This window comes from Aegilops tauschii, chromosome 4, assembly GCF_002575655.3.
Source record: "Aegilops tauschii subsp. strangulata cultivar AL8/78 chromosome 4, Aet v6.0, whole genome shotgun sequence".
Taxonomy (NCBI): domain Eukaryota; kingdom Viridiplantae; phylum Streptophyta; class Magnoliopsida; order Poales; family Poaceae; genus Aegilops; species Aegilops tauschii.
The window spans coordinates 75,212,043-75,284,131 of NC_053038.3; the positions used below are offsets into that span (position 1 = coordinate 75,212,043).

The following is a 72,089-nucleotide window of genomic DNA, read 5'->3' on the forward strand; positions in this document are numbered from 1 at the left end:
AAACTTCACAACACAAAACTTAAACAGAAAATCTCATGAGCTCCGTTAGTGTAAGAAAACAAACCACCACTTTAAGGTACTGTAATGAACTCATTATTTATTTATATTGGTGTTAAACCTACTGTATTCCAACTTCTCTATGGTTCATACCCCCCGGTACCCATAGATTCATCAAAATAAGCAAACAACACACGAAAAACAGAATCTGTCAAAAACAGAACAGTCTGTAGTAATCTGTATCAAACGTATACCTATGGAACTCCAAAAATTCTTAAATAAATTTGTGGACGTTAGGAATTTGTCTATTAATCATCTGCAAAAGGAATCAACCTAAAATAACTCTCCAGTAAAAAAATGGCAGCTAATCTCGTGAGCGCTAAAGTTTCTGTTTTTTACAGCAAGATCACTAAGACTTCACCCAAATCTTCCCAAAGGTTCTACTTGGCACAAACACTAATTAAAACATAAAACCACATCTAAACAGAGTCTAGGTGAATTATTTATTACTAAACAGGAACAAAAAGCAAGGAACAAAAATAAAATTGGGTTCCTCCCAACAAGCGCTATCGTTTAACGCCCCTAGCTAGGCATAAAAACAAGAATAGATCTAGGTATTGTCATCTTTGGTATGCAATCCATAAGTGGCTGTCATAATAGATTAATAAGGTAATTTAATTTTGTTCCTAGAAAAGTGTTCCATGCCTTTCCTTAATGGAAATTGGAATCTAATATTTCCTTCTTTCATATCAATAATTGCACCAATCGTTCTAAGGAAAGGTCTACAAGAATAATAGGACATGTAGGATTGCAATCTATATCAAGAACAATGAAATCTATGGGAACATAATTCCTATTTGCAAAAATAAGAACATCATTAATCCTTACCATAGGTTTCTTAATGGTGGAATCCGCAAGATGCAAATTTAAAGAACAATCATCAAATTCACGGAAACCTAACACATCACACAAAGTTTTTGGAATCATGGAAACACTAGCACCCAAATCACATAAGGCATATCATTCATGATCTTTAATCTTAATTTTAATAGTAGGTTCCCACTCATCATAAAGTTTTCTAGGGATAGAAACTTCTAATTCAAGTTTTTCTTCATAAGATTGCATTAAAGCATCAACGATATGTTTAGTAAAAGCTTTGATTGATCATATGCATGAGGAGAATTTAACATGGATTGCAAAAAGGAAATACAATCTATCAAAGAATAATTATCATAATTAAATTCCTTGAAATCCAAAATAGTGTGTTCATTGCTATGTAAAGTTTTGACCTCTTCAATCCCACTTTTACCAATTTTTGCATCAAGATCTAAAAACTCCGAATCATTGGGACGCCTTTTAACTAAAGTTGACTCATCTACAGTCCCATCTTTATCAAGATTAATATTGGAAAACAAATATTTAATAGGAGACACATCAATCACTTTTAGATCTTCATCATTATTATCATGAAAACTAGAAGAACACGCTTTCACAAAGCAATCCTTTTTAGCACGCATCCTAGCGGTTCTTTCTTTGCACTCATCAATGGAAATTCTCATGGCTTTGAGGGACTCATTGATATCATGCTTAGGTGGAATAGATCTAAGTTTCAAAGAATCAACATCAAGGGAAATTCTACCCACGTTCCTAGCCAACTCATCAATCTTAGGCAATTTCTCTTCAAGGAAAGCATTGAAATTCTTTTGCGAATTCATAAGTTCTTTAACACTAGTCTCAAAATCAAAGGGCATCTTATTAAAATTTCCATAAGAGTTGTTGTAGGAATTGCCATAATTATTAGAGGAATTACTAGGGAACAGCCTAGAATTAAAGTTTCTTCTATACGCGTTGTTACCAAAATTGTTCCTACCAACAAAATTCACATCCATAGATTCATTATTATTCTCAATCAAAGTGGACAAAGGCATATCATTAGGATCAGAAGACACACTCTTATTAGCAAACAATTTCATAAGTTCATCCATCTTTCCACTCAATACATTAATCTCTTCAATCGCATGAACCTTTTTACTAGTAGATCTTTCGGTGTGCCATTGAGAATAATTAACCATAATATTATCTAGGAGTTTAGTAGCTTCTCATAAAGTGATTTCCATAAAAGTGCCTCCCGCGGCCGAATCTAAAAGATTTCTAGAAGCAAAATTCAATCCGGCATAAAAAAATTGTATAATCATCCATAAATTCAAACCATGTGTAGGGCAATTACGTATCATTAATTTGATCCTCTCCCAAGCTTGTGCAACATGCTCATGCTCAAGTTGCTTAAAATTCATAATATCGTTTCTAAGAGAGATGATCTTAGCGGGAGGAAAATACTTAGAGATAAAAGCATCTTTGCACTTATTCCATGAATCAATACTATTTTTAGGCAAAGAAGAGAACCAAGTTTTAGCACGATCTCTAAGCGAAAATAGAAATAGCTTCAATTTAACAATATCATTATCCACATCTTCCTTTTTTTCATATCGCACAAATCAACAAAGTTGTTAAGATGGGTAGCGGCATCTTCACTGGGAAGGCCAGAAAATTGATCTTTCATGACAAGATTCAACAAAGCACCTTTAATTTCACAAGATTCAGCATCGATAATAGGAGCAATCGGAGTGCTAATAAAATCATTGTTGTTGGTATTGGAAAAATCACATAATTTAGTATTGTCTTGAGCCATCGTGACAAACAATCAATCCAACACACAAGCATAGAAGAAGCAAGCGAAAAGGGACGGACGAAAAAAGGGCGAATAAAACGGCGAGGGTGAAGTGGGGGAGAGGAAAACGAGAGGCAAATGGCAAATAATGTACTGCGAGGGATAAGAGTTTGTGATGGGTACTTGGTATGTCTTGACTTAAGCGTAGATCTCCTCGGCAACGGCGCCAGAAATGGCTAGTTGACGGGAGATCAAATCTTGACTTGACTTGGCGCAAATCTCCCCAGCAACGGCGCCAGAAATCCTTCTTGCTACCTCTTGAGCATGCATTGGTTTTCCCTTGAAGAGGAAAGGATGATGCAGCAAAGTAGCGTAAGTATTTCCCTCAGTTTTTGAGAACCAAGGTATCAATCCAGTAGGAGATTACACGCATGTCGCCTAGTACCTGCACAACCAATCAAGAACCTTGCAACCAACACGATAAAGGGGTTGTCAATCCCTTCACGGCCACTTGCAAAAGTGAGATCTGATAAAGATAGTAAGATAAATATTTTTGGTATTTTTGTTGTATAGACTGACAAGTAAAGATTGCAAACTAAATAGTAAACTAGAATTATAGATCGAAAACTTATATGATGTAAAGTAGACCCAGGGGCCATAGGTTTCACTAGTGGCTTCTCTCATCATAGCATATATTACGATGGGTGAACAAATTACTGCCGAGCAATTGATAGAAAAGCGCATAGTTATGAGAATATCTAGGCATGATCATGAACATAGGCATCACGTCCGTGTCAAGTAGACCGAAACGATTCTGCATCTACTACTATTACTCCACACATCGACCGCTATCCAGCATGCATCTAGAGTATTAAGTTCATAAGAACAGAATAACACATTAGGCAAGATGACATGATGTAGAGGGATAAACTCAAGCAATATGATATAAACCCCATCTTTTTATCCTCGATGGCAACAATACAATACGTGTCGGTTCCCTTTCTGTCACTGGGATCGAGCACCGCAAGATTGAACCCAAAGCTAAGCACTCCTCCCATTGCAAGAAAGATCAATCTAGTAGGCCAAACTAAACCGATAATTCAAAGAGACTTGCAAAGATATCAAATCATGCATATAAGAATTCAGAGAAGAATCAAATATTGTTCATAGATAATCTTGATCATAAACACACAATTCATCGGATCTCGACAAACACACCGCAAAAAGTATTACATCAAATAGATCTCCAAGAATATCGAGGAGAACTTTGTATTGGCAACCAAAGAGAGAGAAGAAGCCATCTAGCTAATAACTATGGACCCGAAGGTCTGTGGTAAACTACTCACACATCATCGGAGAGGCTATGGTGTTGATGTAGAAGCCCTCCATGATTGAATCCCCCTCCGGCAGATCGCCGGAAAAGGCCCCAAGATGGGATCTCACGGGTACAGAAGGTTGCGGCGGTGGAAAAGTGGTATCGTGGCTCCCCTAGATGTTTTCAAGGTATAAGAGTATATATAGGCGAAAGAAGTAGGTCGGTGGAGCTACGAGGGGCCCACGAGGGTGGGGGCGCGCCTACCACCCCCCTGGGCGCGCCCTCCTGCCTCGTTGCGTCTCTGACTTCCACTCCAAGTCTCCTGGATTGTGTTTGTTCCAAGAAAGATCCTCGCGAAGGTTTCGTTCCGTTTGATATTCCTTTTCTGCAAAACACTGAAATAGGCAAAAACAGCAATTTGCACTGGGCCTTCGGTTAATAGGTTAGTCCCAAAAAATATAAAAGAGTATATTAAAGCCCATTAAACATCCAAAACAGATAATATAATATCATGGAACAATCAAAAATTATAGATACGTTGGAGACGTATCACTGTGTACCAGACCTGATGTGTGCCTTGCTATTAGTTTAGCAGGGAGGTACCAAAGTAATCCAGGAGTGGATCACTGGACAGCGGTCAAGAACATCCTGAAATACCTGAAAAGGACTAAGGATATGTTTCTCATTTATGGAGGTGACAAAGAGCTCGTCGTAAACGGTTACGTCGATGCAAGCTTTGACACTGATCCGGATGAATCTAAGTCACAAGCCGGATACGTATTTTTATTGAATGGTGGAGCTGTCAGTTGGTGCAGTTCCAAACAGAACGTCGTGGCGGGATCTACGTGTGAAGTGGAGTACATAGCTGCTTCGGAAGCAGCAAATGAAGGAGTTCATATCCGACCTAGGTGTCATACCTAGTGCATCGGGTCCAATGAAAATCTTTTGTGACAATACTGGTGCAATTGCCTTGGGAAAGGAATCCAGATTTCGCAAGAGAACCAAACACATCAAGAGACGCTTCAATTCCATCCACGATCAAGTCAAGGAGGGAGACATAGAGATTTGCAAGATACATACGGATCTGAATGTTGCAGACCCGTTGACTAAGCCTCTCTCACGAGCAAAACATGATCAGCACCAAGACTCCATGGGTGTTAGAATCATTACTGTGTAATCTAGATTATTGACTCTAGTGCAAGTGGGACACTGAAGGAAATATGCCCTAGAGGCAATAATAAAGTTGTTGTTTATATTTCCTTATATCATGATAAATTTTTATTATTCATGCTAGAATTTTATTAACCGGAAACTTAGTACATGTGTGAATACATAGACAAAACAGAGTGTCACTAGTATGCCTCTACTTGACTAGCTCGTTAATCAAAGATGGTTAAGTTTCCTAACGATAGACATGAGTTGTCATTTGATGAACGGGATCACATCATTAGAGAATGATGTGACTGACTTGACCCATCCGTTAGCTTAGCATTATGATCATTTAGTTTATTGTTATTGCTTTCTTCATAACTTATACATGTTCCTATGACTATGAGATTATGCAACTCCCGAATACCGGAGGAACACTTAGTGTGCTATCAAACGTCACAACATAACTGGGTGATTGTAAAGATGCTCTATAGGTGTTTTCGATGGTGTTTTTTGAGTTGGCATAGATCGAGATTAGGATCTGTCACTCCGATTGTCGGAGAGGTATCTCTGGGCCCTCTCGGTAATACACATCACTATAAGCCTTGCAAGCAATGTGACTAATGAGTTAGTTACGGGATGATGCATTACGGAATGAGTAAAGAGACTTGTCGGTAACGAGATTGAACTAGGTATTGAGATACCGATGATCGAATCTCGGGCAAGTAACATACCGATGACAAAGGGAACAACGTATGTTGTTATGCGGTTTGACCGATAAAGATCTTCGTAGAATATGTGGGAGCCAATATGAGCATCTAGGTTCCGCTATTGGTTATTGACCGGAGATGAGTCTCGGTCATGTCTACATAGTTCTCGAACCCGTAGGGTCCGCACGCTTAACGTTCGATGATGATCGGTATTATGAGTTTATGTGTTTTGATGTACCGAAGGTAGTTCGGAGTCCCGGATGTGACACGGACATGACGAGGAGTCTCAAAATAGTCGAGACATAAAGACCGATATATTGGAAGGCTATGTTTGGACACCGAAATGGTTCCGGATGAGTTCGGGCATTTTTTGGAGTACCGAGAGGTTACCGGAACCCCCTGGGGAGTCAATGGGCCTTATTGGGCCTTAGTGGAAGAGAGGAGGAGGCGGCCAAGGTGGGGGCTCCCCCCCCCCAAGCCCAACCCGAATTGGAAGGGGGGTCAGCCTCCCTTTCTTCTCTCCCTCTCCCTCTTCCTTCTTCTCCTACTCCAACTAGGGAAGGGGGGAAACCTACTCCTACTGGGAGTAGGACTCCCCCCTTGGGCGCGCCATAGAGAGGGCCGGCCCTCCCCTCCTCCACTCCTTTATATACGGGGAGGGGGGCACCCCATAGACACACAAGTTGACAGTTGTCTTAGCCGTGTGTGGTGCCCCCTCCACAGATTTCCACCTCGGTCATATTGTTGTAGTGCTTAGGCGAAGCCCTACGTCGGTAACTTCATCATCACTGTCATCACACCGTCGTGCTGACGAAACTCTCCCTCGACCTCAGCTGGATCAAGAGTACGAGGGACGTCACCGAGCTGAACGTGTGCAGATCGCGGAGGTGACGTGCGTTCGGTACTTGATCGGTTGGATCGCGAAGACGTTCGACTACATCAACCGCGTTACTTAACGCTTCCGCTTTCAATCTACGAGGGTACGTGGACACACTCTCCCCGCTCGTTGCTATGCATCTCCTAGATAGATCTTGCGTGATCATAGGAATTTTTTTGAAATACTGCGTTCCCCAACAGACCGTAGTTTGAGGAGTTCATGTATTCACTATGTGCTAATGCTTTGTTCCGATTCTCTATTAAAAAGAGGCCTTAATATCCCTTAGTTTCCATATGGACCCTACTGCCACGGGAGGGTAGGACAAAAGATGTCATGCAAGTTCTTTTCGTAAGCATGTATGACCATTTACGGAATACATGCCTACATTATATTTATGAACTGGAGCTAGTGTCGTATCGCCCTAGGTTATGACTGTTATATGATGAATATCATCCAACGAATGCACCGATCTAATGCCTACGATTTTCTCTTATATTGTTCTTGCTAAGTCACTACTGCTACTGTTACTATTACACTTGCTACAAAATTATTGCTATCACTGTTACCGTTACCATTGTTGTTGCTACTACTATCAAAACTATCATACTACTTTGCTACTGATCACTTTGCTGCAAATAATTAATCTCCAAGTGTGATTGAATTGACAACTCGGCTACTAATACTTGTAAATATTCTTTGGCTCCCCTTGTGTTGAATCAATAAATTTGGGTTGAATACTCTACCCTCGAAAACTGTTGCAATCCCCTATACTAGTGGATTATCAGCATCGACCATGACTTTGAACTCAACCCAAAGGCCCATTCATGCCATTCGACTTAGCCCGACCGATTTTCATGTTTTGACCCTTTGCGCAAAGTTTAGCTGGATCTGACCCTGGTTTGAAAATATTTCAAGATTTGACCCTTTTTCTACCGTCGAGGAGGATGGTTGTAGGGTAGAACAGGCTACCACTGGAGGCCACGGAGGTAGCCCACTCATCCACACCAGCTTCGATAAGCGGCAACCGTCTCCTGGCGTCCACCCTACCGCCAGAGTCCTAAGCGGTAGGCTATGCAACCCTACCGCCAAATATCCTGGCGGTAGCTGCCCAACAGTTATAAATCCGCAGAGGCCGGGTCGCGGGGCCCACACACGAACCCCAGCCCCCATCTTCTCCCCTACGCCACGCTGCGCCGCAAGAACAGAGAGCAACTCCTCTCTCATCCCCTCCACTCCCCCCCCCCTCCTATCTTCGTTTCTCCACCATTTTTGTGGATCGAGATGGCTTTGAAACAAGAAAAGTAAGCTCTCTCAATCCCTCCAATTCGTTTTAGTTAAAAAAGATTTCGATTCGATGCATTATTTGGCACAAGATGAACCCTATTTCATCTAGTAGATTTTGATTTTTGTTGTTTTTAGGTTTGTTTAGTTAGGAGTAATATGATGTTTGATGTGTTTGAATATGATAGAACCCTATTTCATCTAGTAGATGGACCCTAGTTCATGTTTCCATATAGTATCAACATGAACCCTAGTTCATGTTCATAAATATTTTTTTTGAATTGTTCATTGATGTTTGATGTGGTTGAATATGATTGAATTTGATAGAACCGTATTTCATCTAGTAGATGAATCCTAGTTCATGCTACTATATAGTATCAACATGAACCCTAGTTCATATTCATAAAAAAATTGAATTGTTCATTGATGTTTGATGTGGTTGATGTGGTTGAATATGATTGGTTAATGTGATATGATGGATAAAATGATTGATTAGAGATATGATGGATATATATTATTGTTGATTCAATACCATTTTTAGTTTGATTAAATATGATTCATTCGCATTGATATAGTAACTAGGTTTTTAGTTTGACTAACATGATTCATTTGCATATTCCATTGTTGATTATATCTTTTATGATATATTTATTGATTGATGTAAGTTGAATATGCTACAATTGACTAATATGATATGATGCATGTTGGTTGAATATGACATGATTCATTTGCAAAAAAATCAGGAGGCCCTCCTTGCGCCCACCATCGGCACTACCTACACCATGCTTGACCATGCGTTCGACAACGGTCATCGCACCCGTTTTATGGAGAATGGAGTGGTAATAACCATGATCAAGTTGTTGCACCAAAAATTGGTTAAATTATGAGAAATGAAGTTACTATCTATTTTCGTTTACATTATGACAGATGCTACCCCCATTGCGGATGAGGGGCCACACCAAGGCCGTTCTAGATGCAGTATGACAAACTTTACACGTCGTACTTCAGGAGAGCACGGCTGCTGGGTTTCGTGCTTCAAATCAAGTGAAAGACGCCGACGCTCGTCCACCTAGCTCTCACAGCATTGGTCGACCGGTGTCGCCCCAAGACGCATAGTTTCCATCTCCCATGTGGTGAGATGATGGTGACACTCGAGGACTTCGCCATGATCACGGCCCTACCGATCCAGGGGCCAGGCTCTCACTGGGCGAGTGGACAAAAACAACTGGCAGCATAGGGTCACCGGCCTCATCGGCGACTGACCCGCCATCCGAGATAACCGAACATTCGGTGCACCACTCATGTGGATCCAGAACAACCGGGCCATATGCCCGGAAGATGCCGATGCGCGGATTGTGGAGCAGTACGCAAGGGCCTACTTGTGGTACCTTCTGACGGAGGTCGTGTTTCCAGACTGCTCGGGGGACACCGCCCTATGGATGTATCTGGACCTCCTGGCCGACTGGGATGCAGGGTACAGCTGGGCTCCCCCGACCTTGCATACCTATACCGCTCGGTAAGAGAGATAGATCAATATTAGTTTATGGATTTATGATGTGTTTTGAATTGTGTCATCTACTCTTGAATTGGTGTTTGTAGCTTGACAACACAACGCAGAGGATGGAAGAGAAGTCCGCCATGTGCGGATTTGTCTGGACCCTCTCTATCTGGATGTGGGAGCGGTTGTTGGTGGGCCGTCCTAAGAAAGATACCCGGCATCCATGGAAGGAGTATGGCAAAGAAGGCGACATGGCTCGATACCCGACCGCCGCATACGCTTGGGTCAAGGTGAAGGTCTACACGAGCAAGTCCACTGTGTTGTACAAGGTCTTCACCAACGAGTTGGACAACCTGACATCTTATCAGGTATACCAACTAGCTTACCAATCATTTTGTACCGACTTTCACGGTTCTTACCAATCTTTTTGTAGGTCAACTGGTGGTCGTACCACGATCGACAATGGGGGTACGAGCTCAACGTGATGTGCTGCAAGGACAGGCTTGCCTGGTGGTGCATTGTGCCTATGATATGCGTGTACGCCGTCGAGTGGCACTTACCATAGCATGTGGCTACGCAATTTGGTATGTTACAAAATACCCCACTGGTGGCTTCGACCTTCACTGGTGAGGGTATTGTTCTCTATTGCCATGTTTTCGTTCTATTCGACGTTATCATGATGTTTTATTGTTTCTTATGCCTTGCCGGAAGAGTATGAAGAATTGTCAGTCGATCACAAACTGGGGGCACGAGCTCGCGGACCACGTGAAAGCGTGGGAAGAGAGGAGGTGTCGCAAAGACGGCGAGAGGAGAGCGAGTAACTAAGACGCGTACAATGAACACATGAAGTGGTATGGCGATGGCGTGAAGTACCGTGTGCACCTGAGGCCACACTGGACCTCTGCGGATATCACATCATTGGAGGAGGATGACTCCGAGGATGAATCCTACCGTGACAGCCTTAGAGAGCTCAAAGGTGAATTCAGGGAGTATGCAACCCTGATGAACAGAGTGGTAAGTTGTGCTCTCTATTGTTTTGAGCTCTCAGCGGTTGGATGAAAACTGCTTTAGTCAATGTCATTGACTTACAAATGATGCTTACACAGGCTTCGGAGCTTAACAGAAGCATTTTTTTATGGCTCGGACGCGCTGGGTTATGACCCTGGTATCGTGGAATCTGATAGCAAGCTGAGGGAAACGGTGAAGGTAACATCGAGCCTCCTAGCCATGTTATAGTTTAGTTGTAACCCTAAAGTTGATCCATATTATGTTCTTGGTTGTTTGTTATTGCAGAAGTTCATGACCCGATGTCGTAAGATAGTGGGCATGCTTGGGTGCGCTAGCGCGGCCGATATCCATGTTCCTGTTCATGGAGGGTCGATGCGTGTCATCGCTTCATCGAGCCATGCCGCCTCATCGTCTCGCGTTGTTGAGGACGAAGAGGGAGAAGATGGCGAGGAAGAAGAGGATGAGGAGCAAGCCGAGGAAGGAGGTGATGAGGAGGAGTACGACGAGGATGGCAGATCTCCACCGACTCAGCCAACCCAGGACAAGAAGGGGAGACAGCCGAAGAAGGATTGAAAGAGTCCATCCCCGTTTTAGAAAGAGCGTCCTCGTCGCACGAAGAAGTCGGGTGAAACCCGCTCGAAGAGAAACGAGGAGCGTACCGCCAAGGGGGGGAGGAACAAGTGATATGGTCGTGTTGAACTCACTTAGTTAAACTAGTTGTGAACGAGAACTTGTTTGCTATGTCGAACTACGGTGTTGTCGATTTGCTACCTATTTAGTATGTTGAACCTATTTGATATGTCAATTTGCTACCTACTTAGTTGGTGTTGTCGATTTGCTACCTATAATATGTGAGACCATCATATTTTGATTTGCAAAGACTATTTGCTGATGTGTTGAACTATCATTCATATTTGTAATTGAAATGATCAAGATTTTCTAAAAAAAATAAGTGGCAAGAAGACCCTACCACCAAGAACTGCGTCGGTAGGTTCTCACAGCCCACCGTAAAATCTATATGATTTCCCATTACAGGGGACCCTACCACCAGACCCCCTAACAGTAAGGTGGCCGTCCACGCCACGTCAGCCCCAATACAGTTGGTTGACGATGTCTGCCGTTAACTTACCGGCGGCCGTACCACGGCCTGGCAGTAGGCAAGGGTCAAATCCAGCTAAACTTCGTCAAAAGGGTCAAAACAGAAATTTTGCCACCTAGCCCGGCTCTGCATGCATTTCCCCAAAACTCCCAACACAATCATGATTTTATAGGGTCAACAATTCAAGGAACTCTCCAAGTTTACGAAACAAATGTAAATCTCCTATGCATGAAAGTCGTTTTAAAACATGTGAACGTATACAAAAAATTCATGAATAGTGTAGAACACACAAATGATTTTTTTAATATTTTCTCAAATATAATTGAGTAGGACAAATTACAAAAACATGGCGATAGACATTGCTACATAAAATTCTGACCAACTTACAAGATGAGTTTTTCTACTTCTACTTACGCATCAGCAGTCCGGCACAATTAGGGAGGCAGCAATCAACCATCTGTCATGGTTGATACTGGCTACTCCCGTACAAACTAAGCAGACACACGCATTAACCATACAACAAGCCTACCTCAAACGCTACCGATCTTCCACCGTAGCCCTGGCCCATCATGCATCATGATGCAATCACGTGATCTTAGCGGCAGCGAGCCATTCGCGATAACACCCTCACAAGTTGGCGGAGGGAGAAAAATGCAAGTTCTCAGAGCATTGAGAGGACTCAGAAGTCCCAACGATCAAGCTGCACCCTAGCTTCAGCCATGTCCTTCTGTGCCTTCCTCCGCCGGTAGAAAATAGGGCAGTCCCGACTACAATGATGACACCAACAGGAGTCTTAAGCTTTTGGTTCAAGTTCAAAGATTGGAGAGTGCTGATGAACAAATTTTGATGAGCAAACCTGGTGCACAGAACGTCCTGGTGTAGGGAGCCTTGGCACTCCTGGCACTGCGTCCATAGCTTCCCAAAGAGCATCTCCAGATCAGAAACTGTGGGTGTTTAAGGTAAACCAGTCGGTCATCAGACGCTTGTTGACAGTGTACCTTTTACAAAATTTGAGAAACATTTCAGAGGATTGAGATCCTACCATTTGCTACTGTTTTGCAGTATAACTCTGCTTCCCTTCCCTTGCAATGTGAGCAAAGTGTTTGGTTGGGACCACTGCAGGGTGACAATGGGTCGGTTAGAAGGCTGGGTCATTCATTACAGCAAAGGGAGTAAAATTATGGTTTTACTGCTGGAATAGGAATATTAGAATGAAAGGTCATTTTAAAGTACGGCATCTGCACTGCAGAATTAAATATTGGGAAGCAAATGCTCACAGTTCCAACAGAAGGAAAATAGAGTGCATATTTTTTTGCAACATTGTAGGAGAATTACCTTATAACTGCTTTGCATCCGAGGCAAGTCAGTTGTTTCTTTGCAAATTTCATTATCCCGCTATTTGAAGGAGTTGAGATTGAAACAGCTCTGGTATGACTTCCATGAAGCAGTTCTCTGCTCGCGTTCTTCAGAATTGGTTCGAATATTCTCAACAGTGGCTGACAATAAAAATTCCATACTTCATTAGAAGTGGGAAAAATAGGTTTTGAATATAAAGAAGGGTGTTCTGGACAAACTTTGCTAATTTGGTTCTCAAGGTAGTACTGAGGATCTATTGGAATGTTATTATCCAGAACGTAAATTGGATCTTCTGACTTCTCATATGCCTGTATGTAGAAAGACAAATGTATCAACACAGCTATGTATAACAGAAGAAATATACGACTCTACAACAGCAAATACATATGAGTTACCTTTGCCCCTTTTGCTGCTTTTACTATAACATAAGGAACCCGGTCGCCAACAGTTGGTGCAGTAGCAGCATCCCTCTGCTCAAAAGAATCAGAGTTATGCCAGTCACATGCCTCCAATCTCCACAAGGAATGAACAAAGATAAGGACCATTTAGGAAAAATATCAAGTGTCAGTACCTTACGCATCCTCTCAGCAAGCTCCACATGGGCAGCTTTTACAGCATAGTCTTCTCCTGTTTTTGTCAAACCCTGCAGATCAGAGCCATTGTGAGTAACCAGAGGATTTCAAGCTTTAGTGATCTTTATGGGTGAATTGCATACTAATTCACCTTTGTTATAACCAGAAGTGACAAGTCCACACGGTTCATTAATAGATCAGATATGGTATTCTTGACATATTGGACTGCACCAGGAACATCTCGGTCCACTAGTATTTTATGAAGGCACTCAGTCACCAGGTTCTTTACCAATAAACAGTTGTCCCTTCGAACTGTTTCAATACCTGTATGCAAAGGTAGAAGAATACATGTTAAAGCAGGAAAGTAGGATGACAACAACTATAATGCAATAAATACCTTTTGTGTCCATTTTGTCAAATTTCTCAGGATTTGTCCAGTACAAACCAGCATATCTCTTCTTGCTGATCAGTAGGTATGGAAAGTAAACTTTCTCAAACTCTAGCTTGATGGGCTGCACGACAGATGTAAAAATCAACAAATATTAAAATTGAAAGTTATTAGTTTAACAAAATTGGATACTTGGCAAGGACTTAAATTCAGCTAGGATTTATTACAGGAACGAACATGTTATATTATGACACTGATCTAATGTGAAGTAGTTAACAGGATCTGATCTGATATTTTGAGATATCAAACAAGCATGCAGCTACCAACAACAAAGTAGATGAGCCTCGTAAAGAGAACCAAATTAATGGTGATAAAACAATAACAACAGATGAGAGTGAGGCTAGCCACAAATTCCTTAGCACAACATAGATTATGGCTCTCTCACAACCCCTCTTGAACCCTCTTACAAACCTCGGATCTGGCCCTAAAAATGAATATCATGCTAAAGAAAATGTAGCCCCTGATCCTTTCAACGCCCCAGTTCCTTCTACTTTTTTATTTTGCTTCTGATGAGATCGCCAATTGCTTGATTAATTGGTTGGATTTATCTTTTCCAATGGCCAGACCTTCAATACAAGTAGAATTAGTACAGAAATGCTCCTTACACACATCTCCAAGTCCTGATCGGATTGAAAGATACGAGTCACCTTAGAGGGTGAACAGGCTTGTGGCTATTAGGGAAGGACACTAGAGACTAGGATGAACGTCACAGGGTACATACCATCCATGTTATAGAGATGACTTACTTATCTCTCCTATCAACAAAGAACTTAACGCTCCGTCGTACATCTTCTTTTCGTCAGCCTCTCCCCATGTCACCCGTTCTGTCCGTCCATCCTCTACACTTTCCACCGATTTTGTTGCGTCCGGTTTCTTCAGGGTTTTTGGCAGTGTGTGCCCGCTCGTCTGTGAGCACATAGGCCCATCTATATACATGCAGTAAAGAAACTGAACAAGCCAGAAGGCCCAACCTATTAACATGATATGGCTCTCTCCTGTCCTTATCTTTATACCCTCAAAAGAAATCTTTAGTTTCCTTTTCCTTCTCTCAACTTTTTCCTTTTCCCTTGCAGTCAAAAAAAATACTGCTGCTACCTTTCTTTACTGCTGTTGCATTTCTTCAAGCATATCGCCTCCTTTAGACCAATCCTGTTCCTCAAGCAAAGGGCTAATCAATAGATATAGCCTTTGCAATGGTTCCTGTGACTCAACATTTAATTTATTTATTTCATAGTGGATTTTCTTCGTCTATTACTTCTTATTGATATTTTTCTTGTGCGAGCCATCCGGACTGATGTCAGGTGCACACAATCTGTGGAGTTCACGGCAAGCCGTCAATTCTGGCATTGTTTTCCCACACTTCTTATACCGTGCTTTCTCTTCTTTGATTTATGATGCACGTACCGACGGATCTATATTCGGTGATTTATTTTCCATGTGTGACCATGTCAGACATATGCATTTTTCTTCGAGATCTAAAGATTAGCCAACATTTTAATTTCTTCTTTCATCTCTTATTTCAGAAATTTTATTTGGTTTAGAATTAAAAATGTTCTCTTGAAATTGTTGAATCTATTGAAAGTTATTATGTGGCAATGTATAGAACTTATCATAAACATTTTTGTGGCATAGATACAAAAGACGGAATAATTTTGTTTTACTATAAGAGGTATGTGTATTGTTCAAAATTCGCCCTAGGGCCTCCTGAATGTCAGGATCGGTGTTGCCAAGGTATATCCTCATCAGGGACACGCTGATCCGAGCAGATGAGGCACGCCTAGCTGATGCTGGTGGCGCTGGGAAAAGGGGATCACTCCCGCTCGCCACCGCTCTCCTCCACGCAACCACGTTGTGGCTCGAGCTGTCCACGGCCCAGGCCCCCGTGGCTTCCTTCTTCTCGCAATCCTCGCAATCACGCTACGTCGGCATTTATTAATTATAACAAAATATGATATTGGGCGACAATACTGTATGATGTGCATGAGGAGACATGATTGTGTATTTGTGTTGAACCACTAAAATATGTATGCTCCCATTGCAAAGCACGGGCAACATAAGAATCGGTCCGGAATGATGACATGCGTGATAGAGTTGGGGTAGCACCAATTGAAGAGAAGCTTGTCCAACATTGTCTGAGATGGTTTGGGCATATACAACACAGGCCTCCAGAAGCGCAAGTGCATAGCAGAAGATTAAAGTGTGCTGATATTGTCTAGAGAGGTAAGGGTAGACCAAACTTGGCATGGGAGGAGTCCGTAAAGAGAGACCTGAAGGACTGGAATATCACCAAAGAACTAGCCATGGATAGGTGAGTGGAAGTTAGCTATCCACGTGCCAGAACCATGACTAGGTTTCAAGATCTTATGGGTTTCAACTCGAGCCTACCCCAACTTGACAGGGCTTTGTTGTTGTTATTGTTGCTTTACTTATGTATCTCCAAACTCCGCTTCTTATTGATATAAAGTTATAGAGTGTGATATTTCCCACTGTTTTCCCTCAAAACAATGTTACAATACCAAGTAATGACAAGAGTATCTGTAGTCACCTTAATAAATGTTCCACTAATATACTCTGCAGCTTCTCTTCCCAATTTCATTGCGTCCTCGACTGTAGAAGCGCCAAACTGTACCATCACAGAATCAGTATCTCCATAAATCACCTGGAATGTCCAAAAGAATTTGCATCAACCATCAGAACATGAATGAAAAGTGTGAAAATCCCAACAAATAGACTAACCAAGTGCATATAGACTAAAGCAGGAAAAAGAAGCTTGCATACAGATTGAAAGTAATTATTATGCTGATATCTAGCCTGCAAACTAATTGAATGTATGGAAGCAAGATGTCACATGAACAAGGTCCTGACAAATTGAATGTATGGAAGCAAGAATGTATGGAAGCAAGATGTCATATAAGATTTGGGGGAAATCAGAAACATGACATTGGAAAGTTGCATTTTGGAAAAATGGTACCAGCTGTGAGAATACCATGTGAGTCCAGGTCCCACATGTCATTGAAACTCTAGTGAAGCTTCACAAAACTGCTAGCTTTGCAAGGACATTACAAATAGTTCTGAGCCAACATTGTGCTGATATCTATTGAAGTGTATATGTGGATTGCTCCTTTCCATGAGTTTGGACTTTTGGTTGCGTTGGCTAGTGGATGAAGCTTAACATGGTATCAGAGCCTAAGGCCATGAGTTCAAGTCCTGGCTGTCACAATTTATTCAAAGATTGTTCTTGACCCCTGTGCCCACGTATACGCCTCTTGAGCCATACCTCTGAGTCTATTCACATGTTGACTTCCCGCGTCACACGTGAGAGGGGATGCTGAAGTGTATATGTGGATTGCCTAGCCCTTTCCATGAGTTCGGACTTTTAATTGTGTCGGCTAGTGCATGAAGCTTAACAAAGACAAAACTAATATTGTGTGGTTTTGGCACTCCTTTGTAGGAAGGATTTGCCACCATGTCCCACTGAGATGGACAGATTCACAGGTTAGTAAATGCTAAGGAACTGAGTATGCTGATGTAAGTTGTCGGTTCGAATCTGATATAGAATGCCTCATGGATTCATATCTGCCATATCAGATGGAAATGGGTAACTGAAGGCTTGAAAACTTGCTAATGTAGAGCAGACAAGTTAACATGAAATATAGCAAGCTTATACAAACACAGGATATGGTAACTGATAGTACACCTCTGCATTATGCTCATAGCCTCCAAGTGTTGTGAATTTATCTTCAACAAGCTTCTTTGTGTGCTCAATCATCTGTCTACCTGTAGAATAAAAATCCTTCAGTACCACACAATTCGACATGTTCTTGAATGTTTCAGGGTACTATGAAATGTACACGTGCACTATATTAAACGAAGAATTCATGCTCACCGTAGCTCGTAACACTCGAAGAAATCTCTAAACAGGGCAATTGACCAACGGTAGCACCAGTAAAACCATAAACTGAATTTGCACTTATCTGAAATAGACCCATTAAACAATGTCAAGATTCAAGGAGTCGTGTTTTATGTACCACTGTTTGAGGGGGGCGAGAGTGTTAGGAAATAGATATTTAAGTACTTTTAGGGCAAGCTGACGACCATCAAGAACCGCCCTTTCGAATGGGTCCTTTGCTTCCTGAAAAGGTTACTGGTGATTATAATATAGGATTGAAGACACGTAATGCACAATGTTTAGCATTTATAAATCTAAAGTGTCTTGACTATAATTTTCTCACAGTAATAACATGGGAGAAATATACCTTCAAATCTGCTTTTGCTCTTTTTCGAGCAGCCAACAGTTCTTCAAGGATTTCAGGAAGTATACCCTGATATTGGAGACATAATATTGGTTAGGAAACACTGTTTCTGTCACGAAGATCGTTTACCATGCCAGGAAGCAAAAAGTATATAAAAAATAGAACAGAGGAGTGGTACCCCCAGCCTCGGTCAATGCACATAATCATCACTTTTTCCACGGAATTGTTAGAAGAGTTAAGTGCCGGGAAAGAATTACCTTTTGCAACTCTGGTTTCACAAATATTTCACCAGATGGGGTTTTGTAGAGGCTTTCTGGAGGCAAGTTGAGTTTACGGACATCCTCAGGGGGAACCTTAAAACCCATTTGGATACACATTAACCCAATTTTCAGACAGCATTGTTTTTTTCAGATATTAGCATAGCAATTAAAAGAATTATGTTTACCAAAGTGCAGTAGCATAGGTTATGGGCCATCATGATGGATGGATACAGAGAAGCAAAGTCCAAAGTTGCAATGGGCTTCTCATAAAATCCAGCCCTTGCCTCCAAAACCTAAATTGAAGGGTGACACAGAATCATTGGACAATAAAACGGAAAAAAGAACAAAAAGAACGATGTTTTTCATTGCATGATCAGTTTAGAAAATGGAGAAGTAAAAAATATTGCTGAATGCTTCCTTACTTCCCAGGTGGAAAGAGAGTTGGTATACACAAATATGTGTTCATGGTAAGCAATCAAGATGCATTATGCATGATCCACAGTAGTTTTTTGCATTGGTGGTTATAACCTAGTTGTCAGTATGGAAAATTTCCTTATCTCACATAATATCTATACGGTCAAGGCAAGAAATTCAAAGGGTCATAATGTGCAGTATGATGTTTTTATGGCATGATAAATAGATATGTAATAAGTGTAATAGCTGCTACTGCATCATGACAAAAAAAACAATGAGGCTGGAAAATGCAGATCATGTCAATCGACTTACAGTTGCGCCCTCAAAGGTATCTTGCCCAGAACTTTGGCCCTTTATGTTTGGTATAACAAGGTTTCTCTGTTTTGCTTTCCTCAGTAACTGTGAGAGGACCTGAAGACCACATTGAAATTCCTGTTAGAATGCTAGAGTGGAATATATCTATTGGCAGAATTTGATGTTGTTGTCACCTTAATGCTCTGTCCCCTCGAGAGCAGAAAAGAAATGGGAACTCCTGTGACCCTCGCCATCTCTACGTAGTTGTAGATGTACATCAATTTATCTAACAGTCTTTGTGGAAGATAAGCATCCTGTGTGTACAGAAATGGAAAAGAGCATGTTGGGAACACACTTCGAGGAAAGGCTAGTGATCAACTCAAAGGTACAAATTTTATAGGTCATTTTGCACAAGTATCATCCTAGCTTACAACTAAGATACCAGCAGACCTATTGGCCAGAGATAAGGAGCAAACGTTTCCATGTATTGCAACTGTTTTTCAAACATTGAATTGTTGCTCATTCATCAGATAGTAACATAATTTGGGGATATTTCTTAAGTATACATAATGCAAGCTGCAAGGTAAGTCTTCAAGTGAAAGAGATTATTAGACAAACAGAATATATTAATATGTATGTTGGCCTGATTCAAAATTATCTTGTTTCATTCTTGACATCTATGTCAATGGTAATATTGCCTCCCAAACGACTAATGTGTTTAGAAAATGACATCGGTGAATCATAAAATTGCAATCTCGGACTAATGATGATGTTAAAAGCATGCACTACAGACCACTAGGTACATATCTTATGATGAGAAGTGTAAGAGCAATATATAACTATTAAGTTTGACCAAATTAATCCGAATCCTTCTGAGAACCTACAAGGACATTATTTGAGAAGAAGAAAAAGGAAAATCTCAAAGCCCAATCAGAAATGTAGAGCAAAATGCCCACAACTAAACCAGCTACTTCATAAGCACATTTCAGCAGTTTATTAGCAGATGACTCAAAGAACAATTAAGCTGACCTTCAAGCAATAAACTGCAAGACGCCTTCGTGTCTCTGAGTTTCCATTTTGAAGATCAGATATGATTGAATGATGAACGTCCTCTTTCTGCGCATGAAAATCTAATATCAGAACAATAAAAGGAAAGAGTATTAAATCGATACTACAAAGCCATTTGCATCAAATTAGGCAATTAGCACACTTTCAAATTATTTTAGTGAAGTCAAACTGAGTTCCAGTCCGAAGTGTTCTGGACCTTGGTTCACAACGGAATAATTTGGTAGGTTAAGAGTCAAAGGTTGGAGATGGTGCACTTGTCCTCAACAACTGGTAGGGCTCATCCCTGATGTGTTAGAAAGGCTCTGAGACTTAGAGAACTTCTAATTATTTCATTGTTTAATTCAAATAATTACATGGTAGACCTTTATATAAGTGACTTAGCTTGTCCCACGGGAATAGGATCTTCACTTCCTAATAAACTTTTATCTTGATTCCCCTGACTAAACCAACCTCCTTTTCTAAGAGCATAACTCTTCCCCAAATTCTAACTGTTTGATTCCGTCAGTACTAATGAACAGATGGGACTTGCGTCATGCACCCTTGTATGGGCATGGATACCATTTTAGCCCATAACACAACGAGAGTTTGAATAATAACGGCATGAATATGAGTGAATACAATACTTAGGGGTGCGCTGACAGCAACTAAGGCCACTTAAAATGGTTGGACTTACTTGCTCCCCTAGAAAATGTGCAGATACAGAGTTCAATGAATAAGAACTCAGCTTGTAATCCCTTTGCATAGCCTGCCCACATGCAGAAAGTAAGGATAAAGTGAAGATGAGATACTTTCATGTAACTAAAAGTAATAAAAACTACTGGTCTAGTTGTGTAAAACAGTAGATCACAACCTGCAGAAGATCAAATTGTACCCTTCCCTCCACAGTTACATCTTTACTTTCACGCATACCATATTGCCTGGATAAGAGTAACAAACACGCCATCAATAATTTTATCATGTGAATACTACTAGCAAGTTCTTGAGTTTTACACCCTCTGTTCCTAAATATAAGACATTTTGGCAGTTCAATTTAAACTTCCAAAATGTCTTAGTAAAATATATGCCATTGCACCTTGCAGGGTCATAAAATCTTGTAGCATTAGCATGCAACAATTAAGGCAGGGTACAAAATTACAAAGCATAGTAAAGTCCATAATATCATGGTATTTCCCTAACTATCCTTCATTGCAAAGAATAACGTATAAACAGCAAACCGAATGTTTACTCCTCAAAGACTGCCTTGTAGAAAGCCCATTATAGACCCCAGAAAAAATACAGAGGATATCTATGGATGACCCCGTAAATATGAACGCAGAAAAACTGTGGATAAAATATCTGAGAACGGCAATGCTAAAACTTATTAGATGGCACTGAAACAAGGATTAATCAGACATTATTTGCATTAAATTAGCATGATCAGCATAATTTCAGCTAAATCTGAAATCAGAAATTATGCATCACTGGAATCAATCAAACATGGACTGCATATGTAGGCACACAAGTTAAAAATAAAGGAGAGCAGCAACATAGTGGCTCGCTGGAAAGAACCAAACAGAACTTGGAGAATTGCACAGCTATTTGACCATAATGGGCAAACACAAATGATAATGAATACTACTTAGTGGTCTACAATGCACTATGGGCAAACTAACATGGACTAGAGCGAACAAATATAAAATGCACAAAGACTGGCGCTCAAAAAAATAACCTTGAGTTGAAGGTGGTATCACGGACACGGACACGGCTATTTCTGATTCGACCAAGTAGTGGAAACTCCACTATCTTGAGAACTTCAGCTCTCTGCAAATATGCGAAACCATATTGTACTAAGAGATAGAAAATTGCCAGGTTGGGCAATGAGTAAGAGCGTTGCAAACTTTACAAAAGTTTGTGTACCTCAATAAGATATGGCAGATCAAATTTGCAGATATTGTATCCAATTATAATATCAGGATCTGCCTCGCGTATTAAATCCTGCAAAATACCAAAGCAGAACAGGGTTGATATCAATAAAGTTACTTGTCTGCCATCAGATAATGTATTTAACTTTGGAAGAGTGTAATATAAAAAAAAGCAAACTGTATATACAAAGAAACCAACAAACAAAAACATGTTTTTTCACCATGGATACAGGTTATATCTGTATACAATCATAGATCACAAAAAAAACTGACACTGTTAACTCAGAATGAGGCAACACTCACCCTCCAAGCAAGTAGAATATCTCGCTCTGTGTCAAATGACATTACATCCACTCCGACAATGGGAGAACATGATTTAAGAGTCATGACATTCCGTACAAAAGGCTGGGCTTCGCCTTGAAGCGTGAGTAAATTAGCAATCTATTTCAATCCAAGGAAGCATGTCAAGATAATATGCACATAAAGGCATTCACATCGGAAATTAAATGTAGTGACTTATCAAAATACAACGATAATGAAACAAACCTGAATAACCGGATCATGAGTTGGTTCTGGGAAGTGTCCTTTGCGACCAGCACATTCGATGTCAAAACTTAATATGCGAAAGGGGGCCATCTTAGAGTATTCCCCTTCAGGAGCATGGCTTACCAAATCTGAATATCTGTTGGTTGAGTTAAGGAATGACCGAATGAACAATGTCACGATTTAGAAATAAGGATGGAGGCAGTAAATTCAGTATGGAGGATACAGGCAATCCAACTCTAGCTGGCAATAGGACATGACACGAGTTGCTTTTCTATACTTCCCAGCAGGAAGTTCAATCCAATTGCCACCAACAATGTTGCAGTCAATCATAAAGCGAAGGGCAAAGAGAATGTTGCTTTCATATGTCAGGAAACTCTTTGAACCAAGACTGCCAATCGTTATGCCCCTTTCAAGGATGCCTATAATGCACACACAAAATATGCCAATTTTGGTAAGCCGTAAAAATGCGATGATGATGCTAGCCACGGATGCAGAAAAGTCAGAGAGGTGGGTACAAAGTAAAGATAAAAGATTCACACAATAATTAGCAGGCAAGCAAATGAAAACCTTCTTTAGACTATAAAGGTTATTCATTGAAAATAGAGGTAACGAGGTCAACTGACAACAATGGAAAATAAGTGTACTGTTCTTAAACTACCACTGACCACGACAGCTAGCAACCATTGTAGGTAGGGCAACTACTATCTTCAGGAAGGACTGAGATTTATTTGGCTGGTAATGCATAATTGTCTGCTTCTGCAGCAGCTCAACACTCTTCACAAATCTTTGCACACTGCTATTCCTATTTGATTCCTTCATCCTCGCCTGTAAACCATTGTGAAGAATGTATAAGGAAAGAATGTACTTACAAAGTACCTTCATTGAGCAGAAGGGCCAACTTAAAATAGGATAGAAGTAGAAACCTCTAGTGTTTGTTTGAAGCCTGAAATATCATCAGGGCTCATTCCTGGCGGGCAGCTGATGTAGAAATATGGTTCAAACCCATGCACCTGACAGCACACACTGTGACCTGAGAACATAATAAGATAGTATCACACGTCAGCACAAGCCGCATGATGAAGAATAATCATTTGAAGACAGAAACATATAACCTTCTCTGGTGACACCAAAAATCCTGATTATAGCCGCAGGACCAGAAGAGTTGGGCAGAAACTCTTTGTGGCTCTCACCAATAACATAATCTATATCCAGCTGCTGAAAAGCTAGAAAATCAAACAGAAGGGAACAGCATCAATAATAAGATGAAGCTGTATATCTAACATAAAGCTTTATCCAATTTAGATTAACAAAATGGCTAGCAACTATTAGTGCTATAACAAGCAATCCTTCCAGAGCACAGCCTAAAACTTTTATTTTAGCCATCGGTGGATGCGGCATTTCCTCTTTGTGTCCCCATGTAATTAACATGTTATAAAATCATACAGTGTGCAGACTGTATGGAGGTTCATGGACCTTCGTAAGAGAGAGGGACACTTCAGAACCCAATTCATGAACTTTAAATTTTATATAGTCTGTACGAACTAGAAAACAAATCAACAATTATGCACACGTGCAGTTGCGTGCATCTATCCAAAATGATAGTGATTCTGAGACCCAACGACACGACCCAGACTGCGAGCAGAAATGTGAGAAGTACAGCCAAAACAGGGGAGGATTTGATGCCTCTTTGAATACAAAAGCTTTGCTAATTCCAGACCAGAAATAACTCCATTTGACTTTTGCATATAATCTCACAATCTGCAATGCATCGGTTACAGGTTTACATTCAATCACCTCCCACGCATCCAGTGCAAAGCATTTATTTTTAAAAGCACACCTTCACAGTTCACCTGGCACACTCAAAAGGTCCATCTCTCACGAGAACAAAAACCAAGTTATTAGTGTTCACTAATCCAATCGACACATCAACCGAAATGTGGAACTTGATTAAGCCTAAACTGCACTGAATCGACAAGCTGTATGCGCAAAATCCCAGAATTCCCGAGTCCAGGCATCAACAAGATGAATTCAGTTGAAGCGGGATTGTGGACAAAAGAACACCAAACCCCTAGTCAATTGACGGTTGCTTAAGAGCAAAATACTCGATCCGCCCCGAGTTACACCTTCCACGCAGGCCTGAACTAACCAGTCTCGGGATGGAAGACGAACGGGTAGAGGGAATGGGGCCGTACCGACGGAGCGGGAGCAACCGGAGACGAGGTCGGCGGGGAGGGCGGGGCGCTTCCACCTGGAAAGACGGGAGGCGAGGGCCTCGTCGCGGTCGAGCAGCAGCAGCGCCGCCTCGTCCTCCGCGAGGATGGTCTCGTCCAGGAAAACGTCCTCGTCCATCATATCCTCCTCCTCCGCGGCCGCGGCAGCCGGCGGAGGCGGCTGTGGGGCGCCAGGCGGCATAGGCTGGGGCCGCTTCGCCGCCAGCGGGGATGGGGCTGCGGGAGGCCCCGCCCGTCGCTTGCCGCCGCGCCCGACCGAGCTCATCGCCGGAGAGGGTGGGAGAGAGAGGGGATGGGGACTGGAGAGGCGGAAAGGCGGGGAACGGGGGGATGTGGAATTGGGGTTCCCGCCATTGCTGGAGATGTAGGGTTTATACGGGAGGCGACAGAGGAATACGCCAACTCTATAGCCTTTACGTAAACCGGGCTAGCGTCAACGTTTGGGCGCGGTGGATGGGCTACATTCAACAGAAATTGCATCTGGGATCATCCAATGTCGTTCCGGTGCTTCGAACTCATATCATGGTAAAATAGATCTTGGATTACCAATTGTGTTGCAATGATTTTTCTTTTGCGGAAATAATTCTTGTATTACTCAATCAAAGTACAATCACGCTTAACAGCATCTAAAACGACCTCTGGTCCCGACCCAAGCCATACAGCAGTTCGGCCTTGGGTCCTCCCAAAGTTTGCCAAAACATGACTAAAGGAATTACAACCACGACGGATGTGAGTAATATAAGAACTATGTTCGAACATATTTTCTTTTATCTCTCTAACAAGAAATGTGTATCTTGATCTGTTTGTGTTTGCACTCTTCAATATATTCACAGTCTCCAAATTGTCACTTTCAATGTCAATTGATAGATACAATACTTGTCATAGAATTCCACTGTAATTGTGTTACTCATCAAATTCATAGAAAAAAAACATTGAAATATGTGTACATAACACCCTTTCGTGCATATCAGCCACAATCCTTCGTAATTTTTGGGCCATTTGACTGTCGATATTAGTCAAGCGTTATGGTTTGAATAAAGCTCTACACCCCTCAAAAAAAGTTACTTATGCTCTTCTTCTCCATCAAAAAGTTACTTATGTTCTCGCCCAACTAAACCGTCGTTCCAATTTAATTTCACCTAGCAGTCAAGTGATACATGCATTTCGCATTACAATTTTATAAGATAAATGGCTCAATTAACATTGCGTATCAAACCATTTTTGCTCTCTGTTTTCCTTGCATTTACATGATTGTGCCAGAAAGACCCCAAGCATTGTTGCGGCTAGATATTTAGAGGATAACACAAAGAAAAGGATAATTCCAAAAGTAGGAGAAATAAGGGCATGGTCAATGCATAGCCCCAGCCCTAGTGCCTCATATGCCAACTACGTTCGGATGCCACCGTGGACTAAAAGTAGATGCCTCAAATGTGTCAGTGTAGCCTGCAGAAGAACCAGTTGCTTGAGCAGAAAAAGCAATAAGAGAGAGAGAGAGAGAGAGACGTACGTGGTCCGAACGCTCATCCATCCATCGTCGTGGCTCATGTCATAAGGCTACAGGTGCGCTGGGTGTATGAGAAATTAACCGGTGCTTCAGCAGTACCTGCACATGTGGCTGGGCCGGGGCAGCACCTAGGTGTTGCCACCATTGTACATGCCCTAATACAGCAAAAATAGTTTGCAAAGGTTGGAGACAAAAGGACCACGTACCAAGGCAACCCACGTGTGGAGACCCAGGTGGACCACGCAGCTACCCATGTAGCCCATGTGGCCAGGCCATGTTGAACCCATCTATTTTCTTTTATGACTGCTTTTTGAGGACCTCCACCCCACAAACAGAGTTTTTGAGGGGACTTCTAATTTTTCACGTAACTATACCAAAATAAAAATATCCAAAAGGGCAGATCCAACAAATCCCAGCCATCAAACTAGGTAAATCCAACGACTCAGACTGCTCCGATGGTAAGAGCTCAACATGTTTACCGTGTAGTTAATATCATACCAAATATCAATTCCATCGCAAATCACATAATTAACATGTAAATGATATCCTACCTAATATCTACGTGTAATTAATATAATGACAAATTAACGTGCATTGCACGCACGAATTTATTAGTTTTTTTAAGGGAGCGGCAGCCACCGGACAAACCTTATTTCTTTCCAGAGGGCTGATCCTACCAGATTTGTCGCCTCCGACCAGGAGAATTCATTATCATCTAATGACCAACACCAAAGGAACATGGGAAGCATCTTCATTCACACAATTTCATCCTACAACACCATCTCTGTCTCCATCTCTTAGTTTTCAACATGTTTACCGTGTAGTTAATATCATACCAGATATCAATTCCATCGCAAATCACATAATTAACACGTAAATGATATCCTACCTAATATCTACGTGTAATTAATATAATGACAAATTAACGTGCATTGCACGCACTAATTTATTAGTTTTCTTAAGGGAGCGGCAGCCACCAGACAAACCTTATTTCTTTCCAGAGGGCTGATCCTACCAGATTTGTCGCCACCGACCAGGAGAATTCATTATTATCTCATGACCAACACCAAAGGAACATGGGAAGCATCTTCATTCACACAATTTCATCCTACAACACCATCTCTGTCTCCACCTCCATCATAGCCCATATGCAATTGTGAAAGTGCAACTTATCTCCGGGTGGTTTTGCTAACTAATAACAACATATATGTCATTGACCTAATGAACGTTGATGATAGATTTCAGAAAAGGTCAATGATTGGCATGGCATGGACTAATGGATGTGGACCCCCCAAAATGTGAAGGACAAGAATTGGCTACCCCAATACTCTACATTTTTGGTTTAGTGATCCAAGATCACATTGAGTCCCTTAGGAAAGCCATTACCATTAAAAGAGGATAAGGTATTGTTGATGAGGTTGTTGCTTAAAGTGTTCAGTGATATTGCTCCAAAAACCCTCCATCACTTTCCCACAATCACATCTGTCCAAACCCAAATTCTTCATTTCGGTCCCATCGATACAATCCACTCCGGACCCACTGAGATGATCATCCTGTTGCCACGGCCAAAACCCTAACATATCGGTCTGACCGAATTGGTTCTCGGTCCCACCGAGAAGGCCTTGCCAAGTTTCCGTGATGAAATCATTTCATTTCGGAATCACCAAGACAAAACGATCGGAATTACCGAGACACGGCTCTGCCCTAGCCATTGCACTTCAGTCCCGCCGAGATGGGATAATCGGTCTCACCGAAAAGCCTAGCAGTCAAGTCTTTTGCACTAGTCGATCTCACCTAGATTTTCATATTGGTGCCACCGAGTTGGGTCAAAGACTTGTAATGGTTGGATTTTTTGTGCTGCCTGTTTATACCCCTCCACCACCACTTACTCTCTGAGAGAGCCATCAGAATGAAACACAACTTTCGCCATTCATTTTATGAGAGAGAACCACCTACTCATGTGTTGAGATCAAGAGATTCCATTCCTACCATTTGAACCTTGATTTCTAGCCTCTTCAAGTTGCTTTTCACTCCAATCATTCTCCTACCCAAGCCAAATCTGTGTGAGAGAGATTGAGTGTTGAGGAGACTATCATTTGAAGCACAAGAGCAAGGAGTTCATCACCAGCACAACATCTATTACCTTTTGGAGAGTGGTGTCTTCTAGATTGGTTAGGTGCCACTTGGGAGCCTCCAAGATCATGTGGAGTTGAACCAAGGAGTTTTTAAGGGCAAGGAGATGGCCTGCTTCGTGAAGATCTACCCGAGTGAGGGTAGTCCTTCGTGGACGGAAACCATGGTGGAATAGACAAGGTTGCTTCTTCGTGGACCCTTCGTGGGTGTGGCCCTCTGTGGACTCGCGAAACCGTTACCCTCCGTGGGTTGAAGTCTCCATCAACATGGATGTATGGTAGCACCACCTATCGGAACCACGCCAAAAAGCATCGTGTCTTCATTGCGTTTGAAATCTCTAAACCCCTCCTTTACTTACATGTGCAATGTTTTACATTCTGCTGCTATACTCTTAGAATTGCATGTGTAGGGTGATGCTTGACTTGTTAGAATTACTCAAATCTGCCCTCAACTAAAATTGGGAAAATGTTAGGTTTTTATTTGGTCAAGTAGTCTAATCACCCCCCTAGACATACTTTCGACCCTACAAATTGGTGTAGATTGGGTCGCATAATCTTGTAGTTGATCCTTGTGTTTTATTTGTGTAAGAACTATATGTTCAGATTGCTGTTCAGATCCACGACCCTACAAATACTTATGCATGTGACTTGTGAGTAGTTCATCAAATTCTCAAATACATGGGAGAAAGATGTTGTTAACTCTGATATGAATTTGCAATCATGATTGATCTTTTCATTTTATGTTATGTTGTAAGTTTGTAGCGGCAACGTGCCAACATCAGTTGCATGTCACTTCGCCATTAGGGGGCCTCCAGGAGAGCATTGTGTTACGATGAATTTATTAGAGGGGGAGGGTGGAGTGACCTAACCCTTCCCAAGTCCATGATTGTAGCATAAGGGGGTAATAGGGGCTCATAACTTGAAGTAATGGTTAGGTTTTACCTTAATTATCCCAATAGATAGTCTAATTGTCTGTTGGGTATAACTGTAAGAATACAATGTTCAATGGTTTTGGAGTGTGTGATGCGGAGCATCCCTACGTCATCCCCATGGACTCTACTGCAACTCGTCAAGCACCTCGAGGACCAATGACAAGAGCACGTGCACGCACCGTCGAAACCGAGGTTAATTCTTTCCTCTCCAAGTTTCGTTCGGATTCACACGAGAGTCGGATTCTACCTCAAAGGGAAACTCTATGGACTCGTAGGTACCAAGAAGAAGACCGTGAAGAGGCGAGGACAGAGACACAAGCACCCATGGAGGAAGAGAAGGAAGAAGGACGTGAAGGGACGGACGCTCTGTACACCCCGGGTGCCCGGACAAGAGGACCCCGGGTGCCCGGGCACAAGGCCGTGGGGCGAGCAAACCCCCTGGACACCCCGGGTGCCCGGCCCCTAGAGCCCCGGGTGCCCCCCCCACCACCTAGGCGCACCCCCGGGTGCCCGGCCCCTCCAGTCGCGGCCTCCCTGGGTGGTCCCGGTGTCCGGCCCCTCACCACCGGGTGCCCGGCCTCCCCCCTGGCGCGACCCCGGGTGCCCGGCCCTCCACCTCCGGGTGCCCGGCTGATACGTCTCCAACGTATCTATAATTTTTTATTGTTCCATGCTATTATATTATCTGTTTTGGATGTTTAATGGGCTTTACTAAGCACTTTTATATTATTTTTGGGACTATCCTATTAACCGAAGGCCCAGTGCAAATTGCTGTTTTTTTTTGCCTATTTCAGTGTTTCGCAGAAAAGGAATATCAAACGGAATGAAACCTTCGGGAGAGTTATTTTTGGAACAAACGTGATCCAGGGGACTTGGAGTGGACGTCAAGAAAGAAGCGAGGAGGCCACGACGCACGGAGGCGCGCCTGCCCCCCTGGGCGTGCCCCCACCCTCGTGGGCCCCTCGCAGCTCCACCGACCTACTTCTTCCTCCTATATATACTCATATACCCTAAAAACATCTAGGAGCACCACGAAACCCTATTTCCATCGCCACAACCTTCTGTACCCGTGAGATCCCATCTTGGCGCCTTTTCCGGCGCCCTGCCGGAGGGGGAATCGATCACGGAGGGCTTCTACATCAACACCATAGCCTCTCCGATGATGTGTGAGTAGTTTACCACAGACCTTCGGGTCCGTAGTTATTAGCTAGATGGCTTCTTCTCTCTCTTTGGATCTTAATACAAAGTTCTCCTCGATTCTCTTGGAGATCTATTCGATGTAATTCTTTTTGCGGTGTGTTTGTCGAGATCCGATGAATTGTGGGTTTATGATCAAGATTATCTATGAACAATATTTGAATCTCCTCTGAATTCTTTTATGTATGATTTGTTATCTTTGCAAGTCTCTTCGAATTATCAGTTTGGTTTGGCCTACTAGATTGATCTTTCTTGCAATGGGAGAAGTGCATAGCTTTGGGTTCAATCTTGCGGTGTCCTTTCCCAGTGACGGCAGGGGCAGCAAGGCACGTATTGTATTGTTGCCATCGAGGATAAAAAGATGGGGTTTATATCATATTGCTTTAGTTTATCCCTCTACATCATGTCATCTTGCCTAATGCGTTACTTTGTTCTTATGAACGTAATACTCTAGATGCATGCTGGATAGCGGTCGATGTGTGGAGTAATAGTAGTAGATGCATAATCGTTTCGATCTACTTGTCACAGACGTGATGCCTATATACATGATCATGCCTAGATATTCTCATAACTATGCGCTTTTCTATCAATTGCTCGACAGTAATTTGTTCACCCACCGTAGATTATGCTATCTTGAGAGAAGCCACTAGTGAAAACTATGCCCCCCGGGTCTATATTCCATTATATAAGTTTCCGATCTATTTTATTTAGCAATCTTTACTTTCCAATCTATATTATAAAAATACCAAAAATATTTATCTTATTATCTCTATCAGATCTCACTTTTGCAAGTGGCCGTGAAGGGATTGACAACCCCTTTATCGCGTTGGTTGCAAGGTTCTTATTTGTTTGTGTAGGTACGAGGCGACTTGCGTGTAGTCTCCTACTGGATTGATACCTTGGTTCTCAAAAACTGAGGGAAATACTTACGCTACTTTGCTGCATCACCCTTTCCTCTTCAAGGGAAAACCAACGCATTGCTCAAGAGGTAGCAAGAAGGATTTCTGGCGCCATTGCCGGGGAGATCTACGCACAAGTCAAGACATACCAAGTACTCATCACAAACTCTTATCCCTCGCATTACATTATTTGCCATTTGCCTCTCGTTTTCCTCTCCCCCACTTCACCTTTGCCGTTTTCTTTGCCCTTCTTCTGTTCATCTTTTAGTTTGCCTTGATGTCTTACTTGGCTCGTTTGCTCGTTTGGTTGGAATAGTTGTGTATTTATTGCTAAACAGAGAACCTAAGATCTATGGATCCTCATCCGCTTGCCAATTGATGTCTACTACGCAACCTTCTGCTTGTAGACGTTGTTGGGCCTCCAAGTGCAGAGGTTTGTAGGTCAGTACCAAATTTCCCTCAAGTGGATGACCTAAGGTTTATCAATCCGTGGGAGGCGTAGGATGAAGATGGTCTCTCTCAAACAACCCAGCAACCAAATAACAAAGAGTCTCTTGTGTCCCCAACACACCCAATACAATGGTAAATTGTATAGGCACACTAGTTTGGCGAAGAGATGGTGATACAAGTGCAATATGGATGGTAGATATAGGTTTTTGTAATCTGAAAATATAAAAACAGCAAGGTAGCAAGCGATAAAAGTGAGCGTAAATGGTATTGCAATGCTAGGAAACAAGGCCTAGGGTTCATACTTTCACTAGTGCAAGTTCTCTCAACAATAATAACATAACTGGATCATATAAATATCCCTCAACATGCAACAAAGAGTCACTCCAAAGTCACTAATAGCGGAGAACAAACGAAGAGATTATTGTAGGGTACGAAACCACCTCAAAGTTATTTTTTCTGATCGATCTATTCAAGAGTCCGTAGTAAAATAATACGAAGCTATTCTTTCCGTTCAATCTATCCTAGAGTTCGTACTAGAATAACACCTTAAGACACAAATCAACCAAAACCCTAATGTCACCTAGATACTCCAATGTCACCTCAAGTATCCGTGGGTATGATTGTACGATATGCATCACACAATCTCAAAATCATCTATTCAAACCAACACAAAGTACTTCAAAGAGTGCCCCAAAGTTTCTACCGGAGAGTCAAGACGAAAACGTGTGCCAACCCCTATGCATAAGTTCACGAGGTCACGGAACCCGCAAGTTGATCACCAAAACATACATCAAGTAGATCACGTGATATCCCATTGTCACCACGGATAAGCACATGCAAGACATACATCAAGTGTTCTCAAATCCTTAAAGACTCAATCCGATAAGATAACTTCAAAGGGAAAACTCAATCCATTACAAGAGAGTAGAGGGGGAAAAACATCATAGGATCCAACTATAATAGCAAAGCTCGCGATACATCAAGATCGTACCACCTCAAGAACACGAGAGAGAGAGAGAGAGATCAAACACATAGCTACTGGTACATACCCTCAGCCCCGAGGGTGAACTACTCCCTCCTCGTCATGGAGAGCGCCGGGATGATGAAGATGGCCACCGGTGATGGATCCCCCTCCGGCAGGGTGCCGGAACAGGGTCCTGATTGGTTTTTGGTGGCTACAGAGGCTTGCGGCGGCGGAACTCTCGATCTAGGTTATGTTCTGGGGGTTTCTGTATATATAAGAGGTTTTGGCGTCGAGAACAAGTCAGGGGGGTCTTCGGGCTGTCCATGAGGCAGGGGGGCGCGCCCAGGGGGTGGGCGCGCCTCCCACCCTCGTGGGCAGCCCGGGACTCTTCTGGCCCAACTCTTTTACTCCATGGCCTTCTTCTGGTCCAAAAATAAGATCCGTCAAGTTTCAGGTCAATTGGACTCCGTTTGGTTTTCCTTTTCTGCGATACTAAAAAACAAGGAAAAAACAGAAACTGGCACCGGGCTCTAGGTTAATAGGTTAGTCCCAAAAATCATATAAATTAGCATATAAATGCATATAAAACATCCTAGAAGGATAATATAATAGCATGAATACTTCATAAATTACAGATACGTTGGAGACGTATCAGCATCCCCAAGCTTAATTCCTGCTCGTCCTCGAGTAGGTAAATGATAAAAGAAATAATTTATGAAGTGTGAATGCTAGCAGGTGCACAAGTTTGATCAATGATAATTTCAATCACCTTTTCTAGCATCATTATATGTCATAACAGTAGCTCATATCATAAAGCTTCTCATGATCAAGTAACAAGCTATTCACATGTTAAAGTATAGATCATAAACTTTCTTTAAGACTAAAAAACAGTTCTCAATCATCAAACAATTGCAATTCATCTTATTTTCAGGAAGGGTCTATGTAAGAGCTTTGATTTAGCAAATCCCACATACTCAACTATCATATAGTCTTCCATGATTGCTACCACTCAAAGCATATTTTTAGAACAAATAGCATCCATCGAACACAGAGAAAGATAGGGGCTTAATGTTTCGCCTCCCAACTTATTTATCATATAGATAATTGTCAACAATAATAATTCATGATCAAATATATTTGAATGGCCATATATGCTTAGATCTTTCTCCACCACATGATGCTTGCCAACTAAAAAGTAGGTTGGAATGAGAAGGAATACTACTGACTCTTGCATAAAAGTAAAAGATAGGCCCTTCGCAGAGGGAAGCAGGGATTTGCAGAGGTGCCAGAGCTCGAAGCTAAAACAGAGATGAAAATAATTTTGAGAGGTATGCTTTCATTGTCAACATAACGACCAAGAGTTCCCAATATCTTCCATACTAGATACATTATAGGCAGTTCCCAAACAGGGAGGTAAAGATTTTACTCCCCCTCCACCAACAATCACACTCCACGGCTTGTCCGAAACAACGGGTGCCGTCCAACTATCAACAATCCTGGGGAGTTTTGTTTAAATTAATTGCGAATTTGTTTTTGATCTTTTGATCATAGGACTGGGCATCCCAGTTACCAGCCATTTTCTCGTGAATGATGAGCGGAGTCCACTCATCATGAGAATAACCCACCTAGCATGGAAGATACTGACAGCCCCTAGTCGCTACATGAGCGATTCGGGCATACAAAACAGATTATTATTTGAAGGTTTAGAGTTTGGCACATGCAAATTTACTTGGAACGGCAGGTAAATACCGCATATAGGTAGATATGGTGGACACTCATGGAATAAACTTGGTTCAAGGAATTTGGATGCACAAGCAGTATTCCCGCTTAGTATAGATATTTTGGCCAGCAAAGGATTCTAAATAGCAAGCACCACATGTTAGAGGATCCATAACAATATAACTTCTATACAAATATACCCAAGCATAACTCATTATGTTGTCTTCCTTGTCCAACTTCAACTAATTTGCTCAGGTTTGAAAATAATTAATGGGGCTCACAATCATAGAAGATGTCCAAGATAGTATATTTATATGTGAAATCTCTCTTCCTTCAATATTCTTTCATGAATTGTTCAAGTGACCAATACAATGTTTGCTAACCTTCAAAATTTTTACCACCTCTACTTCTTATATGTGAAGGCATTACTCCCCATGGAAAAGGCATATGAAACATATATAATTTCAGATTTATGACATTCAAATCATTCAACCATTTACTCATAGGATATAAGTGAAGCACACGAGTAAATGACAAACTACTCCAAAAAGATACAAGTGAAGATCAATGAGTAATTAAATAATTATGTAGCTTTGTGAAGACTCTCTCTCATTTAAGAATTTCATATCTTGGGATATTATTCAAACAGCAAGCAAAAAAAAACGACATTTCAAGGATAGCACTCATCATGTGAAGAAGCAAAACTTAGGCTCAACAGATACTAACCGATAATTGTTGAAGAAGAAAGGTGGGATGCCTACCGGGGCATCCCCAAGCTTAGATGCTTGATACTTCTTGAAATATTATCTTGGGGTGCCTTGGGCATCCCCAAGCTTGAGCTTTTGTGTCTCCTTAATTCCTCTCATATCACGGTTTCCTAAATCTCGAGAGCTTCATCCACACCAAACTCAACAAGAACTCGTGAGATAAGTTAGTATAAACCAATGCAAAAACCTTATCATTTTCTACTGTAACAAATCACTAAAATTATTATTCAACATTGCATACTAAATGCCTCTGCATATTTAATACTCCTATCCTCAAATATAATCATTAAACAAGCAAACATATGCAAACAATGCAAACATAACAGCAATCTGCCAAAATAGTACAGTCTGTAAAGAATGCAAAATTCATCATACTTCCCTAACTCCAAACATTATGAAATTCTACCACACTGTAGAAAATTTATCAAAGCTTACTATGCAAAAAATTTCAACATTTTATCATATTCTGACTTTTCTAGGGAATTTTTGCAACAGCGGTAAACTTTCTGTTTTGAAACAGCAACATGTATACTTGCAAAGTAAGCATGGTAAAGGATATCCTTGACATTTTTTATTGAAAATAGAGATGCAAAACATCATTCTAAATAACAGCAAGCAAATACTAACAGAATAAAATGACACTCCAAGCAAAACACATATCATGTGGTGAATAAAAATATAGCTCCAAGTAAACTTACCGATGAACGAAGACGAAAGAGGGGATGCCATCCGGGGCATCCCCAAGCTTAGGCTCTTGGTTTTCCTTGAATATTACCTTGGGGTGCCTTGGGCATCCCCAAGCTTAGGCTCTTGCCACTCCTTATTCCATAGTCCATCGAATCTTTACCCAAAACTTGAAAACTTCACAACACAAAACTCAACAGAAAATCTCATGAGCTCCGTTAGCGAAATAAAACAAACACCCACTTAAAGGTACTGTTGTGAACTCATTCTAAATTCATATTGATGTAATATCTACTGTATTCCAACTTCTCTATGGTCCATACCCTCCGATACTACTCATAGATTCATCAAAATAAGCAAACAACACACGAAAAACAGAATCTGTCAAAAACAGAACATTCTGTAGTAATCTGTATCAAACGCAAACTTTCTGTAACTCAAAAATTCACTAAAATAGGAAGACCTAGATAATTTTTTATTGATCTACTGCAATTGGAATCAGTATTTTATCACGTTCTGGTGATTTTTAACAATTGTTTTCGTGAGCAGAAAGTTTCTGATTTTTTTCAGCAAGATCAAATAATTATCACCCAAGAAGATCCTATAGGTTTTACTTGGCACAAACACTAATTAAAACATAAAACCACATCTAACCAGAGGCTAGGTCAAATATTTATTACTAAACAGAACCAAAAAGCAAGGAACAAAAATAAAATTGGGTTGCCTCCCAACAAGCGGTATCGTTTAACGCCCCTAGCTAGGCATGATGATTTCAACGATGCTCACATAAAAGATAAGAATTGAAACATAAAGAGAGCATCATGAATAATATGACTAGCACATTTAAGTCTAACCCACTTCCTATGCATAGGGATTTTGTGAGCAAATAACTTATGGGAACAATAATCAACTAGCATAGGAAGGCAAAACAAGCATAACTTTAAAACTTTAAGCACATAGAGAGGAAACTTGATATTATTGCAATTCCTACAAGCATATATTCCTCCCTCATAATAATTTTAAGTAGCATCATGAATGAATTCAACAATATAACAATCACATAAAGCATTCTTTTCATGATCTACAAGCATAGAATTTTTATTACTCTCCACATAAGCAAATTTCTTCTCATCAATAGTAGTGGGAGCAAACTCAACAAAATAACTATCATCTGAAGCATAATCCAATTGAAAATTAAAATCATGATGACATTCATGGTTATCTTTATTCTTTATAGCATACGTGTCATCACAATAATCATCATAAATAGGAGGCATGATTTCATCATAATAAATTTGCTCATCAAAACTTGGGGGACTAAACGTATCATCTTCATCAAACATAGCATCCCCAAGCTTGTGGCTTTGCATATCATTAGCATCATGGATATTCAAGGAATTCATACTAACAACATTGCAATCATGCTCATCATACAAAGATTTAGTGCCAAACATTTTATAGATTTCTTCTTCTAGTACTTGAGCACAACTTTCCTTCCCATCATTTTCACGGAAGACATTAAAAAGATGAAGCATATGAGGCACCCTTAATTCAAATTTTTTTGTAGTTTTCTTTTATAGACTAAACTAGTGATAAAACAAGAAACTAAAAGATTCAATTGCAAGATCTAAAGATATACCTTCAAGCACTAACCTTCCCGGCAACGGCGCTAGAAAAGAGCTTGATGTCTGCTACGCAACCTTCTTCTTGTAGACGTTGTTGGGCCTCCAAGTGCAGAGGTTTGTAGGTCAGTACCAAATTTCCCTCAAGTGGATGACCTAAGGTTTATCAATCCGTGGGAGGTGTAGGATGAAGATGGTCTCTCTCAAACAACCCTGCAACCAAATAGCAAAGAGTCTCTTGTGTCCCCAACACACCCAATACAATGGTAAATTGTATAGGCGCACTAGTTTGGCGAAGATATGGTGATACAAGTGCAATATGGATGGTAGATATAGGTTTTTGTAATCTGAAAATATAAAAACATCAAGGTAGCAAGCGATAAAAGTGAGCGTAAACGGTATTGCAATGCTAGGAAACAAGGCCTAGGGTTCATACTTTCACTAGTGCAAGTTCTCTCAACAATAATAACATAACTGGATCATATAAATATCCCTCAACATGCAACAAAGAGTCACTCCAAAGTCACTAATAGCGGAGAACAAACGAAGAGATTATTGTAGGGTACGAAACCACCTCAAAGTTATTTTTTCTGATCGATCTATTCAAGAGTCCGTAGTAAAATAACACGAAGCTATTCTTTCCGTTCAATCTATCCTAGAGTTCGTACTAGAATAACACCTTAAGACACAAATCAACCAAAACCCTAATGTCACCTAGATACTCCAATGTCACCTCAAGTATCCGTGGGTATGATTATACGATATGCATCACACAATCTCAAAATCATCTATTCAAACCAACACAAAGTACTTCAAAGAGTGCCCCAAAGTTTCTACCGGAGAGTCAAGACGAAAACGTGTGCCAACCCCTATGCATAAGTTCACGAGGTCACGGAACCCGCAAGTTGCTCACCAAAACATACATCAAGTAGATCACGTGATATCCCATTGTCACCACAGATAAGCACATGCAAGACATACATCAAGTGTTCTCAAATCCTTAAATACTCAATCCGATAGGATAACTTCAAAGGGAAAACTCAATCCATTACAAGAGAGTAGAGGGGGAGAAACATCATAAGGTCCAACTATAATAGCAAAGCTCGCGATACATCAAGATCATACCACCTCAAAAACACGAGAGAGAGAGAGAGAGATCAAACACATAGCTACTGGTACATACCCTCAGCCCCGAGGGTGAACTACTCCCTCCTCGTCATGGAGAGCGCCGGGATGATGAAGATGTCCACCGGTGATGGATCCCCCCTTTGGCAGGGTGCCGGAACAGGGTCCCGATTGGTTTTTGGTGGCTACAGAGGCTTGCAGCGGCGGAACTCCCAATCTAGGTTATGTTCTAGGGGTTTCTGTACATATAAGAGGTTTTGGCGTCGAGAACAAGTCAGGGGGGTCTCCGGCTGTCCACGAGGCAGGGGGTCGCGCCCAGGGGGTGGGCGCGCCTCCCACCCTCGTGGGCAGCCCGGGACTCTTCTGGCCCAACTCTTTTACTCCATGGCCTTCTTCTGGTCCAAAAATAAGCTCCGTCAAGTTTCAGGTCAATTGGACTCCATCTGGTTTTCCTTTTCTCCGATACTGAAAAACAAGGAAAAAACATAAACTGGCATTGGGCTCTAGGTTAATAGGTTAGTCCCAAAAATCATATAAAATAGCATATAAATGCATATAAAACATCCTAGATGGATAATATAATAGCATGAATACTTCATAAATTATAGATACGTTGGAGATGTATCACCAATCTTTTTAAGAGATCCAATTATGATGAACCAATTCCTAGTGATTCGGGTGCACTAGATTATCTTTATAAGGTTTTGCTTGAAATCCGTGAATCTGAAAATTGTGATGAAGTGCTTTATGAAGTGATTCACGATAGATCTTTGAATTAAAAGCATGATTGCAATGATGTTATTGTAAATTCTATTAATGTCAATTGTGTTAATGATATGCAAAACCCTAAGCTTGGGGATGCTCAGTTTGCTATGTCTACTACTTGTTGCAATGATCATGATTGGGGTGATTCTTTTTATGATCTTGAAAACTTATTTAAGCCCCATGATTAATATGAGATTGATAATAATATTTGCAATAGTATTGAAAGTGGGTTTGGAAGAGTGTCAACTTTAGATCCCACATATTTGCATTTTGATCAATCTTATGAAGTTTTTGATAAAAGTGGGTTTGGAGAGGTCATGACTTTAGTTTATGTTATTCCCACTATTTTGGAAGAGTGTCAACTTTGCATGCATGTGGATCATCTAGAGAATATGTTATGTGATAGCGATATTGTTGAATTTGAATATGATCTTACATGTAATTATTATGAGAGAGGAAAATATGGTTGTAGAAGTTTTCATATTACTAAATTACCTCTCTTCATGTTGAGATTGTTATCGTCACTTTCTTCCTCCTTGCATATGCTAGTTTTTGCTTGCCTTGCAAATTTGTTTCCTTATAATATGCCTATGCATAGGAAGTATGTTAGACTTAGATGTGTTTGTCACGTGTTTTATGTGCTCTCTTTGCGCTTCAATTCTTGTCTTTCATGTGAGCATCATTAAAATTATCTATGCCTAGCTAAAAGGCTTTAAAGAAAAGCGCTTGTTGGGAGACAACCCAATATTTTTACTTGATGTTATTCAGTAAATAATTCATCTAGACACTGCTTAGATGTGTTTTCATGTTTTAAATTAGTGTTTGTGCCAAGTAGAATCTTTGGGAAGACTTGGGTGAAGTTTTTATGATCTTGCTGTAAAAAACAGAAACTCTAGCGCTCACGAGATTGGCTGCCGTTTTTTACTGGAGAGTGATTTTAGGTTGATTCTTTTTGAAGATGATTAATAGACAAATTCCTCACGTACACCAATTTATTTCAGAATTTTTGGAGTTACAGAAGTATACGTTTGATACAGATTACTACAGACTGTTCTGTTTTTGACAGATTCTGTTTTTCGTGTGTTGTTTGCTTATTTTGATGAATCTATGACTAGTATCGGAGGGTATGAACCATAGAGAAGTTGGAATACATTAGGTTTAACACCAATATAAATAAAGAATGATTTTATTACAATATCTTATGGTGGTGATTTGTTTTCTTATACCAACGGAGCTCATGAGATTTTCTGTTAAGTTTTGTGTTGTGAAGTTTTCAAGTTTTGGGTAAAGATTTGATGGATTATGGAATAAGGAGTGGCAAGAGCCTAAGATTGGGGATTCCCAGGGCACCCCAAGGTAAAATTCAAGGACAACCAAAATCCTAAGCTTGGGGATGCCCCGGAAGGCATCCCCTTTTTCGTCTTCGTCTATCGGTAACTTTACTTGAGGCTATATTTTTATTCACCACATGATATGTGTTTTGCTTGGAGCGTCTTGTATGATTTGAGTCTTTTCTTTTTAGTTTACCACAATCATCCTTGCTGTACACACCTTTTGGAAGAGACACACATGAATCGGAATTTATTAGAATACTCTATATGCTTCACTTATATCTTTTGAGCTAGATAATTTTGCTCTAGTGCTTCACTTATATCTTTTTAGAGCACGGTGGTGGTTTTATTTTATATAAATTATTGATCCCTCATGCTTCACTTATATTATTTTGAGAGTCTTTTAGAACAACATGGTATTTTGCTTTGGCTATAAAATTAGTCCTAATATGATGAACATCCAAGATGGGTATAATAAAAACTATCATATAAAGTGCATTGAATACTATGAGAAGTTTGATACTTGATGATTGTTTTGAGATATGAAGATGGTGATATTAGAGTCATGCTAGTTGAGTAGTTGTGAATTTGAGAAATACTTGTTCTAAAGTTTGTGATTCACGTAGCATGCATGTATAGTGAACCGTTATGTGATGAAGTCGGAGCATGATTTATTTATTGATTGTCTTCCTTATGAGTGGCGGTCGGGGACGATAGATGGTCTTTTACTACCAATCTATCCACCTAGGAGCATGCGCGTAGTACTTTGTTTTGATAACTAATAGATTTTTGCAATAAGTATGTGAGTGCTTTATGACTAATGTTGAGTCCATGGATTATACACACTCTCACCCTTCCACCATTGCTAGCCTCTCTAATACCGCGCACTTTTCGCCGGTATCATACACCCACCATATACCTTCCTCAAAACAGCCACCATACCTACCTATTATGGCATTTCCATAGCCATCCCGAGATATATTTCCATGCAACTTACCACCGTACCGTTGATTATGACACGTTTCATCATTGTCATATTGCCATGCATGATCATGTAGTTGACATCGTATTTGTGGCAAAGCCACCTTTATAATTCTTTCATACATGTCACTCTTGATTCATTGCATATCCCGGTACACCGCGGGAGGCATTCATATAAAGTCATATTTTGTTCTAAGTATTGAGTTGTAATTTTTGAGTTGTAAGTAAATAAAAGTGTGATGATCATCATTATTAGAGCATTGTCCCAAGTGAGGAAAGGATGATGGAGACTATGATTCCCCCACAAGTCGGGATGAGACTCCGGACGACAAAAAGAAAGAAAAAAGAGGCCATAAAAAAAGAGAAAAGGCCCAAATAAAAAAATATTAAAAAAGAGAGAAAAAGAGAGAAGGGACAATGCTACTATCCTTTTACCACACTTGTGCTTCAAAGTAGCACCATGATCTTCATGATAGAGAGTCTCCTATGTTGTCACTTTCATATACTAGTGGGAATTTTACATTATAGAATTTGGCTTGTATATTCCAATGACGGGCTTCCTCAAAATGCCCTAGGTCTTCGTGAGCAAGCGAGTTGGATGCACACCCACTTAGTTTCTTTTGTTGATCTTTCATACACTTATAGCTCGAGTGCATCCGTTGCATGGCAATCCCTACTCACTCACATTGATATCTATTGACGGGCATCTCCATAGCCCGTTGATACGCCTAGTTGATGTGAGACTATCTTCTCCTTTTTGTCTTCTCCACAACCACCCTTCTATTCCACATATACTGCTATGTCCATGGCTCACGCTCATGTATTGCGTGAAGATTGAAAAAGTTTGAGAACATCAAAAGTATGAAACAATTGCTTGGCTTGTCATTGCGGTTGTGCATGATTAAATACTTTGTGTGATGAAGATAGAGCATAGCCAGACTATATGATTTTGTAGGGATAACTTTCTTTGGCCATGTTATTTTGAGAAGACATGATTGCTTTGTTAGTATGCTTGAAGTATTATTATTTTCATGTCAATATTAAACTTTTATCTTGAATATTTTGGATCAGAACATTCATGCCACAATAAAGAAAATTACATTGAGAATTATGCTAGGTAGCATTCCACATCAAAAATTCTGTTTTTATCATTTACGAGTAGGAATTATGCTTGGGGATGCTTGATACGTCTCCAACGTATCTATAATTTTTGATTGTTCCATGCTATTATATTATCTGTTTTGGATGTTTAATGGGCTTTATAAGCACTTTTATATTATTTTTGGGGCTAACCTATTAACCGAAGGCCCAGTGCAAATTGCTGTTTTTCTGCCTATTTCAGTGTTTTGCAGAAAAGGAATATCAAACGGAATCCAAACGGAATGAAACCTTCGGGAGAGTTATTTTTGGAACAAACGTGATCCAGGGGACTTGGAGTGGACGTCAGAAAGAAGCGAGGAGGCCACGAGGCAGGGAGGCGCGCCTGCCCCGCCTGGGCGCGCCCCCACCCTCGTGGGCCCCTCACAGCTCCACCGACCTACTTCTTCCTCCTATATATACTCATATACCCTGAAAACATCCAGGAGCACCACGAAACCCTATTTCCGTCGCCGCAACCTTCTGTACCCGTGAGATCCCATCTTGGGGCCTTTTCCGGCGCTCCGCCGGAGAGGGAATCGATCACAGAGGGCTTCTACATCAACACCATAGCCTCTCCGATGATGTGTGAGTAGTTTACCATAGACCTTCAGGTCCATAGTTATTAGCTAGATGGCGTCTTCTCTCTCTTTGGATCTCAATACAAAGTTCTCCTCGATTCTCTTGGAGATCTATTCGATGTAATTCTTTTTGCGGTGTGTTTGTCGAGATCCGATGAATTGTGGGTTTATGATCAAGATTATCTATGAACAACATTTGAATCTCCTCTGAATTCTTTTATGTATGATTTGTTATCTTTGTAAGTCTCTTCGAATTATCAATTTGGTTTGGCCTACTAGATTGATCTTTCTTGCAATGGGAGAAGTGCTTAGCTTTGGGTTCAATCTTGCGGTGTCCTTTCCCAGTGACAGCAGGGGCAGCAACGTATTGTATTGTTGCCATCGAGGATAAAAAGATGGGGTTTATATCATATTGCTTGAGTTTATACATCTACATCATGTCATCTTGCCTAATGCGTTACTCTGTTCTTATGAACTTAATACTCTAGATGCATGCTGGATAGCGGTCGATGTGTGGAGTAATAGTAGTAGATTTAGAATCGTTTCGGTCTACTTGTCGCGAACGTGATGCCTATATTCATGATCATGCCTAGATATTCTCATAACTATGCACTTTTCTATCAATTGCTCGACAATAATTTGATCATCCATCGTAATACTTATGTTATCTTGAGAGAAGCCACTAGTGAAACCTATGGCCCCCGGGTCTATTTTCCATCATATAAGTTTCCAATCTATTTTACTTTGCAATCTTTACTTTCAATCTATATCATAAAAATACCAAAAATATTTATCTTATTATCTCTATCAGATCTCACTTTTGCAAGTGTCCGTGAAGGGATTGACAACCCCTTTATCGCATTGGTTGCAAGGTTCTTAGTTGTTTGTGTAGGTATGAGGCGACTTGCGTGTAGTCTCCTACTGGATTGATACCTTGGTTCTCAAAAACCGAGGGAAATACTTACGCTACTTTGCTGCATCACCCTTTCCTCTTCAAGGGAAAACCAACGCAGTGCTCAAGAGATAGCACCGGCCCCTTGGCACTTTCCTCTGACTGGTCCGGGTGCCCGGACCCCTCCGAGAGTGCCTACATGCACTATGGGTTTTGACCATGTACCCCTCTCTTTCCCCCAATTCGTCCCTAGACTATATATACCCCTTCCCTAGCTCATTGGAGGGGATAGCAAAGTACATGTGAGATATTGAGAGAGCTTTGCTCATCTTCCTCCTCTTGGAGATCATGACCTCCCAAGGGAGAAGATCCTCTTGTGGATATCAAGGCCCCATATAGGGAAGGATCCCCATCATAGGATCATCAAGACCTCTCTCCTCATAGGATTGGGATGAACTAGTTACCTTGTATCTTTCCTTTTGTTATCCTTGAATCATTGTGACCTCTTGTGTGTTCTTGGATCTAGCATATGTGTGATTGGATCCAGCATATGTGTGATTGGATCTAGTCAATTTGAGTGTTTTCCCTCTCTTGTGTTCTTCGTGTTCTTGGGGATTTCCCCTCCAATTCGTGAAAGGTCTCCATCTAGGGTTCCACCCTACAACATCTTGGTATCATGAGCCATGGTTTCTCACGAAATTGGAGCCCCCCTTCTTGTTCTCTAGCCTAATTTTGTTGTGTTCTTCCCCAATTTCGAAAATTCCCCACCAAAAATAGCCCCAATTTTTGTTGTGATTTGTTGGTTTGATGAGGTTTTGTTGGATTTGATCCATGGATTTGCTTGGTTTCAAGTGGACCTAGCCTTCCCCCCATCCATCTCCACCTTTCCCTCCACGAAAATCACAAATTTCTTCCATTTTCCACGAATTTCCGCCGAAATCCATGACCCCCGCGCACCCGGACCTCAAACCCCGGGCACCCGGACCCGCCGACCATCCCCGCTGACCACCCCGGGTGCCCGCACCCCATACCCCCGGGCACCCGGACCCCCGGTCCATCTTCTCCGCCCAACCCCGCTGACCACCCCGGGTGCCCGCACCTCCGACCCCCGGGCACCCGCACCCCCCCGAATCAGGCCAACACCATTCACCATTTCGGCCATAACTTTCGCTCTCGGAGTCCGGTTTTCACGTTCTTTAGCTCGTTGAGTAGCTATTGACTTCCCCCATCCATCTAGATAGGTCCCAACACCATTTGACTCCATCAAAGATTTGGCATTTTGGCATCTTTGCATAGGCCATCCACCATATCATCCGCAAAACCACCATAGCTTTCCGCAACCTAACCCTTTTAGTTCCATATAGCATTTGTGGTTGCTTGAGTGGTGACTTGAGTCTCCTAAGGTGTTTTGGCTACTTAGGGACGGTTGCTTCGTCATCAACCACCACCACCACTTCCGCATTGCTAACTCCGAAACCACCTACACATTCCGCTACCACCATTTGACTTTTTCCTTGGAGATTTTGAGTTTGCGTTTTTTCCGTTTCCTAGGGTGTTTTGGCTAACTTGGAACGGTTCGACATCGTCAATACCGCCGCTCAACCTCGCCGAGGATTCGACATCGGCCACCTTCACCATTTTGACAACCTAACCGTAAGCAAGAACGGTAACCTCTATATCATCTTGGTATCATGGTATTCCATCATTGTACATTCATTCTTGCCATTACATTGTTAACCCCTTAGCCCATTTTGCGTCACTTGCCTATCGAGACTAGCCATTGAGTATTGCCGGCAACGTTACTTGCCCACATATACACAATTGCTATCTTGGTTTGTGCATTTCGCATAAGTGGCCTGCTACCTCTTGAGCACTGCGTTGGTTTTCCCTTGAAGAGGAAAGGGGGATGCAGCAAAGTAGCGTAAGTATTTCCCTCAGTTTTTGAGAACCAAGGTATCAATCCAGTAGGAGACTACACGCAAGTCGCCTCGTACCTACACAAACAAATAAGAACCTTGCAACCAACGCGATAAAGGGGTTGTCAATCCCTTCACGCCCACTTGCAAAAGTGAGATCTGATAGAGATAATAAGATAAATATTTTTGGTATTTTTTATGATATAGATTGGAAAGTAAAGATTGGAAAGTAAAATAGATTGGAAACTTATATGATGGAAAATAGACCCGGGGGCCATAGTTTTCACTAGTGGCTTCTCTCAAGATAACATAAGTATTACGGTGGGTGATCAAATTACTGTCGAGCAATTGATAGAAAAGTGCATAGTTATGAGAATATCTAGGCATGATCATGTATATAGGCATCACGTCCGTGACAAGTAGACCGAAACGATTCTGCATCTACTACTATTACTGCACACATCGACCGCTATCCAGCATGCATCTAGAGTATTAAGTTCATAAGAACAGAGTAACACATTAGGCAAGATGACATGATGTAGAGGGATAAGCTCAAGCAATATGATATAAACCCCATCTTTTTATCCTCGATGGCAACAATACAATACGTGCCTTGCTGCCCCTGCTGTCACTGGGAAAGGACACCACAAGATTGAACCCAAAGCTAAGCACTTCTCCCATTGCAAGAAAGATGAATCTAGTAGGCCAAACCAAACTGATAATTCGAAGAGACTTACAAAGATAACAAATCATACATAAAAGAATTCAGAGGAGATTCAAATATTGTTCATAGATAATCTTGATCATAAACCCACAATTCATCGGGTCTCGACAAACACACCGCAAAAAGAATTACATCGAATAGATCTCCAAGAAGATCGAGGAGAACTTTGTATTGAGATCCAAAGAGAGAGAAGAAGCCATCTAGCTAATAACTATGGACCCCGAAGGTCCGTGGTAAACTACTCACACATCATCGGAGAGGCTATGGTGTTGATGTAGAAGCCCTCTGTGATCGATTTCCCCTCCGGCAGAGCGCCAGAAAAGGCCCCAAGATGGGATCTCACGGGTACAGAAGGTTGCGGCGGTGGAAATAGGGTTTCGTGGTGCTCCTGGATGTTTTTGGGGTATATGAGTATATATAGGAGGAAGAAGTAGGTCGGTGGAGCTGCGAGGGGCCCACGAGGGTGGGGGCGCGCCCAGGGGGCAGGCGCGCCTCCCTGCCTCGTGGCCTCCTCGCTTCTTTCTTGACGTCCACTCCAAGTCCCCCGGATCATGTTTGTTCCAAAAATAACTCTCCCGAAGGTTTCATTTCGTTTGGATTCCGTTTGATATTCCTTTTCTGCGAAACACCGAAATAGGCAAAAAAAACAACAATTTGCACTGGGCCTTTCGTTAATAGGTTAGTCCCAAAAATAATATAAAAGTGCTTAGTAAAGCCCATTAAACATCCAAAACAGACAATATAATAGCATGGAACAATAAAAAATTATAGATACGTTGGAGACGTATCCAGCATCCCCAAGCTTAATTCCTGCTCGTCCTCGAGTAGGTAAATGATAAAAACAGAATTTTTGATGTGGAATGCTACCTAGCATAATTCTCAATGTAATTTTCTTTATTGTGGCATGAATGTTCAGATCCAAAGATTCAAGATAAAAGTTTAATATTGACATGAAAATAATAATACTTCAAGCATACTAACAAAGCAATCATGTCTTCTCAAAATAACATGGCCAAAGAAAGTTATCCCTACCAAATTGTATAGTCTGGCTATGCTCTATGTTCATCACACAAAGTATTTAATCATGCACAACCGCGATGACAAGCCAAGCAAAATTTTCATACTTTTGATGTTCTCAAACTTTTTCAATCTTCACGCAATATATGAGCGTGAGCCATGGACATAGCACTATATGTGGAATAGAAGGGTGGTTGTGGAGAAGACAAAAAGGAGAAGATAGTCTCACATCAACTAGGCGTATCAACGGGCTATGGAGATGCCCGTCAATAGATATCAATGTGAGTGATTAGGGATTGCCATGCAACGGATGCACTAGAGCTATAAGTGTATGAAAGCTCAACAAAAGAAACTAAGTGGGTGTGCATCCAACTCGCTTGCTCACGAAGACCTAGGGCATTTTCAGGAAGCCCATCATTGGAATATACAAGCCAAGTTCTATAATGTAAAATTCCCACTAGTATATGAAAGTGACAACATAGGAGACTCTCCATCATGAAGATCATGGCACTACTTTGAAGCACAAGTGTGGTAAAAGGATAGTAGCATTGTCCCTTCTCTCTTTTTCTCTCATTTTTTGAATATTTTTTATTTGGGCCTTTTCTCTTTTTTTATGGCCTCTTTTTTCTTTCTTTTTTTTCGTCCGGAGTCTCATCCCAACTTGCGGGGGAATCATAGTCTCCATCATCCTTTCCTCACTTGGGACAATGCTCTAATAATGATGATCATCACACTTTTATTTACTTACAACTCAAAAATTACAACTCAATACTTAGAACAAAATATGACTCTATATGAATGCTTCCGGCGGTGTACCGGGATATGCAATGAATCAAGAGTGACATGTATGAAAGAATTATAAAGGTGGCTTTGCCACAAATACGATGTCAACTACATGATCATGCATGGCAATATGACAATGATGAAACGTGTCATAATAAACGGAACGGTGGTAAGTTGCATGGCAATATATCTCGGAATGGCTATGGAAATGCCATAATAGGTAGGTACGGTGGCTGTTTTGAGGAAGGTATATGGTGGGTGTATGATACCGGCGAAAGGTGCGCGATATTAGAGAGGCTAGCAATGGTGGAAGGGTGAGAGTGCGTATAATCCATGGACTCAACATTAGTCATAAAGAACTCACATACTTATTGCAAAAATCTATTATTTATCGAAACGAAGTACTACGCGTATGTTCCTAGGGGGATAGATTGGTAGGAAAATACCATCGCTCATCCCCGACCGCCACTCATAAGAAAGAGAATCAATAAATAAATCATGCTCTGACTTCATCACATAACGGTTCACTACACGTGCATGCTACGGGAATCACAAACTTTAGAACAAGTATTTCTCAAATTCACAACTACTCAACTAGCATGACTCTAATATCACCATCTTCATATCTCAAAACAATCATCAAGTATCAAACTTCTCATAGTATTCAGTGCACTTTATATGACAGTTTTTATTATATCCATCTTGGATGTTCATCATATTAGGACTAATTTTATAGCCAAGGCAAACTACCATGCTGTTCTAAAAGACTCTCAAAATAATATAAGTGAAGCATGAGGGATCAATAATTTCTATAAAATAAAACCACCACCGTGCTCTAAAAAGATATAAGTGAAGCACTAGAGCAAAATTATCTAGCTCCAAAGATATAAGTGAAGCATATAGAGTATTCTAATAAATTCCGATGCATGTGTGTCTCTTCCAAAAGGTGTGTACAGCAAGGATGATTGTGGTAAACTAAAAATCAAAGACTCAAATCATACAAGACGCTCCAAGCAAAACACATATCATGTGGTGAATAAAAATATAGCCTCAAGTAAAGTTACCGATAGACGAAGACGAAAGAGGGGATGCCTTCCGGTGCATCCCCAAGCTTAGGCTTTTGGTTGTCCTTGAATTTTACCTTGGGGTGCCTTGGTCATCCCCAAGCTTAGGCTCTTGCCACTCCTTATTCCATAATCCATCAAATCTTTACCCAAAACTTGAAAACTTCACAACACAAAACTCAACAGAAAATCTCATGAGCTCCGTTAGTATAAGAAAACAAATCACCACCGTAAGGTACTGTAATGAACTCATTATCTATTTATATTGGTGTTATACCTACTGTATTCCAACTTCTCTATGGTTCATACTCTCTGATACTAGTCATAGATTCATCAAAATATGCAAACAACACACGAAAAACAGAATCTGTCAAAAACAGAACAGTCTGTAGTAATCTGGATCAAACGTATACTTCTGTAACTCCAACAATTCTGAAATAAATTGGTGGACGTGAGGAATTTGTCTATTAATCATCTGCAAAAGAATCAACCTAAAATCACTCTCCAATAAAAAAATGGCAGCTAATCTCGTGAGCGCTAAAGTTTCTGTTTTTTACAGCATGATCGTAAAAACTTCACCCAAGTCTTCCCAAAGGTTCTACTTGGCACAAACACTAATTTAAAACATGAAAACACATCTAAACAGAGGCTAGATGAATTATTTATTAATAAATGGAACCAAAAAGCAAGAAACAAAAATAAAATTGGGCTGCCTCCCAACAAGCGCTATCGTTTAACGCCCTAAGCTAGGCATTGAGATTTCGATGATGCTCACATGAAAGACAAGAATTAAGCACAAAGAGAGCATCATGAAACACGTAACAAACACATCTAAGTATAACATACTTCCTATGCATAGGCATTTTGTAGGAAAACAAATTAGCAAGGCAAGCAAGATCTAGCATATCCAAGGAAGAAGAAAGAAACAATAGCAATTTCAACATAACGAGAGGTAATTTTGTAACATGAAAATTTCTACAACCATATTTTCCTCTCTCATAATAATTACATATGGGATCATAAGCAAATTCAACAAAATAGCTATCACATAACATATTCTCAACACGATCCACATGCATGCGAAGTTGACACTCTTCCAAAATAGTGGGATTATCATTAACTAAAGTCATGACCTCTCCAAACCCACTTTTATCAAAAATTTCATAAGATTGAACATTCTCCAAACATGTGGGATCTAAAGTTGACACTCTTCCAAACCCACTTTCAATAATATTGCAAACACTATTATCAATCTCATATTTATAATGGGGCTTAAATAAATTTTCAAGATCATAAGAAGAATCACCCCAATCATGATCATTGCAACAAGTAGTAGACATAGAAAAACTAGCATCCCCAAGCTTAGGGTTTTGCATATTATTAGCACAATTTACATCAAGAGAATTTATAGTAACATCATTGCAATCATGCTTTTCATTGAAGGAACTATCAAGTATGGGTGCAATAGCAACGATCTCATGTTTAACATAAGGAACTATAGCAAATTCATCTTCATAAATATTGGCATCATGGCCACAAGAATAGCAAGAATCATGTTCATCAAGGGATATTTCAACCAAATCATCGGAATCATAATTATCTATAGATTCATGCATATCATTATTTTCTTCAGAAGCAACGTTCATTCTTTCAATAAATTCTTTGACATAATTTTCAGATTCGTAGAGACTAGTATTATACTTTTCAATCAAAGAAGCAACTTCATAAGCACCCTTAAAAGCAACAAATTCTTCAATTTGTTCAATATCGTAGTAACTATAAACACCCTTTGCATAAGAAGATAAGATTTCATTATCATTAAACTCACATAGGTAGGGAAGGTGTTTTTAGGGTTCTTAGAGCAACAAGTAAAATCATAAATCTCACAAAGATTCCAAGCATAACACAACAATCTATTTATTTGATACCATAAGAGTCTCTCTTTTTCAGACAAACGGTGACGCAACAAAATGAGCATGCTCATCTAAATATTTCCCATCAACTAGGCTAGTTGGGGTTTCAGCACGAGCGCATAGGGATCGAAGATGATCCAAGTAGAACACTTTAAGTGGATCCATAGCAATAGATTTTTAGCAAGCAAATAGAAGGCACATGGTAACACAAGCAAACAGTAGATCTGGCGAGAAAAAGGCAAACGAAAAAGAAGGCGAATAAAACGGCAAAGGTGAAGTGGGGGAGAGGCAAATGGCAAATAATGTAATGCGAGGGATAAGAGTTTGTGATGGGTACTTGGTATGTCTTGACTGGGCGTAAGCCTCCCCGGCAACGACGCCAGAAATGGCTAGTTTCCAGGAGATCAAATCTTGCCTTGACTTGGTGCAAATTTCCCCAGCAACGGCGCCAGAAATCCTTCTTGCTACCTCTTGAGCATTGGTATTTCCCTCAGTTTTTGAGAACCAAGGTATCAATCTAGTAGGAGACTACACACAAGTCGCCTCGTACCTACACAAACAAATAAGAACCTTGCAACCAACGCGATAAAGGGATTGTCAATCCCTTCACGGCCACTTGCAAAAGTGAGATCTGATAGAGATAATAAGATAAATATTTTTGGTATTTTTTATGATATAGATTGAAAGTAAAGATTGCAAAGTAAAATAGATTGGAAACTTATATGATGGAAAATAGACCCGGGGGCCATAGGTTTCACTAGTGGCTTCTCTCAAGATAGCATAAGTATTACGGTGGGTGAACAAATTACCGTCGAGCAATTGATAGAAAAGTGCATAGTTATGAGAATATCTAGGCATGATCATGTATATAGGCATCACGTCCGTGACAAGTAGATCGAAATGATTCTGCATCTACTACTATTACTGCACACATCGACCGCTATCCAGCATGCATCTAGAGTATTAAGTTCATAAGAACAGAGTAACGCATTAGGCAAGATGACATGATGTAGAGGGATAAACTCAAGCAATATGGTATAAACCCCATCTTTTTATCCTCGATGGCAACAATACAATACGTGCCTTGCTACCCCTGCTGTCACTGGGAAAGGACACCACAAGATTGAACCCAAAGCTAAGCACTTCTCCCATTGCAAGAAAGATCAATCTAGTAGGCCAAACCAAACTGATAATTCGAAGAGACTTGCAAAGATAACAAATCATACATAAAAGAATTCGGAGGAGATTCAAATATTGTTCATAGATAATCTTGATCATAAACCCACAATTCATCGGATCTCGACAAACACACCGCAAAAAGAATTACATCGAATAGATCTCCAAGAAGATCGAGGAGAACTTTGTATTGAGATCCAAAGAGAGAGAAGAAGCCATCTAGCTAATAACTATGGACCCGAAGGTCTGTGGTAAACTACTCACACATCATCGGAGAGGCTATGGTGTTGATGTAGAAGCCCTCCGTGATCGATTCCCCCTCCAGCGGAGCGCTGAAAAAGGCCCCAAGATGGGATCTCACGGGTACAGAAGGTTGCGGCGGGGGAAATAGGGTTTCGTGGTGCTCCTGGATGTTTTTGGGGTATATCTATATATATAGGAGGAAGAAGTAGGTCGGTGGAGCTGCGAGGGGCCCATGAGGGTGGGGGCGCACCCAGGGGGGCAGGCGCGCCTCCCTACCTCGTGGCCTTCTCGCTTCTTTCCCGACGTCCACTCCAAGTCCCCTGGATCACGTTTGTTCCAAAAATAACTCTCCCGAAGGTTTCATTCCGTTTGGATTCCGTTTGATATTCCTTTTCTGCGAAACACTGAAATAGGCAAAAAAACAGCAATTTGCACCGGGCCTTTGTCTAATAGGTTAGTCCCAAAAATAATACAAAAGTGCTTAGTAAAGCCCATTAAAATTCCAAAAGAGATAATATAATAGCATGGAACAATCAAAAATTATAGATACGTTGGAGACGTATCATGGCCATACAAAAAAAAGAAAAAAATAGAATAAGCTTTTAAGCAAAAAGAGAACAAAGAAGTTTGTAAGCAAGAGCCATAGCATCATACCACATTGCACATAAGATTGGCATATCCGATCATCTTGGATCATCTTGAGAAGAACACCGGGAACATCATACACATAGCATACTTGGGATAGAAAGCTCATACATTTTGCATCTTATAGGTTGTGCACAAGTGTCGTATCTGCCTATTGAGCAAACGTGCTAGCGTCTCTCTAGAGTTGTGCAACACGAGTGTTTTCCGTGGATTCCACATTTTGTGCTCATTCCTTGGTTGCACGGCCCCATTTATCTATCCATGTATGTGTTTCCGTGTGCCATTCATTGCTATTGGTCTACTTGTTTCACTTGCGAATTTGTGAATCTTTTCCAACATTATTGACTCTTGCTAACATTTTGCATGAAATTTTTGTGCCACCATCCTTACCGAGCTCCACCATAAGCCTTACTTGTGTAGGTGTGAGAATTTACAAGATCCGGTACCAATTGTGCTATTTCCTTTATACATTATTGAATGATCATTGATCCATCTTCAACATTGGAAAGGTACATTTGGTCTAGTTCTTTCCTTTCTTCCACTTACATTTGCTCGAGTTTTGTGATGGATAGGCAAGGCATCTCATCTCCGGTCTTCCACAACAATGACGGCGCGAACAACTACATCACCAAAACGCCCATCTTCGGACTACAACGAGCAATGCGAGGCATTGAGCGACTCACCGTCAACATTCACCAAAGCGAAGCACGGACAAGAGACTACATCGACACCAAGTTGGATGCACAATTGGATGACATCCGACACGTGTGGGCCAACTACAAGTCTTCTTCCTATTTGTCATCTTCAAGGCGGAGGCACTCAAGTCGCAAGTCTTCGGAATGGCCACAAGATGCAAGTACCACACGGCACCGTCAAGAAAACCGTCATGAGCACAAGCGAAGACCGCGAGACGAGCACCAACGAGAGGAAGCTACGGCTACTACCACCACTTCGGCATCTTCGCCAAGTGTTATCAAGGCATCTTCGCCTACCTCCGATGAGTACGCCTACATCGGCCTTCATCCACGACGACGGTGACGATATGATCGAGCATGGGATTTTCCCTTCGGTCATGGAGGAGAGCGATGATGTGCCATCTTCGGCCTTCATCCACGGCTACGATGATGAGATGGTTGAGCATGGGATCTTCCTTCGACCACAGTGACGTATAATGACTTGAGTGACTTGTGCCACCATATTGAGAATGAGAGTGACTTCACCACTAGCCCCATATATGATGAGTTGCCACAATTCCCATATGAGGAGAGACACAACCCCCACCACTTGAGTGAGACGAGTGGCTCCACCATATGTGAGTTTGCGTGCACCTATTTTGAGGGAGTGAGTGAACCACCACATAGAGAGAGTGAGATAGTTCATAGGTCTCGTGAGGCCATTTGCATTTCTAACAACTTGACCTCTACATTGTGTCTTCTCATTTGGTGCTAGGTCCCATATATGACGACGCGCCGATTCGCGACGACTACGTCCTCTCTTTGGACAAGACGATGGCCATGGTGGAATATGATGCACCCCCCACATGGTTCCATCAAGATGAAGACGATGACCACCATTTGGTCTTTGCCACCTCACCTACACCACTTGAGTGGAATGAACAAGGTAATATAGGTGAAGGTGATGCTCTAGTCCCACTAGTGGACATTCTCTACATTGATTGCTTGCATGATGTTGATCCACCTATTGTCATGCTTCATGCTAGTTCGACTTCCCCATGCGATGATTTACCCATTTATGATGAGTTTGATGATTGCCATGTGGAGTCTATTAGTCGTGATGCCATGTTACATAGGATTTCTTGTGATAATTCTCTAGGTCACATCATGTTTGACAATCCACTTGACTTGTCATATGCTATGCATGAGATCAACAATATGTCATATTTGCAACCTCATCGTAGTGACTATGCACATGCCATCAACATAAACCCAATTTGCACTTATGGCATAGATGAAAAGCCCATGGTTATTGGCATTTGTTTCTCTTGTGATGATATTGATATGCTCCCTTTGCATCATTTATCTCATATTCCATGCCATGACCACCTAGCTTCAGATATGCATTGTTTTGGATGTTGTTCATATTCTCCATATGATGTTTCTACTATTGCTCATGAGGAGACCCCCATAGTTTCCTCATACATTTTAGGAGATTTTGATCCATCCTATCCATTGCATGATCCCAATACTTGTGTGCACCATATGCTCCCCATGAATAAACATGCTAGTGATGTGCCATATACTTGCATTCTCAATTTGTGTCCCCATCGTGTCATACATAACAACTATTCTTTCATGATGGATGACATGTTCTTATACCATGCATCAAATTTCTTTGAGCGATGCTTATCTTGTGCTAACTCACACATGCACATACACATCATGATGGATGATGTGTATATTTACCACGCGCACAATTTCTTTGGTTTGTGTCTCTTTTGTGTAGGTACACATTCTACCTCGTCAACCATGCAATCCCATGAGTTGACGAAACGAGCTCTAGAGAGCAATGATGACTTGGGATCCCATGGATTGTCTTTCCCACCGCTCTCTTCGCGCATTTCTTCTACATGGCCCTCACTTGGCTATGGGTTATTGTCCATTACATATTATATGCCCATCTTGCCATGTTCACTTTGCATGATATGCTCATTTCTTTACATTTTCCATGCATTTGTGACCCATGCTTTGCATTACACATGATGATTGATGCTACTACTTGTATGTGTATTTGCAAGCTTGGTGGAGATATTGCTTGTTATTGCCATGTTCCATTTATGCCACATTCCTACGATGATACTATGATCTTGCTTTGTGCTCGTGCTCGCGATATGTCATGTGCATTTCCTATATCTATTATTTGCTCACATGACATGATTGCCATGATTTCCTCTAGTGTGTTGCATCTTTGCTCCACTAGTTTGCTGACTTGATTTCTATGCTTACTCATGTTGCATCCAATTCTTGGATTACTCGCTCCTATCATATGTTTGGTTGCAACAATGTCATTACTTCACACATGCCATGTCCCATTGCTTGTCACTTGCTTGACTTGATTGCCTCACACATGATGAACAATTGCTCTTTCCATTGTGTTGAGTGCCACTCAATTTTCACTACACCCTATGCACACTATGCTTGGCTTGTCTTGCACTTGCATGTGTTTAGACATATCATGTTCTTTGGTGTTGTGAATGACTCTTATGCCTACCATAGACCATTCATTGGGAGTCTTATGCATGCTTGCTATGATCTTGAGGTAGATGCTTATTATCTTGACACACATATTTGCATCGCTGCCTCACATTTACATGCTTGTTTCCATGATGTCCTTGATTTTTCTCAATTTATGTGCTTACATGACATGTCACAATCCCTTGTCACACCACATGCTATGCTCGATGACGGCACTTGTTTGGTGAATGTCCTCTTGAATGCTCGGTTTTGCACTAACGCTAACCACATTTGTTTTTCCAAGTGTTTGTTATACTTGCTCCTTTTAAAGGGATCACAAGATGGTGCGACATCGGAGAGTGCCCATTTCGAGCTTCTACATGATACGTGCTTGGTGGTCGTCCACTTCTACACGGTGATGCCCTCTCTTTACCATGGTGATGAAGATCACGATCCGTCTGTGGACGGATCTCTCCCAAGGGGGGGGGATGATGCGGAGCATCCCTACGTCATCCCCATGGACTCTACTGCAACTTGTCAAGCACCTCAAGGACCAATGACAGGAGCACGTGCACGCACCGTCGAAACCGAGGTTAATTCTTTCCTCTCCGAGTTTCGTTCAGATTCACACGAGAGTCGGATTCTACCTCAAAGGGAAACTCTATGGACTTGTAGGTACCAAGAAGAAGACCGTGAAGAGGCGAGGACGGAGACACAAGCATCCATGTGTAAGTGCATCTAGTGCCACCCCTAGCTGGTTTTGGAGTATTGACGACAAACCTGGTTGAGGGACTAATGTGTTTGTGAGAATTGCAGGATAACACAAGTAGTAGTCCCTCATTGATTCGGTTTACCTACCGGAGATGACCCCTAAAAATGTGTGAAGACATTGAAGACAATGGTGGTATGTGAAGATATTCACAACGAAGATTATGACTCGAGAAGACATTTACGTGAAGACTATGGAGTGTGAAGACATAGCTGTTTCGTAGTTTCCTTTTCTTCTTTGTTGAGTCATAGGAACCACCGCACTGTTAAGTGGGGTCCAAGTGAACAAAGTCAGAGTGACTGAAGTGATGCTCAACCAAATCCTAAGTCTTCGAGCGAAGACAATGAGAGCAAATCTTATCCAGAGCTGGATGAGTCAGCTTTACTTGTAGCCCAAGTTAAGCTGCCGCGTGTGTTTGAAATCTGACCGTTGGAACACGTGTTAGTTCCTTAGTGACCAAGGGTCATTTCGGACAAATCAGGTCGGGTTTCCTAGTGGCTATAAATAGCCCACCCCCTACACCATAAATTGGTGGCTGCTCAGAGTTAGTGCACGGCTTTTGTCGTTTGAGAGCAACCCACCTCGAAGCCTTTGAGAGAAAGATCCTTGCGAGGACAAAGCCCAAAACACCCAGAGCCAAAGAGTGTTAGGCATCACTGAAGTCTTTCTGTCTGCGTGACCTGAAGACTTGTTACACTTGAGGACTGTGAATTCTCCAGCCGGTTAGGCGTCGCGTTCTGAGCATCCAAGAGTCATTGTGGATTGCTGGTGTAACGCCCACGATGCGGCTATATCTCCCACGTGTCGAGGCACGACTTAGAGGCATAACCGCATAGTGGTTTTGTCGCAAGAAGGGTCATCTTCACACAATCCCATGTAATGAACAAGAATGGGATAACGAGAGTTGGCTTACAATCGCCACTTCACACAATACATAAATATAATTCATACATCATCCAAAATCCACACATAGACCGACTACGGTCAAATCCAAATGAAAATAAGATAACCCCAAATGCTAGATCCCCGATCGTCCCAACTGGGCTCCACTACTGATCATCAGGAAAAGAAACGTAGTAACGACCACGTTCCTCATCGAACTCCCACTTGAGGTCGACCTCATCATCTGCACTAGCATCGTCGGCACCTGCAACTGTTTTAGTAGAATCTGTGAGTCACGAGGACTCAGCAATCTCACACCCGCGAGATCAAAACTATTTAAGCTTATAGGAAAGGATGGTGTAATGAGGTGGAGCTGCAGCAGGCACTAAGCATATATGGTGGCTAACATACGCAAATAAGAGCGAGAAGAGAAGCAACGCAACGGACGCGAAGCTAGAAATGATCAAGAAGTGATCCTGAAACTACTTACGTTCATGCATAACTCAAACCGTGTTCACTTCCCGGACTCCGCCGAGAAGAGACCATCACGGCTACACACACGGTTGATGTATTTTAATTAAGTCAAGTGACAAGTTCTCTACAACCGGACATTAACAAATTCCCATCTGCCTCATAACCGCGGGCACGGCTTTCGAAAGATAATACCCTGCAGGGATGTCCCAACTTAGCCATTATAAGCTCTCACGGTCAACGAAGGATAAACCTTCTCCCAAAAAGACCCGATCAGTCTCGGAATCCCGGTTTACAAGACATTTCGACAATGGTAAAACAAGACCAGCAAAGCCACCCGAATGTGCCGACAAATCCCGATAGGAGCTGCACATATCTCGTTCTCAGGGCACACCGGATGAGACATCCTACGAGTAAAACCAGACCTCGAGTTTCCACGAGGGGGCCCCGCAGTCTACTCAGTTCGGACCAACACTCGAAGGAGCACTGGCCCCGGGGGGGGGGGGGTTAAAATAAAGATGACCCTCGGGCTCGCGAAAACCCGGGGGAAAAAGGCTTAGGTGGCAAATGGTAAAACCAAGGTTGGGCCTTGCTGGAGGAGTTTTATTCAAGGCGAACTGTCAAGGGGGTCCCATAAATCACCCAACCGCGTAAGGAACGCAAACTCAAGGAACATAATACCGGTATGACAGAAACTAGGGCGGCAAGAGTGGAACAAAACACCAGGCATAAGGCCGAGCCTTCCACCCTTTACCAAATATATAGATGCATTAATTAAATAAGAGATATTGTGATATTCCAAAATATCCATGTTCCAACATGGAACCAACTTCAACTTCACCTGCAACTAGCAATGCTATAAGAAGGGCTGAGCAAAAGCGGTAACTTAGCCAAACAACGGTTTGCTAGGAAAGGATGGTTAGAGGCTTGACATGGCAAAATGGGAGGCATGATATAACAAGTGGTAGGTAGCGCAGCATGGCAAAAGAGCGAACAACTAGCAAAGCAAAGATAGAAGTGATTTTAAGGGTATAGTCATCTTGCCTGCAAGGTTCTCAGAGTTGTCGAAAGCTTGATCCTCGTAAGCGTACTCAACAGGTTCCTCGTTCACGAACTCGTCTCCCGGCTCTACCCAAAACAAGAACACAAGCAACGGAACCACAATCAATCACGGAAAAATGCACAAACAACATGATGCAAAACATGCATGATATGCGAGATATGATATGCGATGCATATGCGTGCTCCAGAAGAAAAATGATGAACAAGGCAGTAACTTGGCAAACCAAGCATGCCACTGGAAAGATGAGATGATTTCGGTCGAAATCGATATAAAGATCACCGGAAACGGATGCACGGTTTGCAAATGGCAAGCAAAACAAGAATGACACGAATCTGCGATAAACAACATGATAGCACTTAGAATGCAACAAGTAACAATGCTACAGCACTCCAACATGGCAACAAAGCATATGAAAGTAATCTACAGGAGATGCTTGACAAAAGATGAACAATGAGCTACGGCTAGATCACAACATAACAGGTTCAAACAAGCATGGCAAAAGTGCAAAAGATAACAGGTTCACAGACTTGGTGAAAATACTGGACATGGCAGAAACAGCATCAGGTAGCAATGTTCAGAGCAAGAAATCAACATGCTACAGGCACTTAACATGGCAAAACAAGGCATGGCATGAATCTACTAAATGCATATGACAAAAGTTCCTTACTGACAATAAGCCAAAAGGACCAGAAGATATGATGGCAACCTTGGAAACATAGCAAGTTTCGTTAACAGGTTTCAGACTTGGCAGAAAACAGAGCATGGCAGAAACAGACATTAAGAGGGCATATTGGTGAGCTTGACGCACTCACCACAAAGCAATGCATGACAAAACAAGCATACCTACAGCAAGATGGCATGTTTATGAAGCTATCCATGGCAAGATCAAATACATAGCATGTATGAAACAACTACAACAAGCTTGGCAAAACTGAATATCATGTTAACAATCTGCCAGAAATATTTTATAGCAAAAGTAGAGCAAGATTGAGTCATGCTATGGCACTCCATAATTGCAAACAAAGACATGAATGGATCAACTACAACAATATCTACAAAACATCCTTACTGAACATCTCCAAAATAAGCATGGATCTCTCTGTAGACAAATGGATACATAGCAGCAAAATAACAGCAGTCACAGACTTATAGAAATCACTTGTCCCTGAAATCAGAAACATCACGAAGCCTAGTTTGCATGCTTGTTCTAGTCACCACAAAGATCACAAAAATACATGGCATACACCTCTGTAAGTATGGCATGGCATACAACAAAATACATGTAGAGCTCATGCCCATAAGATGCAGAGATAAAAAGCAACAAAAATAACAAATCCTCAAGTTCTGATAAGTAACAGCAGATAACAGCAACTAGCACTCTTGTACCAGAGATTTGGGCATCAAGATGGACTCAAATGAACATGGTGCAATGGAACGAAATGAAGAGCATCTAGAGACAAACATTTCGGTATATTACACGCACGAAACGGAACTATATGCAGAGAGTTATGATGTGATGAACAGGTGCACATATTGTAAAAATATTAGGACTTAGAATATTCGGGAGAGGGAGAAAAGTCAACCCTAGGGCAGTCCCGATCGGATCTGGCTCGAGCTCGGCTCGCCGGAGCTGCTGCTGTCGCTGGAGCTCGAGGGCGGAGGAGAGGACGGCGGCCGGAGGGAGAGGGCGTCGGGGTCGGGGAGGAGGCGTCGGACGGGGAGGGAGGCGACCGCGCGCGGGGCGAGGCGCGAGGCGTGGCGCCGGCGAGGCGGCGGTGGAGGCGCGGGGCGCTGGAGGGGGACAGCGGCAGCGTGCGGGCGGGGCGCCGTGGGCTCGGGGGCCGGATGCGGGCTCCCCGGGCCGCGGCGTACGGGCGGCGGTGGGCTGCCACGTGTCGCCACGGGACTGGACGGGGGCGGCGGCGGCTTTCGTCTGGCGTCGGGCGGACACGTCCGGCGCGCGGAGGGAGAGGCTAGGGTTTCGGGGATCCGAAAATTTCGGGGAGTCTCACATATTTATAGCTAGAGGGAGCTAGGAGAGTCCAAATGGAGCACGGTTTTCGCCCACACGATCGTGATCGAACGACCTAGAGCATGGAAGTGACTTAGAGGGGTTTTGGGCTGGTTAGAGAGGGGTTTTGCTGCAACACACAAAAGGACTTTGCGGTTGCCCGGTTAACCGTTGGAGTACCAAACGACCTCCAAATGGAACGAAACTTGACAGGTGGCCTACCGGTGGTATACCAAGGCCACTTGGCAAGCCTCGGTCCATTCCGAGAACGTTTAACACCCGCTCACGAAAAGAAACAAGGGGGGTGCGTCGGTGCAAGTGGGAGTGCCGGATTGCAAAACGGACAACGGGGAAAATGCTCGGATGCAAAAGACGAACACGTATGCAAAATGAGATGCACATGATGACATGAAATGAGATGCATGACATGAACAAATGCAAAACAAAAAACAAAACCCGACCACGAAGGGAATATCATAGCACATAGCCGAAAATGGCAAGAGTTGGAGTTACAAATATGGAAAGTTACGACCGGGGTGTTACAGCCGGTGAACGAAGTCTGTGAAGGTTTGGAAGTCTACCTTGAAGACTTACCAGAGTGACTGGTCGAGGACTAAATGTCCTTAGCTCAAGGGGAATAAGGTGAAGACGCGGTCTTCTGAGTTGAATCTCAGCCTCCCTAACCAGACGTACAGTTGTCACAACAACTGGAACTGGTCCAACAAATCCTGTGTCTTCTTCAAGCAACTCGTTCTATCTCTTCCTTCACTTATTTACAGTTTGTCTTCATGAAGTCTTTTGCTTGTTTGTCTTATCTGTTTGACTTCACTGTGTGGCGACTATTGTTGTTTGGCTTCATACTATCTTCCATCTTGATCCATACTACCTAGCTGCCAATAGTCTTCGTGCTTTAGCTTCATTACTTGCTTGACTATGGCTTGTCTAGTGTAGTCTACCTTCCACTGCATGTCAATAGGTTCATTTCTATCATTTGTCTTCAAAACTCCCATGTTTTGGAGACTTTCATAAAAATTGCCTATTCACCCCCCACTAGTCGATAACTAGCACTTTCAATTGGTATCAGAGCAAGGTACTCCCTTGTTCTGTGTGATTCGGTTTAACCACCTGGAGTTTTAGCTATGTCAATTGCAGGGATAATCAAAGTCTCCGCTGCGTGCCCTGTCTTCGATGGCACTGATTACCCCTACTGGAAGAATAAGATGCGTATGCATCTTGAAGCCATTGATGTCGACCTCTGGTATGTCATCAAGAACGGCGTTCCCATGGGCGGTGAAGGTGTCACCCCTGCTGATGTCAAGAAGTTCATTCAACTGGATTCTACTGCCAAGAACATCATCTGTGGTCATCTGACCAAAGGACAGTATGGCCGTGCGAGTGCTCTGGAAACTTCGAAGCTAGTCTGGGACTGGCTGTCCAAGGTCAACGAAGGCGTCTCAACCCAGAGAGACTCAAGGATTTGTGTTCTTTGCAACCTCTTCAACCGCTACGAGAGAAACGACAATGAGAGTGTCCAGCTCATGTTTGATCACCTCACTGACATCACAAATGAGCTTCATGCTCTTGGCGCCACTGAGATCACTAAGCATGAAATCGTGAAGACACTCCTGAGATCTCTTGACAGCTCGTTTGACACCCTAGCCTTGATGATCCAAGAACGCCCTGACTTCAAGACTCTCGATCCGCTTGACATACTTGAGAGGCTCAACACACATGAGTTCCAGTTATCTGAGAAAAGAGAGATCTATGGTTCTAGCTATGGACGTACTCGCGCTTTGAAGGCAAAAGCTGTTTCCTCATCTGAAGAAGAATCTGACTGCAGTTCTGGGGATCCTGAAGACATTGGAAAGGAGCTTGCTATGCTTGTGAAGAAGTTCCAGAAATTTACCAAGAAGAAAGGCTTCAGAAAGTCTTCAAGATCCAGCTCAAGAAATGATGAAGCTTCCACTCATGACCACAAAAAGAGAACATGCCACAAGTGCAAGAAACCTGGTCACTACATCTCTGAGTGTCCTCAGTGGGACAATGAGAACGACAAGAATAAGAAGAGTAAGGAATATGATTCTAATGACAAGAAGAAGAAGAAGAAGAAATCCTCAAAGTCTTCTTCCAAGTCTTCATCACATAAGAAGAGCTTATCTGGCAAGGCTCGTGCTTTTGTTGGCAAGGAGATGGATTCAGAGGAGGAGTCTGCTTCTAAGGAGGCAGAGGTGGAGTCTGAGGAGGAGTCCGACTCTGGCGTTGCAAGTCTGGCTCTAGCCACAGCCTACGTTGCCAAGTCCATCTTCAACACTAAAGACAATAGCTCCGTCACCAATGCTGATGCTAATGACAAGGACGACTCTGCCCCCACCTACTGCTTCATGGCACGTGGTGCCAAGGTAAACTCACGCGATGCTTACTTTCAAACATCAAGTGAAGATGACTCTGATTGTGAATCCAAACCCAGCTACAAAACACTTGCTAAAATTGCAACTGAACAACAAAAAGCTATGGAACATATTCAAAAACTGTTAGACAAAAGCGATGACCTGTTGGACGCGGAAATGATCCGATCTCAGTCCTTAATTGAAGACATAAAAAATCTTCATGTTAAGTACAAGGAACTTGAAAGTCGTCATGAAACGCTCTCAACAACTCATGAAAAGCTTTCCTACGATTATCTTCAAAGGAAGCAAGAACTTGAGAAATTGAGAGCGGCTCACTAAGATCTTCAAAAAGAGAATGAGTCACTTCGCGCTCAACAGATCAGTCCCGCTCAGGAAGGATTTGAACCACCATGTTTAAAATGCCTTGAGCGTGATAACGCTACTTCTGTTGCTGAATGTTCTACTGCTGCTACTGGTGCAATATCTTCAACTGTTGATGTGGTAACTAACCCCTCTACTGAGGATGCCACTACTATTGCTGATGAAAATGCTAGGTTGAAGACATTGCTTGAGACCGGAATGTACAAAAGTCTCAAAGGGCATCAGACACTGTGCGATGTCCTCAAAAAGAAGATTCTGAACCGAAACCACAGAAAAGAGGGTGTTGGGTTCGAGAGGAAAATGAATGTTGATGGTTCTTACTGGAAGCCTGAGCAGTACCCCAAAACCACATGGGTTGCTGCAAAGGGACCTTCAGTGGATCCATCCACCTTATCTGGCTTCACTTGTGCCAACCCAATTATCATTGATGAATCCTTTGATGCAAACTATAAACTGTTTAAGAATCAGAATGGTGAAGTGTTTGCCAGGTATATTGGTACTAACTGCAGGAATGGACCACCAATGAAGAAGATCTGGGTGCCCAAAAGGTGTCTTGAAAATCTTCCTGTGAATGTCATCATGACACCACAAGGGAAGGAGACAAACCCCAGACCAAAGGCTTCATATGGCCCAAAGGCTTCATACAGACACAGGACTCACCTGAGTCACCCTAACGCCAATGTTTTGCAGGGAAATCATACTCAAACTTATGAATATGAGCGCGTGTCATCAAACCGCTATGTTCATAAGACTAAGAACTATTCTGCTTATTCATATGAGTATTATTCACCTCCTGCAAGGCTATTTGCTAGGGCTCCAAAGCCAAAGTTCTCACATGCTGCACTTAGACTCATTGCTTCTAAGCCACCCCTGAAAATGTGGGCGGTTAAGAAAAATTAACTTTCTTTTGCACGGAAAGGTCTCCAGCCTGAAATCAAAGGCGTCCGATGCTTATGCTGGGGACCTAAAACATCTTATGGGGCGCAAGATAAAATGCCCAAATGGTCTTACTATGTATTTTGTTCCTGAATCGCTTGCCAATCATCCTATCAGTCCTAACCTTGATTTGAGCTTTGATAATCCTGTGGTCCGTCAAATGTTTATGCTTCACAATACTCTTGGTGAAGCCTATCCCCCTAACTGTACTATAGGGTATGACACCAAAGGCTTTAGAATGGATTATGGACAGTGGATGCACTAATCACATGACTGGTGATCGAAGTCTTCTTATGGACTCAACATTACGTCCTTCTGACAAGAGTCACATCACATTTGCTGACACTGGTAAAAGCAAGGTATTGGGTCTAGGTAGAGTTGCAATCTCAAAGGATCAGCACATGGATAAAGTGATGCTTGTTGAATCCCTTGGTTTCAACTTAATGTCCGTCTCAATGCTTTGTGACTTGAACATGATTGTGATATTTGGAAAATATCGTTGCCTTGTTCTAATGGAATCTGACAAGTCTCTAGTCTTTGAAGGGTACCGGAAAGATGATCTATATATGGTAGATTTCTCAGCAGGACCACAGTTAGCCGTATGTCTTCTAGCAAAAGCTTCAGATTGCTGGCTCTGGCATCGGAGGCTAGGGCAAGCTGGCATGAGGAACCTGTACACTCTCGCAAAGAAGAAACACGTCATAGGCATCGAGGGCGTCAAGTTCAAGAAAGATCATCTGCGTGGTGCCTGCGAAGCTGGAAAGATGACGAGGGCCAAGCATCCCTCGAAGACAATCATGACGACATCTCAACCCTTCGAGCTACTACACATGGACTTATTTGGTCCTACTCACTACTGTACTCTTACTACCACCGTGTGTGTCTATGGCTTCGTCATTGTTGATGACTATTCAAGATATACTTGGGTGCACATAATCCTCTACAAGAATGAAGTGCAGGATGTCTTCAGACGCTTCGCCAATCGTGCCATGACGAACTATGGCATCAAGATCAAGCACATCAGAAGTGACAACGACACAGAGTTCAAGAACACCGGCCTCGATCTTTACCTTGATACATTAGGCATCACTCATGAGTTCTCTGCTCCATACACACCCCAGCAAAATGGCATTGTGGAGCGCAAGAACAGGACACTCATTGAGATGGCTCGGACGATGCTTGATGAATACAAGACACCAAGGAAGTTCTGGCCTGAAGCCATTGATACTGCATGCCATGTCATCAACCATGTTTATGTCCACAAGCTTCTGAAGAATACATCCTATGAGCTCCTAACTGGTAAGAAGCCAAATGTCAGTTACTTCAGAGTATTTGGTGCTAGGTGCTGGATCAAGGATCCACATCACACTTCAAAATTTGCACCGAAAGCACATGAAGGTTTTATGCTTGGTTACGGAAAGTGTTGGGGATATTACCATTGGGAGTAAACCGGCCAGGAGAGGCCGGGTTAACCCCATAAGTAGTTCATTTGTATCTGAAGTCCATGAAGACAAACGGTGAAGCTTCATGAAGGCCCAGGGCCCAAAGCCGGTTTAAGGCCTATAAACATAAACCGACATTGACATGTAAACTTGTGTTGTAAGATAGAAGTAGCAGAGACCGAGCCGGACACGATTATGAGTCGGCCTCGGGATTCTGTAAACCGGCGGGCGTCAACCCATGTATATAAGGGGACGACCTGACGGCGGTTCAAAGGACAACAGACAACAATTCGAGACTCAGGCAAAGCGTATTCGCTCCCTGGTCATCGAAACCCCATCAATTCCATCACAACTAGAGGTAGCTTTTACCTTCATCGTAAGGGGCCGAACTAGTATAAAACTCTCTTGCGTCCCTTGTCCGCTTTAACCCCTTTAAGCTAACCTCTAGGACATCTGCCGTGACAAAACCACGACAGTTGGCGCCCACTGTGGGGCTATCGCACGATGGTTTCAAGTTCTTGGAGGGAAACTTCGAAGGACTCAAGGGTTACGCTATGGGCCGGATGACCAAGAGTCATCGCAGCAAGCTCTACATCGACGATGCAGGCTGGGGCCCCGAGGCCGGCTCAATCGAGTACGGGTACCGGGTCCCCTTTGGTGGCATACACGTTTTCATTGGCAAGATCGGTGAACCGGGCCCTGAGCCGGACATCTGCACAGACCTCGTCGAAACGGCTCAGCGTGCGAGCTGCTCGGGTCAAGCCTTTCATGAAGCGTGCCTTCGTGGGAGTTATCCATGGAGGGGAATCTGAGGATAGATCGGAATCTGGTGGTGAGACCGTCATTTATTCCGGCGACGAGTCATCGACTGGAGAAACCGAGTCGTTATATCAGTTACAAGACGGCCGGATTGGGGGCTGTTCCGATGGCGACAGTATTCCGGACCCTTCTGATCTGCCAAACTGGGTTGCGATCTTCATGGCCGGCATGCAACCGGCGCTCCACTCTTTGACTGCAGCGGCGATGATTTCCGGATCGGCAGCGGCGGCAGCGGCCGGGGCAGGAGGCCCTGTGCGACCACCAGCTCAGGTTCTATCTGATTTGTTTGACGCGTTGGCAACACTGATGGCGGAGGTTAACCCGGCGGATCAGAATGCACACAATGTGGAAATCGCAAAAGTGAAAGATCAGATCACCCAGGCCAAAGCCGACTTAGCAGCTGAGGATACCAGGATAGCCGCGGAGCGGGCCGCTTTGGATGCACAAGCTTACCGGATTATGCTGGATCAGAGTGCGTCAAACGAAGTCCTGAAGAGGAGGCACCGATCTCGCCTGCCGCCGGTTTATGACGCTAGAAATCTCTTTAACACCCCAGGAGCAGGGACCAGTAATCCGCCGATGGTAAACCGGGTGGAGGCACCGGGGGCAGGGGCGCCGGTTCAGCCACGTTTGGTGGATCTGCCTCGTCAGAACAATATTGTGGCACCGCATGTCCCCACGCCACCGGGTCATTATTCTAACCCGATGGACAACATTGTCGCTGCCGCTTCACGGCTGGCGGCCATCCCGATCGAAGGCGATTCTCCAGCGGCGGTCGAGACGCGTCGGGTTAAGGAGCTTCTTTAGACAGCCTTGGTTCAACAGGAGGCTTATTCATATAGTCGCGATCGGATTCATTCCACTCCCCGTCCAAGCCGGAGTTATAGCAGGCGTATGGATGAACCGGCAGTGTCAAGCAATGCGCGAAACCGTGATCCGCCCCGTGGCAATAACCCGACGGGTGGTGCTGGTGATGCTCAGGAGGTGGTGGACCAGGCTCGGGCACGCAGGGAAGCCGAGTTAGCGGCGCGGCATGAAGCCCGTCAGCTTACTCCGGTTCGTCCAACCACATCGGTGGAACCAGGAGTTACCTCTAGTTCTTTGGGAGTGCCATGTCTTGTCCCAGTATTGCGCAATGTGCGCCTGCCCAAGGATTTCAAGGGCCCGCGCAAGGTGCCGAATTACACCGCCAATTTATCCCCTGAAACATGGGTCGAAAGCTATGAGATGGCCATGGAGATGTTGGATGTGGATGATGCGGCATGTGCAAAATACTTCACCATGATGCTAGAAGGGACAGCCCGCACTTGGTCATGGGCCGAGTTGAGAGCCCGGTTTATTCAGAATTTCAAGGATACATGCAAGCAGCCCATGTCAATTGTGGACTTAGCTGCCTGTGTCTAGGAGGAAGGAGAGTCAACAACCCATTGGATGCGCCGGGTTTCGGAGATTTTGCATTCATCAGATCGCATCAACGCTGACACCGCAGTTTTAACATTGGAAGGCAATTGCCGGTTTGAACCCCTGAAGTTGAAGTTGGGACGGCTCAAACGTCATTGTAATGACATGGGAACCCTCATGGCTGCACTGGTGAAGTATGCCGACTCTGATAGTACCAAGGATCCCGAGTCTGACAATGATAAGATAGGGAAGGGAAAGAAGAGCGGCAACACCAAGGGGCAGCACCACAACCCGACGGGTCATGGAAACGGCGGCAAGCGCAAGGCGGACCATGGTTTAGACTTTGTGGCTAATACTAATACACACGACAAGGGCCAGCGGCGTAAGGGTAAACCGCCCCAGCACGGTGGAAGGCCAAATCCTAATCCGGAACGTTTGTCTTATCTATTGAACCAGCCCTGTCCAAAGCATGGGACGAAGGAGGAACCGTCCACGCACCTCTGGAAAGATTGTTACATCATGCAAGAGTTCAAAAATTCTGATTCTTTCCAGTATGATCATGGACCAGGAGGCGGTTCGGGCCCCGGGTCTCATGGGCCGGGTTATGGTGGAGGAAATTCCGGTTCAGGCTTCCACGGTAATCAGGGTGGGCATAACAATCAAAGTAATCAGGGTAATCAAGGTGGCTATAATCATTAGGGCAATCAGCAGCAGCAGCAGTCGGGTTACCAGAGCAACCCGAAGCAGTTGAATAGCGGACAGTATCATGTCTTCACCACTAGCTTGGACAAGCGCGACCAGAAGCTTCATAAAAGGGTGGTGAATGCCGTTGAACCGGCGGTGCCCCGTTATTTGCGCTGGTCCGAGCAGCCGATTGTGTGGAGTAGAGAAGATCATCCACCCCGGGTTGACAATCCGGGTCATCTGGCTCTGGTGGTGGCACCTCAGGTGGGAGGTTATAAGTTCACTAAGGTACTCATGGATGGAGGGAGTAGTATCAATATCCTTTATTATGAAACTTTCCGTCGCATGGGGTTAACAGATAAAAATCTTAAACCGTCCAATACGGTGTTCCATGGTGTAGTGCCTGGTAAGTCGGCATATCCTGTTGGTAAGATAGCTCTGGAGGTGGCTTTTGGAGATGAGCATGACTCGAGATCAGAAACCTTGACCTTTGAAGTGGTGAAAATCAGCAGCCCGTATCATGCCCTATTTGGACGGCCAGCTTATGCTAAGTTTATGGCACGGCCTTGTTATGTCTATCTGCAGCTCAAGATGCTGGGTCATAAGGGAACTATTACCGTGCATGGGATCCGCAAGATTGCTCTGGAGTGTGAAGAAGGTGATGCGGCTTATGCTGAGTCGGTTTGTGAAACAGAAGAGTTGAAGTTTTATAAGGACAATGTTGATCCGGCAGATATGACTTCGTTGAAGAAACCAACTACAGAGCATGATCCGGCCCTGAAGTTTAAATCGGCTAATGAGACTATGCTTGTTGACTTTGTGCCTAGCGATTCGTCCAAGCAGTTTAGCATCAGCGCGAACTTGGATCCGAAATAGGAAAGCGCGCTCATCGAGTTCATCCGTGAGAATCGGGACATCTTTGCATGGAAGCCTTCCGACATGCCAGGTGTACCGAGAGTACTCGCTGAGCACAATCTCAATGTTGATCCCAAATATAAACCGGTCAAGCAGTTTCTCTGCCGGTTCAATGAAGAAAGACGCAAAGCTATTGGAGAAGAAGTAGCCAGGCTCTTGGCGGCTGGATTTATCGTTGAAGTATTCCATCCTGAGTGGTTGGCTAATCCGGTGCTGGTCCTCAAGAAGAATGGCACTTGGCGTATGTGTGTGGACTACACAGATCTCAACAAAGCTTGTCCAGCAGATCCTTTTGCCCTTCCCCGTATTGATCAAATTATTGATGCTACGGCGGGTTGCGAGCGTTTAAGCTTTTTGGATGCATACTCTGGTTATCATCAGATCAAAATGGCAGTTAAGGACTAGGAGAAGACATCCTTCATAACTCCCTTTGGAGCCTTCTGCTATGTGTCCATGCCCTTTGGGCTCAAGAGTGCCCAGGCGACTTATCAACGACGTGTGCAGAATTGTCTGCACAAACAGATCGGCCGGCCTATGTGGATGACATTGTGGTAAAATCAAGGAAGAAGGAGACATTGATTGATGACTTGAAGGAAACCTTTGATAACCTGCGGGTTTATAAAATGATG

At 42.4% G+C, this 72,089-nt stretch overlaps 1 protein-coding gene across 1 annotated transcript; it reads right to left on the bottom strand.

Annotated features, from left to right (window-relative positions):
- Positions 1–11,938: 11,938 nt before the first annotated feature.
- Positions 11,939–25,358, bottom strand: LOC109735117 (DNA polymerase delta catalytic subunit). The gene is made up of 30 exons (XM_020294324.4): positions 24,907–25,358; positions 23,827–23,937; positions 23,638–23,744; positions 23,380–23,539; positions 22,938–23,133; positions 22,715–22,850; positions 22,472–22,609; positions 22,164–22,241; positions 21,976–22,067; positions 21,118–21,184; positions 20,941–21,012; positions 20,229–20,315; positions 19,394–19,513; positions 19,218–19,316; positions 18,677–18,784; positions 18,489–18,584; positions 18,235–18,300; positions 18,054–18,110; positions 17,865–17,952; positions 17,676–17,755; positions 16,524–16,637; positions 13,928–14,042; positions 13,682–13,854; positions 13,530–13,601; positions 13,354–13,428; positions 13,177–13,266; positions 12,938–13,098; positions 12,645–12,718; positions 12,459–12,546; positions 11,939–12,369 (listed from the first exon to the last, which is right to left on the bottom strand). The coding sequence occupies exons 1-30, from the start codon at positions 25,208–25,210 to the stop codon at positions 12,282–12,284; spliced, it is 3,312 nt and encodes a 1,103-aa protein (XP_020149913.1). The 5' UTR covers positions 25,211–25,358; the 3' UTR covers positions 11,939–12,281.
- Positions 25,359–72,089: the final 46,731 nt, after the last annotated feature.

What these genes read in the sequence shown, in the direction of transcription:
- LOC109735117 (XM_020294324.4), bottom strand. Translation starts at nt 25,210, where the DNA reads ATGAGCTCGGTCGGGCGCGGCGGCAAGCGACGGGCGGGGCCTCCCGCA. An exon ending in AATGGTTGCTAGCTGTCGTG is followed by an intron (nt 23,134 to 23,379) that starts GTCAGTGGTAGT and finishes TGTGCATTATAG; the next exon opens with GCATCCTTGAAAGGGGCATA. An exon ending in TACAATTTGATCTTCTGCAG is followed by an intron (nt 21,013 to 21,117) that starts GTTGTGATCTAC and finishes GCATGTGGGCAG; the next exon opens with GCTATGCAAAGGGATTACAA.